Consider the following 53,339-nt stretch of genomic DNA (forward strand, 5'->3'; position numbering starts at 1 on the left):
TGAGTGATGAAGTTATGATGGACCGATTTTATTGGCCTGTACAGCCGCTCGCAGCTAGTTAGGATGACTAGCATTGTTAGCATAGCCGTTCAATATTGTTTGTAGCTTATAGATTGTATAAAATATAAACCACTGTGTTGCACTGTACTGTGCAGGTGACAGGTGTGTTTTCAGTGTTTGTGTGCTCTGAAAGACATCACAGCACTTATATAAAGTCACACAGCTGACAGACTGTTAGCCTAGCATGCTAACCCTACGGAACATGAATGAGACCATATGTTTACAGACATCTGCAGACAGAAACAGATGAAAGAGGTTGGGGAGTTAACATAAAATTAGAATAGTTATAATTACATTTAAATTAAGTTCTCTTCCAAGTCAAACATCCCAAAATATGAGTGGAAAGTATTGTTTTTACAACTTTCTTTTTCTTTTTCCACTCAAACATTGATTGACATGACAATGTCATGTGATATGATCCTTCAGTACACTAAAAACAAATATTACTGTGACCACTACAGAAAATTGACTTCAACATTTAATATCCAGGAATTCACATTATAGACACGACCACTGATTATCCCTGTGACAAACTGCCTTACTAGATTTTGACCTAGACCCCTAACCTCAGCCTTGTTTGCTCTGTTTCATGAAAAACAATTACTGAATTGAATTAGTATTATATTAGTATTATATTAGTATTACTTTAGAGCTGTTTTACACTCTTATCTAAAAAAATGTAGGTCTTTTTGATGAAAACGCTGGACTTTTGCCACACGTGATGGTTTTGTGTTTCCAGGATTTCATGTTGAATTATTACAGGGTGTTGAAAGCCAGACTTTTCGCAGTTATCCTTCGCTACCTTTTGGTGTTTTACTGCTACATATATCTGTGGCACCCAGTCAGTTTGTTTTGGCACTCTTAACTCATGGAGCCTGTAGTCACTTAACGGTCTTATGTGGGTCTCCACAAGAATGAAATACAATGTTCACATTTTAAACTTAATGCGGCCCGTAGCTGCTTTTTAGCACCTTTCTCCATTATTAGACATTAAATATGTGACTTGAGTAGTATGTCAAAATATTGGTAGGTAGGGGAAAGATTTCGTTCCAAAACAGACATTACAGGCCAGACACAGATTATTTATTTTATTAATATTTTTATTAGAGATACAAAAAAAACAAAAACAAGGAGAAGTGTAAAATTAGAAGTATTTCTCATTTTTATTATGACAGGAATATCCCCGGGGGCCTCAAAGAGGGTCCCTTCAACAAGAACACCAAAAACGTTGTATAAAATTGAACAATACTAGTAATTATAGTATTTATGAATAATTCAAATATATAAAACGTACAAACAATTACAGGTACGAAGATGAAAAGCGGAAAAAATGGAAAAATGAAATAACATTAAGAATACATTAAAAGAGAGAAAATGATGAAGGCCAGATATCTCAACACATTGTCAAGCCCCAGATGTTAGTTAATCAGATTTATTCTGGCAGTTTTGTAGTTTTGGACCATAACAGACTTGTGTTATGTCCCTCTTTAAAGCATTGTCAGTGTTTCTTAAAATAGCGTTTCTGTGAAACTGGGAGGAGCTGAACCATTGCAACACAGATATCAACACAGATGGCAAATTGTGTTTCCATGATGATTTCAGTCGTTTATACCTTCAGCTTCATGCCTTTTGACTTTATCATACACCAGCTGTCTGGATAGCTGAAGATGTTTCACAGTTTGCTAAAATATTCTTTAAAAGTTTGTTTTTTTGTGCCTCTAACAAGCATCTAAGCATTACATGTTGTGTATGTCTTTATTTCAAGATGTTAAGTAGGAATTCATTTAAATACCCAGCCAATGAAGTGTTAAACATCTGAGTTATCATTTACGTAAACATTTCAATCTATCATCAGTTGTATCTAGAGCTGTAGCTGAAGATTATTTTCATTGTTGATTCCTCTGCCTTTTTTTTTTTTTTAATTAATAGATGAATCATGTATCATTTCAGAAAATTGAGGAAAAATGCCAATCGCAATTTCCTAGAGCCCATGTTGACCTATTTAAACAGTCTTAAACTCCCCAAAATATTCTGTTAACTATTATAAAAGTTTATTTATTTGACATGGACATCACTTTAGCATTGAAACTGAAACATACAATTATACACAGGCACCAGATGCACCGTGTTTAGTGTTTACACCCTGTGATTGCTGATGCGTAGGTGTTATGTTACTTTGTGAGCCTGATGTGCATTTGTTAGGAGTCATTAGACATTGCTTTCCAAACTCTATGACACATAAAGTTCACTTTTCACAATGGAGAGAGTTTAACCTCGCAAATTAACGCAGAAATTCAACACAGGGGGTGAAGAACGTAATAAATCACCCTGCAATATTTACTTTTTGACCTCAAGCTGACACATACTTGTGTTTTGGAGCTGGCGTGCGTGATGTATAGGTTTCTCACTTGCGCTGTCTTTCATTATTTCATTTAAAATGTGAAAATACGTCAGGGATCGATTTGGAGAGTCTTGGAATTCCAGTGGGTGGGGTGCGGGATGGAAAGTGGACTTTGAAAGCCAAAGATCTAAGCACCTGGCAGAGCAGTGGATTGATATTGATCAGCAAGACTGTCAACCACCCACAGATAAATTGTACATCTTGTGCTGTTCGCCAGTAAGTATCTTACTACTTAGTCCCTTTGAATATTTATAGCAATATCCCGCTATAATCTGCTCTCAGCGTGGGTGAATCAGTGCAAAACACCTTGTTTGTGAGTCGTGCCGACATGCAAAGGACGCTTACATAACAAATTGGCTTCAAATGTCTAAAGATGTGAAAATTGTCGTGACATTTTATTCCGGAAAAGTCAAGTGCATTTTCTGTTTTTCCAGCTACGCCCTGCTTCACATTCACACTCATAAACTCCCACCTGTTATCAAACGATCGCCACAGACCAGCTTCACATTTTTGAGGGTCTCATTCCTTTTCAGTGAAATGAAAGGGAGGGGGGGGGGGGGCTACTCACATTTTTTTGTGTTGGCATGGGAGGTTTTGAACTGTCAACCTCTCTGCCATAAACTCACTTTTCTAACACTCAGTGATTTGTGGTCGTTCACACATTTTATATTTCTAGTCTTGCTGTATTCAGCGTTTTATTTCTCATTATACGATGCTCTATGGCTACTCTTTATTCAACCTTTTTATGCTGTGTATACGTGTGTATATGTGTATCTACAAGTAGCCTAATACATTCCTCGTCCTTTGCCAATGAAGCAAAAATCTTCACTGACACACACACACACAAAAATATGCTCAGTTTAATTTCAGTGATATATTGGTAACTGTCAACGATTGTTTATCCTTTTTATTTTTGCACTAAGGCAACAAGCTGAGCAAACGTAGATCACATTTCCAAGATGTTTGGGGCTTTATTCCACATTGTCCTCTCCAATTCCAGCAGATGGATGTCCCTCAAGTGGCCCATAAACGTGTTTTGAAAATAGCATGTTTACTATAGTTATCCCTGTGAAGTTAACAGTGTAATTGCAAATGATGTTTCCTGTTCCATCACATTCTGCTGCCATGAGTCATCAGCTGTCACGGAGGCCTCGCACGCTGAAAAGGCCACAGTCCGTCTGCACCCGATGCTCTGTCGATAGTGTACCAAAAAAAAAAATATGGCTAGCATCACTGGCCATCACTCACTGCGGTCTCCCCACTGAGTGATTCAGGCCCTTTGAAATGTGACCCTGGCACTCTTGTGAGCTAAATGATTGTATAACACTTCATTAGAGTTTATCTCCAGCCTTGGAGCCAAAGGATTACTGTCACATTGTCTTCATTAGAATTTTATAGTTTAAGACATGCTTCATCACTTTTGAATTAAGTGAAGGATGGATTGGGTAACAAGAATTTATGTTTCTTTTTTTAGATATGTTTTGGGGGTTTTTTTCAGACAATTCCTCACCCCTGCTTGTTTTGGTGGTTGTGAGCTCTTCTCAGACATGAAAATATGTAACATCAGTGGCTTCATCTATTTTGATAAAGTGACGTCTTTTTGTCAAGACACGGTTTTCTATTACATAAATGTTCCTCACGGATTTATGGGACATTTATGGAAAGATAATAAGTTGGAACTTCAATTAAATTATCTCCTATTTACTCACATGCTGTATGTAAAGCATGGCTGATATTCATTTAGCCATACAGCTCACAATGAATGAAAACTGAAAATATACAAAGAGAGTGCTTGTGTGTGATTATTATTATTCTTGTTTGTTTTTTATCCATTGTAGTGGCGTCGATGGATGGCAATGTCTGCCAGTTCACTGCTTCCAGACTGAAAATATCTCTACTACTAATGGATTGCCAGGACATTTTGTCCAGAATTTGAAGGTTGAAGGCAATCGTTACGGTAGTTTGTTTAGAAAATGGCTCAAAATATGAATAACAGCAATCAAATTTTCAGTCTCTGGAGAGTAATTCTTTGTACGGAAGATGCCGTAAACTAATTTGACCGTACTCTTTGTGATGAAGGAACATGTCATTCAGTGCAATAGTCTATCAACACGTTGTTTTAATAGGTGGTCTACAGCACAGAGCAATGATATATTAGGCTTTGGATACACACAAAATACTTTTAAGTAGATCAATTCATTGTTGGTTTGGCTCTTCACATGAGATTTGTATATGAAAAAAGAAAATCATGTCTTTTAATGAGTCCCAGAGGATGAATCCCCTGACTTTTCCTCTATCATAACCATTAGGGATGACATCTTTGTTATTAATGGCATTTCTTGACAACTATTGGATGGATTTCAATTAAATTTACTCTCAAAATTCATGACCCCCCTCCAGGATGAATTGTAATCACTTTGGCAATCGTTGTATTTATCCCCCAGCATCATCATCAGATCAAAATGCATCCAACACACTGGTTTATCACTAAAATACCTGAAAAAAAATTGACATTCCGATCAGCTTCAGCTCTATGTTGTGTTTAGTGCTAATTAGCAAACATTGGCACGTTAATATGCTAAACTAAGCTGGTGAACATGGTAAATATTACTCCTGCTTAACATCAACATTTTAGCGTTGTCATTGTGAGTATGTCGCAATGCTTGTGCTACTTTTTTAGCTCAAAACACATCTGTGTCTAAACAGCCTCACAGAGCTGCTAGCATGGTGGTACACTTTTTTATTTTCCTCTTTACTGACTGATCCCACATGAGAACAATCTCCGAAAATTAAATTCCCTCATTTACTTTGTGCTTCAAACTGATTTTATTTTGATTTTACGCAATAGATCATAGAGCAAAATATCTATCTATCAATTGCTCTCTCTCTCTCTCTTTCTCTCATACGGCAAACTATATATACATTTCATTTCTCTATGGTCGTATTTAACCTGAGATGCTGTAGTCTTTACCTTAATCTGACAGCATTAAACTCCTGTCCTGTGCTGGACGTACAGTAATATGAAAAATATCACCAAGTCCGACTTATGATTGCTCTCGTTTATGTGAACGTGGAAACGGCACGTATTTAAATATGAAACCGACATGTAAAGAGCATTACACTGTCAGCGGAGGTTTCTAATGACCACTCATGTAGCCCAAAAAACTGTGACACATCATTATCTGAAGAGTGGATAGACTAGGGAAGATGCTCAAAATAAATTGCAGTAATTTGACGTGGCCAACAAGGGAGGTAACGTGGAGGCGGAAGGGGTGGCAAAGCTCCAGGCTTGTGTCTTGACAGCTAAGATTAGGTGCCATTCCCTCCTTTTGAGTCATATATCTTCTTTTGACAGGAGAATAAAGCAGCTTGAATTGCTTTGCGGTCATAAATAACAGCTGCAGTTTTACCTTGATGACACACTGATCCTGGATAAAGAGGATAGGGTGTGTGTGTGTGTGTGTGTGTGTGTGTGTGTGTGTGTGTGTGTGTGTGTGTGTGTGTGTGTGTGTGTGTGTTTTTAGGGAAAGGATGATGATACAGGAGCGTGCAGGTAATTCTATCCTCTGCATCGCCTCATCAAACTCTTGGCCTTTCACCTGGTAAAAGAGAACTCTGCTGACTCGGTGACTTATTCGCTTCTTCCGTACAGCCTGCTGTGCTCGGGTATTTTTAGCATGATTTCATACACTCAGTGCAATTAAGTAGGATGCTGGTAAACAATGCTCTGGTCGGAGGCCAGCTCCAAACTTGGCTCAGTCAAAAGTCAGACGGTTTCAACTGAAAAAGGAATAACTTCATGCGCTGACAGGAGTGCAACACAGTCCATGGGGGTTGAAGGTTTTTTTTTTTTCTTCTTTTTTCTTCTTTTTTTTCCACAGAAACACTTGTGTTTTATATTTGCGCCTTGCCACACATTCTTTGGTGTTCATGGGGGAGGAAGAGGATGAGATGCTGACTTTGAAGTCTTTCTGTCTTGTCACGTAAAGCATTCCACATAGATGGAGTGGACGACCAGTCACCTCTCATTACTGCTTTATTTATTTTAGGATTAATTAAGAAAAAATAAAATAAAAAGAAGAGGTCACATTTAGATTCATGTGTAAGGAATGCTTATGTGTCTGTGGGGACTTAGTTGTGTGCATTCATAGGTCTTTTTTGGTGTGTGTGTGTGTGTAAGCTGCATGAATCTATTTTAGTATGGGTATTTGCTGCAGGTAGTGTAGTGTGTGTGAATGCATGCATGTATGCAATTAGAAGTCTGTGCATTTGTATATATTAGTGTGTGTGTGTGTGTGTGTGTGTGTGTGTGTGTGTGTGTGTGTGTGTGTGTGTGTGTGTGTGTGTGTGTGTGTGTGTGTGTGTGTGTGTGTGTGTGTGTGTGTGGATCCAGGTGTGGAGACTGCATGCATACATATAAGTGTGTGTACTCCTGCTTGTGAGCATATGCATTATACCAGTGTGTGTGCGTGTGTACTTTTACATGTGTCCACAGTAACCTCTGACCTATGAGGGCAAAAATATAAGTGGGAGGTCAGAGTGGCACACCGCTCACCTTTAACTTGGCTCTTTGCGTTGTCAGAAGATATTTATATCTGGAATGAACAATTGAGAAAGATGGGTTTGATTTCCCCGCTGTTGCCTCGGGCTCTGCCTTCCTGTTGGTGCAGAGTCAACCTCAGTCAGATGCGCTGATTGGAGCCAGATCCTTTGTCCCAAATTCCGTCTCCTTGCACCCTTGAACCTCACGAAATCTCTAAACTAAAACCTTCAGTCATTGGTGTAAGTCCCACATTACACAAATCCAACTCTAAAGTGATGTTGTGAAATGTCAGGAGGGCGATGCAGAGAAACACGTGCTGCTGGACGAGATGGATGACATGCAGGTGAAATAAGGTTGAAGGTGAAATTCCACCAGCGACGCCGAGCCGCTGTTTACAGTAATAGTCACTGTAGTTAGTGTGAAGTGGAATGCTGCTGTTAATTCCTCGCTTCTCTGGACTCACTTTTGCTGTTTTTCATTTTTATGAGGCGGAGGAGGACATCTGTTTGCGTCGTTGACCCTTACAGGAATTCTCCGGAGACCTTTTAATCTTCTGTAGAGATCTATAATGTGAAGATGCAGTGATATGCTATTTTTGTCTACACTCTCGCCAGATGCTTCCCTGAACTCTTAATACGTCCATATCACACCCCTGGGGTCCATGAATTGTCAAATGTGATACTGCGAAGGAAGGTAAATGTTCTGCAGGCGTTTTATTTTACTGTCCCATGAGTACGCCTCTGCTCCGTAAACCTCCACAGGCCCCGGGGCTCCTGAGAACCCCATTCGCTGTAAATACCCAGAATTCCTAAAACTTTCGAACCCTATATATTTTGAAGTCTTCTGACGCCTTCAGACACTTTGTATCTCAGATGCTCTGGTACTCAAGGGGGCAGTGAGACCCCATAACCCCGCCTTACCCCCCCCTGACTGCCCCTCAAACACACAAATACATACTTACACACACACGCACACATACACACACACACCCCCTGCGATGGATTCCAGATCGGGAATTTAATGCATTTCTGTTTCGCATCACCTCCCAGGAATGCGGCACGCGTGCCACAAGCCTCGTAACCTCAGGCTGATGAGTGTGAGGATGTTTAAAAGAGAGGGGGATGATGGGATACAGACGCTGCTGGGGGTTATAGGGGGTGGTGGTGGTGGTGAGGGGAGGGAGTAGGGGGGGGGGGGTTGACAGAGCGCATCCGGTGCGGCACTTGGCGTTAATGACAGGCCATCTTGTTGCATAAAGCAATGTTAGTGCAGCTGTGGTATGTGCCGAGCGCATCTGGACTGCAGATTTTTGGGAACGTATTTTTGTGTGTGTTTGTTTGGTCTGTCCCGTCTCACTCAAATTAACGACTGTTGCACGATACGAAGGGAGAATGGAGTGAATTAACTTAGTTGGGGATCTATGGGGGGGCAAAGAAGGGGGGGCCAGAGGAGGGGGGCTGATCTAGAAGTGGAGATTTTACACAAAGTGGCCTGTTTTGTGTGAAGTTGGGATGCAGTTTTCTATTCTCGCTGTGTCATTTATGCACATTGAAGCTCGTCAAACTTACTCATTGTGAGGTTGCTTAAAGGGGAAGTTGTTGGACTCCAGAGACAGTAAAGCACTGCCGGTCTTGGTCAACCATGACCTCTGCTCTAACCGGCCCAAAGCACCATCGTATAGTAGTCCTCAGTTCATCACAGTAATGTTTTTGAGTGGCAGCTTTATCTGTTTCCTGTGATTTACAGTTTTAAAATTCCCTGACGCAATCGACCCCCCCAAATTGGTCCTCTAAAGGAGCAGCAAACAAACCAATCAAGTTAAATTTACTTGATTATTGTCAGGCAGAGCTGGGCTGTATGTTTGAATTAATTATTTAATGATGATGATACTTAGATATGATATTTAGGCTGTTCTGCTCACTTGTATCAAATATTAAAAACAACAAAAAAGCCGTCATCGAATGTCATCATCTTATTCAGGGCTACAACTGTTTTTTTCATTATTTCTTAATCTGATATGTATGTTTCTGATTAACCATCAAGTCTGTATATTGTCATAAATCATTAAAAAAAAAAGGTTGTGACAGGTTCTCAGAGCCAATGTTGACATCTTAACATCACTTGTTTTGTCCGAACAACAGTCCAAGACTTAAAAGTTAAAAGGATATAAAACAGAGAAAAGCAGCGAATCAGACAATGTGTGACAATTTTGATTAATTGACTGATTTTTTTGGCCCCCGTCTTGTTCTTTCATCAGCTAGTTCTCCACTCGAATTTATTTTTTGCCAATTAAAGATAGTTTAAAGTTGTTTTTAGTTCAGTTTAGCTGTACAGCTGCTTTTGTTTGGATGTCATTAACATTTGAAAACTTTTGGGGAGTTTTTTTTTGTAAAACGAAAGAAGGAAAAACATGTTTATATTTCTTAAAGCTAATGTGGGCACAAAAAAAAGAGGATGTTTAGATATCAGTACCAAAACAGATATGTCAGCGCCAGTGTAAAGCCTTTTTTAAGTAATTTCTAGTCGTAATTGTCGAGATTGGATTCCACTTAAGGCGATATAATATGATCATATTGAATTACAACAAACACATAAGATACATCACATATAATAGAAATCACACAAAATATTTACTTTAATCATTGTTTGGCAGGTAGGTTTCATTCACTCAGTCTCCTCCACGTTTCCCTGTGTGTCCAAAAACTCAAATTACTGTTAAGTCTCTTATCGACCAGACAAACAAATAGTCTGGCTTAATTTCATTATAGATTATTACAGTTACACAATAATAGAACAACACATAAGACTGATGATATTGTCTGTCTTGTGCAGAGCCAGACAGGAGATAAAAAAGACACTCATCTTCTTTATTTTGGAAAATGGAGGGTCTAGACAATGAAGTAATGGAAATGAAGTCACATTTTTCTACAACTATTCTATCCCCAGATGATCCTCAGTTTACACATTTACTACAGTTTGACAGTAAGTGTGGCTCCATTGGAAGTAATCTGTCAGTACTGTAGTTTGACCTCCTTGTGGTTAAATGTGGGGTTTATGGCACTGTAGCGCCCTCTGGTGATGATATTGTGTATATATACATATTGTAGATTTACTGTATATAGTTCAGGTAGGTTTTTTTCAATGCTAAAACTCGTCATAAAAGTGCAGCTGGTCAAGGATTTTGTGTAGTATTTTACATTTAATATAATTATTGTGTTTTTATGTCCATGATTTATATATTAAGAACTATCAAACACAAAATGCAGAGAATACAAGCAAGCCAGTTATCCAAGATATGTTTTATTACACAGTTCAGTCGTCAACTTTTTACATATATATATATAAAAAAAACAATAAAAATCACAACGTTCACTCACGACAGTATAAAGGCACTGATGGTTACAGTATGACAACGGTACAAACGGACGGCAGTTAGCATTCGTGTTCGGAGTGACACTTTGACAAAATGCCCTATTTTCTGACAGTGTTTACAAGCAGGAAACAATTAAAAAGTAGATATTTAGACAGATACACCGAGGTCAAAACAGCACTTCATATTGATAGAAGACTTAGTCATACATGGTATCTTCATTACAGGAAGACGGCTTTGTTAAACATTATTTTTTTTACATTAGACATCCTCAGGTGCTGTTGGTGCCGCCTTCATTCGGCCTGTTTAGTAAAGAAAACATAAATGGCAACAATAACGGTAACCGCCCCTAAAATATTTACAAAAATCCCTAATTTTTCATTTCAAATGGTCCCAAAACATTAAGATGATAGCAACAGAGAAGATAGTAGTTTGTAACAGTAGTAGCGGCTACAACTTTACACATCCTTAACTTTACAGCCTAAAACATGCAAAGCAATTTGTTATCTGTCCATCAGGTCAGACTGTGATCCAAAGTAGTGCATTTATAGACATTTATACTAACTGGAACGAATAATAAAAGGTAGTGGTGGCTTTTTCATTTGTGACTTGAAAGATAAGCTGCACATTTTTTTTTAAATCACTAGATTTATAAATTGTATATTGTTAACCTGGTTGGATTTTAGTTAATACACTATCAAATACTTTGTGTAAAGTCTATTACAGATGAACTCCGTGAACTCTTTTGTTTTGGTATATATTTTCACATTGTTAAAACTATTCTGTCAGCTAGCACTTGAAAAACATGGGATCAAGAGGGTCAAATTATTATTATTATTTTAAGTGATTTTTCTATATATTGCATCTATGGTGGTTCTCAGGGTTAAATATAAATATTAATAACTCTACTTTTCCTTTAAATCTCATTTTACTTCCAGCACACAAAACAAACAACCAGCGAGTGACATTTTGGGAAAGAAAATAAGAAATAAGAACAAAAAAAGCTATTATTATTCCAGCATTTTCATGGTGTTCTCACATTTAGTATTTTTTGTTGGATCTTTGCTGTAATTAGTGAGCTTTATCCCCATAATGTAAAAATGTGGTTTAAGTCTCTGTCATTACAGGCTGACTCAAATTAAAGGAGGTGCCAAAGGAGTTTACTCCAGTACAAGGTAACCCTAAAGGTAATAGATTACTTAATGCCCCTTAACATGTTTCTGCAACACATCTGATATTATCATGGTAAATTTCATTTTTGAACTCGACTGTAAATCTAGTTACCAGAGAACTACTTCCAGCTAAAACCTCAATATATTTGATCACAGACAGTTTATCCCAGCGGCCTTCTCTTGTCTTTTCTTCCAGTTGTTTCCATGTCGGAGGTTCGGAGGTTACAGCTACTCTACTGAGCCTCAGTCGTCTGGTTCTTCCTTTCCTGCCATTTCTTCTCCCTCAGAGTGAGCTCTGCGTCAGAAAAGGCTGCCGGGCCCCAGTTTGTGATCATCCTCTGCCCCTTGGAGCCTGGAGAAGAAAATCAAAAAAATCAAGAGACTGATTTCCATAGAGGTAGGAATATTTCATTTAACTTGACTACAAACTTCAGTAATTCACCTTATCTGATTGCAAGTCAAAGCATCAACCATCATTGAGTCCCACGTCATTGAAAACGCAACACATTTAGAACATATAGCATTTAAAAAGGTGTTGGTTTTCGTAATAAAAGGTTCAACACGTCCACAACAATGAAGAAACAGATGTGGAATCATGGTTACTGTTACAGACGGGTGACAAATGGAAGGAAAAACCAACATAAAGTGTCTTAGTAAGGTGTTGGGCCAACATGTGCTGCCAGAACTGCTTCAACAATCCTTGGCATTGATCCTACAGTCAGTCAGAACTCTACTGGGGGGATGAAAACCATTTGTTTAAAAGATATTCCCTCATACGGTGTTTTGATGATTGTGACAGAGAGCAATGTCTAACACGTCAGTCCAAAATCTCCCATAGGTGTTAAAATGGGTTGAGATGTGGTCACTGTGAAGGCCACAGCATATGATTCACATCATTTTCATACTCATCAAACCATTCAGTGACCCCTCGTGTCCTACGGATGGGGGCATTGGCATTCAGGAAGAAACCACTCCCATCAGGATAGAAATGCTTCGTCACGACCCATAACAGAGCCACCAGATCTCAGTGTAGGGGTAAAACATTCAGACCTGTACCAGTTTTTCCTTTAATTTGTCACCTTTCTGTATGTTGTGTTTGCTGTAGCCCAGCCACAGCCCTGCCAGGCTACAGGTCACTTACTGGTTGGTAAGTCTCGGTAATGGAAAAACACTGACTAAGTATTGTGATGACAAATCCTGTAGTACTTTAATTACTTTACATTTAAGATAATGCACACCTGTAAATACATGAATGCATTTTAGCCTCTCAGGTGAGTATAATTTCATTCATATCAGATGAACTGTTGAGTCTGCACACTTTCCAAATTACTTTATTTCTGTAAATGGATATTCAGTCTATTAAAATTATTGTTTATCACACAGTAGATTGAAGCCTCAAGCCACAAATATGTGCAAAATTAAGTTGTTTTTTCTTTTCAGTCGTTTGCATTTGTGTTTTGCTATAACCTCCTTATGAGGGAGTAGACTGTAAATAGCTGGCTGAGAAAGCATATCAATATTTAATTGGTCAACGTGTAGAGAAAAAAAGTGCCATTACATTTATTCATGCTTAGAGCCAACTTGTAGCTATGGGAGAAAATTATTTTAACATGCTCTAAAAGTTTGAGATGTAATTTGTGTCACAAAATCACACTTTTAACAGTAGTTTGCATGTTGTTTAGTGTTATAATCCTTAATATTTAATTGTTTGTTGATTTGGTGACTACTGCTATTCCTAGTGGTAACAACATCTGTATTTTAATATCACAAGTCACAAAGTTGAGTTAGAAATGATGAGTTTATCGACAACTAGGAGCGGCTCCTCTGTCAGAAATACAACAGAAGAAGAAGCAACTCTCACGTCATGTATCTGTTGACAGCTTATAAACTGAGTGCTGACAGAATTTACTGCAGCAAGTTGTTTTAATAAAGAAGACAATCAACAATAATTTACATCACAGTAATACTGAACTCAAATGCTAATCACTGCAGCAGCGTGAGTCGGCGGGCTCCTTACTGTGGCATGCTGGTTGTTGGACATAGGTTGGTCTTGATTAATTAATTATTTGAGGTTGGTGGTATTTTGGGGCTTTATGGTAGTGTTAATGGTTTTAAATGGTAAGAAGAGGTTGCACAAGTGTATTGACATTGTTAAAGTGGTTTGTGGTGTATGTGACGCATCTGTTCAATTGGAAAGAAGAACCAGATTTAAATCCAGGTAGGAGTATCTGACTTTACAATGTTTTTTTCAAACAGTGTTACCATTTTAGGTCAATTGAAACGTATGTTAGCCAGTCAGTCGCAATCACAGCTAAGAGCGTAGGTACAACTGGTGTTCATCTCAAAGCCAGGGATGGCAAAAGGTTTGTCTGCTGCTCTGTGGTCAACAGTCAGAGCTTGGCCAGCTTAAGAGTCCAAACTTTAAACTTAAACCTCAAACGGCCATTTGGGGAACAAAGGACTGGCCAAACAGGATCTAAACTTAAAACTGACAGATTAAAAGTAAGAATACAGTGAAAAGAAGCATTAAGACTGTAGTAGATCTGAAACGATCGTCAGAAAATGTATTGATTATCAAAAAAGTAATAGATTAATCGTTCATGTCCTGTTCTATAGCATTTGTAATTATTTCAAGTTCCTGTCTTAATCACAGAAAAAATGTATATCTTTGGGTGTTTCAGACAAGATATTTGATGGCATCACCTTTCTATGGACTCAAGGAAACTTTGATGGTCAATTTTGATGTTTTATAACCTAAGCAATTAATCAATAATGAAAGTAATTGTTAGTTGCAGCCCTGGACTCCAGACAGTGGTGAGTATGCTGCTGTTACCTGGTTGAATGAGCCGTAACAAGCCCTCGTGTTCAGCCACCTTGTGCTTCCAGGACTTTGTGTTGTTGGTCGCATCTTCCAGCTTCCTAATCACCGTCTGGTTCAAACACAAGAAAACACACAGTTATCAATACGTTTTTAAATATAAGGGGAGGATTCCCTCTTATGTGAACTTTGGAAACCTTATAACAGATTTAAGCCCTGCACTTTGTTATATTTTAATCACCAAAAAACATGTAATGTATATTAACTTCCTTGCAGGATTTTCTACTATGTCTAACAGTCCACCTCCCCTCTAGCAGTCATAGTGACATCATGTGGCCAAGGAAGGTACTACTTAATTTAAAAAAGTAAATAATTGACCTAATTAGAGTCAGTATGTCTCTGTAGTATAATACTGTACAATGAAGATCTTCCCAAACAGCTATTACAGAAAGTTTCTGTTGATATGTGTTATGACTGTTACATACAGGTATGCAGTGTAAGACCATATTGTGTTTCACTACAAGTATTTTATAAGTAAGTTGCCAAATTTCTGTCAAGAGCTGTAAAAGCTAAAAGAAAAGTACAACTAAAACTTACAGCTTTTAAATTGTGTTTTTGATATTTAGTCAAACGCCTTGCAAAACAGTTTTAGGATTGTTCTTATACTGGTGGATTTTGGGGTTTGGTATGTGAGCAAAGTAATGCTCCAAGAAAAAATTGTATAAATGTTTTGCACTGCTTTTCCTCACTCTGTGTGGTATTTTTACCATGTGCCCTGATAAAGATACAGTCACATTTTGTTACAGCACAAATTCCTCCGAACTCACTCTTGATGTGAAAGTCAACACAGTTCACTGTCCAAAAACATCAACAATGAAGAGAGAGGAAATCTTTAGATTTAGTGGTGATAATCTGGGAGTTTTCCTTTAACTTACAATGGGCCTTTTCCTCATCATTTTGATGTTTTATACACAAAATAAATGAATGGATAGTGAAAATAATCATGTTTCTCTTTCATTCTCATCCATTGCTCAACAGCAGTTACTACATGAGCCAAACTGTGATATGATATACTGTGTGTTTCAATCATAACTCTTCATGTGACCATTTGCTACTAATAATCCCTACACCATCCACCACTGTGACTACTCTTAGCTGACCTCGTATTGCTCCAGCGCCCCCTGTCTGTCTTGTTCCAGCTGCTCCAGCTGTTTCATCGCAGCCTGCAGAGCGTTCTCCTTGGCCGAACGTTCCTTCTCCAGCTCCTGCTTTTCAGCCTCCGTCTCTGAGATGGCTCGCTGCTGCCGCAGGTGGATCTGCTCCAACTCTGCTCTCTTTGTGGCCTCTTCCTCCAGTAACCTGCACAACACAGATATTAATGTGGTTGAGTATAAAGTGTAATGCTGTATGGACTATTAACTATCAGCTGTCAGTCCTATCCATCTTTTAATGAGAGCTGGTTTCCACTTCTTCACTGGAATGATGGTAACATATTAATACCCATCCTGAGTGATATAAAGAAGGTCATGGAGCACCAAACATTCATACATGCAATGTTTGTGCTTTTTCTACTGCAGAAAACCAACATTTCTGATTAATGATTGATTTTAAATACACTTTTAGCTTCTGTACAATTCATGCATTTTTACAATTCACATTATCAGTACCGCTGTATGTTCTAACTCTTAACTAATTTCACTTTTTGCATCCAAATTTGATAAGTTTGAAATATTTGAGACTATAGAAATGTTCCTCAGTCTATGAAATAACATGCAGCAGTAAAAAAAAAAAAAAAAAAAAAAGAGTTGGGTGTGCAGTGTCAGCAGGTGGTGCTATAGTTGAGGTTTCAACATTATGGTTCAAGGAAATGTAGCTACACTGCAGTTTGGGGTTAAATGTAGTTTAGTGTGTTTGTGTGTACTTTTTGAGTCGTTTTATAAAAGGCAGCCACTGAGTTTGTGCAGCATTCTTCCATATTATCTGCTCAACAAACCAGCCAACACTCATCTACATCTACAGTATGCATGTGTTAAATCTTGCATCATTTGTACACTAAAAGAAACAGAACCAGTGGGACAGCACACAGTGTCTTAAACCTTGCACACATACCACAGAAAAGAGTTGTGCTGCTATTAAAAGTATTAGGTTACTGAACATATTGCACAGTATGACACTGCCTGCCTGGATACTGCAAACCCCCTTTTTTATCATATCTAACAAATGTGGCAACAGTACTTCCACAATGAGACACTTTTTAGCACTTCAGTATGATCACTGAACTATTAAAGGGAAAGTATAAGTGATTGTTACATGTCTGTAGACTAGCAACTCAAACCTTGTCCTTAACTTAACCTCACTACAACCTGTTTTACGCTATGTTGAGCTTTACATGAAACTCAGTTAGTTTGGTAGCAGATTGAACTATCCTTGTACAGTTGGTTGTTGAGAAGAAGGCGTCCACCGAATGACCTACATGATTTAATGTTAGAGCGCTAGTTGTTAGTTGTCGTTTTTGTATAACGGTGGTATAATTTAAGCACAGTGGTCAGCACAATGGCCCTGACACGCTCACCACTGGTTAGTCAAACCTGAGGTGGAAAGTAAATGTCAGCAGAGAGGAAGGAAGGACAAGGGAGGAAATGTGGTGGAGAGAAGGAACAAGAAGTTCAGTTTCAGGCTACGTGTCAGACTCACGCAGAGAGGTTGGTTGGATTACAGTTTTATGTTAAAGGATACCCTGGCAGTTAAATATAAAGTTAAAAAAACTGCTTTTTACCTGAGGTGGACAACATTGACTAACTGATAACATAAGACAAGCAGCAGTTTGATACATCCGCCAAAGTAGATAAATATATTCTATCTAACACAGGATGGGGGAAAAGGTCACTATGTCATGTTTGTGAAAGAGCAGACTTTTAAGACAGCTATTTGATGATATATTTATATGCATCGTCTTGTGATTAGAGTATCGCAACTGTCTGAGCAAGAAGGTTGTGTTTCTCAAGTGTAAAATGTAGGTCTTTCAATGTAACACGTGATTCATTTTTGATTGAAATTATTTTGCTATAACCAAAAAAAAAACCCCACAATGATTGAATAAATCAATAATACTGATTCGTGAAGAGTTTAACATTGGCTAGTGTCTGATCACCGCCTAGTTAAAGGATTAAATTCACACTGTACCCGAACAAAGCTGAAGATTTGTTTCTAGGTGTATTTTTTTAAGGCTAAGAGTTGATTTTCTATATACACACGTATGTTTTTAGCTCCAAGTCTGTTAAAGTTTTGGAGTACATGTGTTAAAGCTTGGTTGTTTCATTTGAATGAATAAAATGAAAACTCATGTCATTTCTGAAGCAACTGAGGGTGGGTGTTAAAAGCGAGTCGGTAATTGACGATAAACATCTGCTGGTACACCACAAACATGCTGTGCACTCGGCATGTCAAGATGATAGAGGACAGAAAACTGATGCTGCGCTGCTGTCTGTGGGCACATCAAACCACCCCCTAATCAATGATGTCATGAGAGCAGTTTAGTCCCTCTTTGTAAATGTGTGAAGAATTAAAAATAAAAAGCTTGAGAAATTTTTTTCGAAACCTTCCTTCTTTTCACACCTCTGACCAATTTTGTGCTTTAGAAACTTCATAAAACTCATGTTATATGTTGCTTTGTTATATATTAGCCTGGAGGCATGAGGCATTTCTTCCACTTGCTGTTGACTGACCGTGTCTGCAGTTTGCGGACCATCTCCTCATCCTGTCTGGCGTGCCTCTCGTCCTCCAGAGCATCTTCCAGTCGTCGGTACATGTCCTCCAGCTCTCGGACTCGCTGCAGGTACTGCTCCAGCTCCGTGGACTTCTGGGCCACCTGCTCCTCCATCTGCTGCCGTACCTTTTGAACCAGGAAACACAAAGCAGTGCTTAATCTAGAAATCAGCATGAACATTCACAGTGAACTGTTTCTGTTTGGTCTTAAAGCATAAGGCTGGCGATTTTCTATACTAGTCTTATCATTAACAACAACAATTGATCTAAATTATAAGAAATGCCTTATATACGGAGCGCCCTGGTGGTCGAGTGGTTAGAGCGCATGCCATATAATCGCAGTGTCCCTGGTTCAAATCCGGCTAGGGACCTATGCTGCAGGTCATTCCCCTCTCTCTCCCTGTTTCCTGTTGGCCTCTCTGCCAGACTGTCTGAATAAAGGCATAAAAAGCCCAAAAATAAATCTTTAAAAAAAAGAAAAGCCTTTTATATCTTATTCCTCTGTGCCGTAGACCTCCGTTGACCAAAAACACGTCAATAAGCCACACAGTTGCAGCAGGTGCCATTTTTTCCCCCTGAAGGCCACAGATAATGTAGTTTGTCCAAAAATGGCTCCAAAGACTAACAACAAAAGACTGTTGTGGTGTACAGTACCATGCAAACTTTGTGACAGTGGTAGGAAAGCTTACTCAATGTACACAGAGCACATGATCATTACTTGCAGCCCAATTGTGATTGATTTAAAGCTGATGATTTGTTTCTAGATGTATATTTCTTAAGACTAGTCAATGAGGTGAGATGAAACACATTCTGTATACACGATGTTTGACCTCTGTCGAAGTTTTGGAGTACGTGTTAGATTCACATGTTAAAGCTTGGTTGTTTCATTTCATCTCTGAAACAACTGAGGGGGGGATGTTAAAAGCGAGTCAGTAATGGACGATAAATATCTGCTGGTACACCACAAACATGCTGTGCACTCGGCATGTCGAGATGATATTAACAGAGGCACTGAAGCGGTAGCACGAATGCCTTTTGGTGGTTATATTCTCCACATTTACCCTGTTAGCACTGACTGAGCTACATAGACTTGTTCACCTTATTAGGGTATTATTAAATGTGCATGGAGGACATTGTTGTGCCACAAAATTACTGTCAAATGGTTTCAGTTTCAGCTTCAAATGATCTTCACAGAGATGAAGCGTTTCTTCAGTTTAACTCTATTTCAGGTTACTCTCGTGAGCATTATTTTTTTAGGACATTTGTAGATAGATGTTACTTTCAAGCGTGTATTTTTTTTTTAAATCACAGGGTCTGTTGAACTCCCACAAAACAGAAACAGGAAGTTGCATTAGTATTAGTTGCTCCTCCACTGGTTCTAATGCAGTTACACATCAGTAGATCACAAAGGGGCGACGTACCATTTTCTCTCTCTCCAGATCCGTCCTGTAACGGTCCTGGAGTTCAGTTTGAGTCTGAAGACGTCTTCTTTCTTCTTCTGCTGCGTTTGCTGCTGATTCATCCAGAGCCTGGCAGTCAAAAAAAGGTCAATGTTAAAGGAAGTTTAACATTACAGTGTAGTTATTTTAGTTTGAAGGCCCGTAAACAAGCAGCAGCCTATATAAATGGAAGCAGATGTGTTAACTCTAACTTGTTATTTTAATACAATAATAGCTTTATTTCACACTATTGGGAAACGCCCCAGCTATGAAGAGTAAATTGGTTACAATCCTTCCACTGCATCTGAAGACAAAAACACAATCAGTCATGTTTTATTAAAAAGACTAATGATGGAAGATATCCATTTTATTTGACTTATCTCACACTGCTGAAGCCTCTTTATCTTCCGATAAACGAGGACTGTAGACTTTGTGCTCCATCACTTACTTTTGGAGGGGCTCTTCTAACACTCAGAGTGAACAGGATGAATGATCACAGCAAGAAAAACATGTTTCAGAGTTGATTTGGGAACCTGATTGTTGTTTGAAGATACACTTTACAGACAGACTTTAAAAATGATGTACCTCTCCTTTAAAATTTGGTTGGAAAGTCACTCGGTGGCTTAATTGGCTAAAACTTTAAATATACCTAGACTTCTGGTCACTGTTTTCATGATATCTTGAGTGCTGGATCCTTCCGGTTCACTGTCTGCTCTGTGACACACTTTAAACTGTAAATCTTTGTGAAACACAAAGCGTCATAACCTCCACCTTACTTCCACACCTCGCAGCATGAACTCAGGTCTTCTTGTGTAATAAATCTTATCCTGAATCTGTGGTTTTATTTTTGTTTGTTTTTTTCCTTCCATTTCCTTCTGTTGTTAATTTGTTGCTGTGTTTTAGACGTCTGCTTTACCATGTAACTTTAGCACTTTTAAATATAAGCGATAGAAATGGTGTTTAATTGTAAGGGAGAATGAAGGAAAGTCATTGTTGGCAGAGGTTTGTGGTCTTTATGAGTTCCTCTGAATGAACCATGTGCATGTTGGTGAAATGTTCTATTTTTAAGACTAGCCTAACCAGTGTGGTGTGTAGGGTAGCTGCACGTCAAACCCTCCTAATGCATGAAGTTAGAGAACAAAAGGAGAAATTTTCAAGTAATTAGCAGAAAGCCTTTTTTGACTTTGTCACCCAGCTGTGATCTGTCTGCAGAGTGTGACAGTCGGTGGCATGTAGCAAGACAGTGTGAGAGCTGGAGAACCCATTGTGTGTGTGTGTGTGTGTGTGTGTGTGTCCAGAGGATCACTACAGAAGGCCCTGAGAGAGTGTGTGTCCATATATACTGTATGTATGTGTGTTCATTGTGCATTCATGCATCCAACTATGTGAGACGGAGACTTGCACCTCAATGGCAGATTGTTGTGCATTCAGAGGACAGCGCAGCGTCCCAAACAAAGACAAACTGTTGCTCTTTGCTTCGCTGAATGTTACACAACTACAATGAGAACGAGCTCAGCTGAATGTTGCTGCATCACATCGTTTGTCACAACGCTGCCGATGGCTGCAACATGTCCAGTATTGCACTGAGATGGAAACCTTTCCAAATTAATTGTAGCAATTGTGTTTTCAGTTGTGTCAAAAGAATGATATCCTTTGAAAAGATTTCTCTCGAGCTTTTGAATTTCTTCACTTCTAACATGAGATGCACATCATCTTTATAAAAAGGTTGTTGGACTTTGAAATCATTACGGACAAACCTGTAAATTAATCTAGGACTTAACTGTTGTAACCCTGACAAAGTCTAACATGTTGTAAGGATGCAGTCATAAAAAAAATAAACAATATTTTTAAAACAGTTTGAATCACAAATAAGTAAAAGCAATAATGTAATAAATGTGTCGTACCAGCTAAAAATGTCCCAGTTTACTGTATGACATCATCTCTCTTCTTTAAAGCTGACACTTCCTGTTAACATCATAGTGAGGTAGTTGCAGGAAGCAGCCATTCGTCAGAAACCTTTCAGGGAATCCACATTTTTACTGAATGTCGACTGGTCAGTCAGCAGTTGGGAGTGTGTGAGTCAGGTTCAGGGAGATTGACTAGAAAAACATGTTAAATGGCGACTAATGACGTCGTCTCCCCTCCTTTCTGGTCTAATCCACATTCCTCTGTAAGTGGTAAGTGACAGAATATTCATTAGATGGAGGCTGCAGGGGGTGGAGCTGACCTATTATTGGTATTCATGAGCTGGCAGCAGCAAGTTTCAGACCTACTGACTTGTTGTGTCAAATGCAACAGTGAATGTAAATGTGTGACTGAAATCAACAGTGTGTTATAAAATTACAACAATGGTGCCAGTCATCATGACAATGAACGCAGATCTTAGTCAGTTATTTTAAGGTGTGACATGATCTGTGAGGAATGTTGTTCAATCAGCTTTGAGACCGTTACCATTAGCTTAAGTTATTCTAGTTACAGTGATGATACGTCTGATTGGGAAATACTTACTATACTCGTTTTCCCAAAGTTTTTTATTTTATTTTTTTACCTCTGATGTCCTGAATTAGCTCAGTGGAAGCAAAACATTTCAAACGCACAATATTATGATGCTCTTCAGGAATCGTGACTCATCGCATGTTACACTCATCAAGAAATGTGATACCAGGAAATCATTCATCTGACGTGCATCAAGTTTAATAGACTTTCAGACTGCATTGAAAAACAGTGCAAGGGGTTTGATTGGTGGTAGGATGTTGTCTCAGGTACTGATGGGCCAATGGAATATGAGACATTAAGTCCAGTTTCAGCAACAAACACCAAAATACGGCATAGTAGTTTATAATACTTTGACGCACAATTTCAGTTCTTATGAAAGTTATCACAGTGGAAATTATTTTATCATTTATAATGACAGTGGCAACATCAACTCTCTCTCTACATGACCCTGCATGTTCTTCACTAAAGCCCTCAGAGTGGCAGACGTACTTTAACACTGCGTATAAAAACACAAACATCCTTCATTCATTTTTCCTGAATAAGTCAAAACAGTCAGAAGTGTATGAGGAGTAAATGCTAACTGCAGTGCCTAACATAATAACAAAGATACATTTAGTAAAATGAGTAAACTACAATAGCAAAGAATGAAAAAGACACAAGCTGAGGAGGAGCAACTCTGACAGGCTGCCAGTCGGGACGGCACCAGAAGTGAAATAAAAGGGTGACGAATGATGACAGTCTGTGGACACTGGGGTCGGGGGGGAGGGGGGAGGGGGTTGTACAGCAAGATGCTTCAGAGGCCGATGAAATATGTGCATGTACACATTACTCGTACATTACTTAACTTACACAAACAGTATTTCTACTGTTTACCTCACAATTATTGCGACAAAAGATGAAATAATTTCTGTACAAATGTTACAAACCGCTGCACAGTGTTTTGACATGTGATAAACTCATGGATCTGATACTCTAACTTAACTTCTTGGATCGTATTTTCATGTCTCACCTGAGCCAACGAATATCTACCTACCCTGGGCTGGTTGTGGTCTGAATGTTACTCAGGTATTATAACAATGTCTGATAGTCAAACATTGATCAGTCAAATCTCGGAGCAGACAGAAGCTGTTTTGTGTCTGTTCGTGTCAAGATGTGATTGACGATGCAGCACAGTTCAAGGTGAGAACAAACAGTACGCTCGATGAATACAGATCCCAGAAGTTTACTGTCCAGCTGAACGGACACTACATCCAAACAGTGATGCTGAGTCAGCTATGAAGATGAAAACAGACGTCTTAAATACCTAAAATACCAACACAGCTTGAGCCACAAAGTCCTTGTCTAAATGCAACTGTGCGGCTGCTAAAACAATTAAGGAACAACATGTTTTCTTCCTCCTTCCTCCTCCTCCATGATTGTTTCTGGAGGGAGACACACACTCTCTACTTCAGGGATGTCAAACTCATTTATGTTCAAGGGCCACACACAGCCCAGTTTGATCTCAAGTGGGCTGAATTAGTAAAACCATTCCATAATAACCTACAAATAAAAATAATATCTTTAATCTAATAAACCATCTATTTACTGTGAAAATGAGCAGTTTCAACATATTATGTTTGGTTTTTTTAGGTTATTTTGAACATAAGTTACTTGACGGACCTGTACTGCATGTCACACCCCCCTCTCTCTCCCATGTTTCCTGTCTGGCAACTATCAAATAAAGGTGTCTATGCCTGAAAAAAATCTTCTTTATTTATTTATATATAAGAACTTCATGAAACCATAAAAAAAATCCTCATAACAACTTATACAACTATTTATAACATACCAATTTTATTAAAAGTATGAACTTTTTTTTTTTTTTTTTTTTCCCCAAATTTGTAGCACCTATACAAATGTGTGAGTATTCATTTTTGTGCATTTTGAGCCACTCTGCAATTTTCATACTTTGCAAAGTTATCCAGCGGGCCGGATTGGACCCCTTGGCAGGCCGTTTCAGTCCCACGGGCCGTATGTTTGTCACCCCTGCTCTACTTTATTTTTAAAAAATCAATGCATGACAGGTGTTTAGAAATTCCCTCTGGGGAAATCCCGCAGGTTTCATTCATTCACTTACAAGTTCTAGAAAATCACTTCCTGATAGTTTGTTGGTATCTCTTTGATCACATACTTAAACAGAAAGAAGCCTACAGGAATTTCAGGTGTACTGTGGTTACAGCTGAAGTCCAACAGGCTCAGAGTTGGAGCCGTAAATGTTTGTTTACATGGTGACTGTGTGTGTTGGCTCTGTTGCTGCACTGTAAACTAACACAGCTTTAAATCAAGATGTCATCAACTGGCAGAGTTTGTGTGCATGACGTCACGGTGAGAGTCAGTGGAGACAGAAGTGACTTTTACTGTATGATAAAGTCTTAAAAAACAGACTAGACTGAGGTTAACCTGTATGAATATGCACACACAGTCTGCTCTTTACTGTCTCACCATGGATCAGTCATGCCCTCCATCACTGAACTCAAGATAGTAATGAAACTGTTTTCAGTAGGAAGTGATGAACCAGACATTTCCTGAGTGTATTGGGTTCACACAGGAAAAACATTTGTATGCGTGCGTTTTTTCTCACCTTCCTCATGTTCTCCAGCTCGAGCTGCTTGGCCTCGTTAGCCGTCTGCAGCTCCCTCATCCTCAGCTCCAGCTCCTCCTGGTCAGCCTGCAGCTTCAGACGATGATCGCGGCGCTTCTGTCGGGACTCGCGGTGCGGCGCCGGCCGGTCCTGACGCAGCAGGTTCACGCAGGTCTGGATGGCTGCGAGGAGACGTTGGTGAGGCGGGAAAATCATTTGGTTGTATTTGACACCATGAATGTGAGCTGTGAGGTTTGTTCTTTGATTTTGATAAACTGAAGAGCTTTGAAACTTTGGATTAACTTCAATTAACAACATCCAAACAATTTAAAGCTGCAACAGTCCACAGAAAAAATTAACTCAAGTCAACTATATGGAACTATTTTGATTTATTTGTCACTTTTTAAAGAATTCTCTGATCTCAGCTTTTTAAATGTTAATATTTTGCCTTTTTTTTAGTCATCTTTCATAGTAAAATTAATATATCTTTATGTTTTGGACTGTTTTGAATTTAACATTTTAAGCTGCATCCCAGACCTTGAGAAAGTTATCAATATTTTTTTTTTTTGTTCCTGACATTTTAAACACCAAATGACTAATCAATTAATCTGGAAAATAATCAACATATTAAACAATAATTCAAATAAACATTTGTTTCAGCCCTGAAACAATTACAAATAATGACAAAATTTTAGGAAAACTTTAAAGTTGATATTAAATAATAAAAAGGGGGAAACAATTAATAGAAATCCTGAAATGACTATGAAAAACCCATTTAATCTTAAATTCATCTGCTTAGTTTTTGTGTAAGCGGATTTAAAAAATATATTTGCTCTGTTTGACAAATATTTGCACTGAGACACGATGTAACTTCCTGTGGCTCAAATGACTCATTTCAGCAAAATGTACAGAAAAAAACAAAACATTAACTGTAAAGAGTACAAAAATAGTTACAGTAGGGAGTGAATGAGTGAGACATTATATGAATGAGATACGGACACTGAGTCACCTCATTGAGGCCGATAACAACAGAATCAAACAATAAAGGTCAGATGAGTAACATCAGGAGTGATGTGTGATGTTTAAATTTTAATGAAGTCATCTCACTACTCACCCTGGATCCACTCCTGCTTCTTCTTCTTGTCCGACACGCTTATCTCAAAGCTTTTTAGTGACGACTTGATGAAGAAGAGGCACTTCTTTCCCTCTTTATCTGGTAAAGGCTGCAGCCAAAACACAACATATGAGAATAATACCAGCTGCTCAGTGCAACGATGTATGAAAACAAAAGATATGTCACAATATTGAGCTGCACTATGAATATGTTGATTACCTCAAGACTAAATAAGATAACATGGGTGTTGATTTTCTAATTCCATCCAGTTTGTGATAATATGATGTTATTATAAGCCAGCTAATCTTCACTGTGTTGTTGTAGATACACATGAATTGATTTGTCTTTGAGGTTAAATTTAAGTATTAAGTGGAGTTGGTATTCTGAATATTTTGGCTTCAGACATGAAACCCTGTAAAAACAGCCGGTTCTTGCCTCGACAGTGCAGCTTCCATCCAACACGATGTCTCCTTTCTTTTCTGCCAGGTCTTCTCCGACGTAGTAAGAGATGGAGCCGGGCTTCAGCATGAACCAGCGCTCCGTCCAGTTCTTCCTCTTGTGGCCTTTCTTCATCATGTAGCCCTGCAGAGACAAACAGGGACGTAAGTCAGGGTAATATAAACCAACAACTACTCCAAATATGTGAGTTTTATTATAGGAAATTATAGTTTACAGACTGGATTCCCTGTATGATAGTTAAAGATTAACTTCAGGGAGTCATTTTGAACTAAAATGGAAATATCTTTGAAAATAATGAATAATAGTTATAACTTTCTTTGTGTTGCGGTGTTAATATGAGACTAAGATAAACAAGGAAGTATTTTGCCATTTATTCACAATCTGTAAATCACCACTGAGGTCACTGAAACTATAAACATAACTGCGACTCACCACAAGTCATGATTAACCTAACTAAACCCCTTTCAGTTTATCCTAAAACATCTAAATGACACGATAGAAACACCTGTGTTTTTACTTACTATAATAAAAGAAGAAGATATGTGTTTGTGTCCTTTCTTTAATTCACTTTCAATGATTGTTTTCTACTTTTCTTTTTTGGTTTTGTCTCTTTAAAAATCACCCCAGTAACACATTCACATGCTCTTTCTCATAAAGATATACTACCCTGCCTCATATGCCCATAAACTTTCACTTCCTGTTTTTAAAATTAGAAGGGGATGTTTTAATTCAGATCCCCCCCCCCCCTCAAGTTAACGATTCCTCCATGTCTGTGCTGCTGTGTTATTCTTTAGAGATGCTGCATTTTATTACCCAGTTTATGTATTAGTGATGTTTCTGCTTGTGCAGTGATTTACATCTTTTTCTGACAATAGTTTGATACTTATTTAGATTTTTATATTTCCATTGTTTTAAATTCTACATTAGCAAAATAACAGATCTTCTTATGCACATTTTTTCCCACTTTTTTTAATGGTCTTGAAATCATCGTCAGACACTTTGGACTCACAATGCAGAGCCAAGTTTTCTACTTCGAAGTTCCGAAACTTAAAGGAATAGTGCAACATTTTCTGCTTTCTTGCCGATGGTTAGAGAAGAATATCAATACAATTTCATGTTATACACTAAATATATAGGTGGAGGCAGGAGCTGGCTTGGCTCTGTCCAAAAGTAATAAAATCACCCTATCAGTACCTCTCATGCTCACTAATTAACATGTTATATCTTGTTTGTTTCACCGATTTATGTGCAGGACAGTTTCTTCTCTCTTTGCGATCATATTGCAGCAAAAATAAGTCAACATAGATCCAGGTTTATAACAGCTCTTCAGTGTAATCCCCTATATTTAAAATGAACTATCACAGAGAAACTGAAAGGCAACTAAAGGTTGTCTTTGTGGCTTTCCTGGCACAAAGGCCTGACCCTCGCTGAGCAGCTTCATCACTGTTTTGTAAAAGCTCAGTTTACCCTGAACGCTGAGATTCACAAACTCTCGGGGTTGTTTTAGGACGTCCTCAGTTTTTGGGGCAAGCAAAATGCTGTTTTTGTCTTAACTGAAGGCTGAAAGTAAAAGAAGAAGAGGCATTTACAAATTTAAGCAGCTCAGTGTTGACATACTCTTCCTGGAGCCTCCACAGGTTTCCTGGCAACTGCTCCCATCTGTCCCAGTCAACAGTGTGAGAAATAACCCCGTAATGTTGTGTTTTATGCTGCTGACCTGTTTGAGCACATCCAGGATGAGCTCCTGATAGACCTCGGTGATGCCCATGGACAGAGTCTGGTGGTCCATGCCTTTACTGAAGTGACCCGACCCCACCAGTTTGATGAGCTCCCAGGCGTTCAGACACTGCTGCTTACAGTTCAGCTGCATTTTGTAGTCCTCGAAGCGCTCCTCCACCCAGCTGCCCCCCATCGCCTCCGTCAGCTTTCGCAGGAAGTACTCGATCTGTGAATGAACACACACACAAAGACATGAACATGTGGCAAAGCACACGCAGCAAACATACAGACAAAAAAGAAAGGTGTGATTTTTTTGATTTTTATTTAAACATATCAAAGACAACAATCCCTGTCCTGACTTTTTCCCGCTATTCATCTCTAATGGGGCTGATTGCGGCATATAAATTTACATTTCTTTTTGCAAACAATCTTCCTGTGATTCAGCTGTGATGTTTGTTATACCCAACAATAAATCTCCCAGTGTTTGTTAAAGAACAGGAAGCTGGAGACTTCCTTTTCTGCTGTTGAGTAACAGACATTTGGCCAGTTACCGTACCAGCTGAGCCCCACATACAACACAGCAGCTGCCCTCTGAATGCATTGTACTGTGTGTGTGATCTGTGTCATCTTTAAAATCAGCAGAGACCAATTTGAATGAGTAATGGGTGGGAAGTTAGTACATTTCATAAGTGCTTGTCTTTATTCTGGCAACAACAAAAAAAACATTTTGAGAAATGACTTCTCCAATCTACATCTGCAGTAGCTGACTGTTTATAGCAAAATGGACGGTAAATTAAATGTGTGGATTTATCAGCCAATAGATATTAAATGTATTGTGAAGCTGTTAAAGCTTTAACCTGTGGCCCTAAAAGTATTCCTGCTCTGTAAAACTGATTCAAGATCAAAACTATGAAAATGATTCAATCCTGTAGTTTTGAAGAGAATTTATTGAGTTTGGGGAAGTGAACAAATTGTGGTATTAGAGGGAGTACACTGGAAAACACGCATTGACTGGTCTCAAGTAGGTAGGGCTGGGAATCCAACTTCAATACATTTTTTTAAGTGTCAACTGGAGTTCATAGTATCACTTATCTAAAGTCAACAACAAATCAAAAGGTGACATTCTTAACTTTGTGTACTCACACTTTGATCAAACAATGGCTGATCTCGATCAGGAAAATGTCTTATCTATATTTTGTTCTCAAGTTATTCATTGAACACTGATGCATTGAGCAGTTTTAGACATATCGTGGTTAATCTTAAAAAGACATACATAGACTACCTAGCTGTAGCCTTAATGGCCTATTTACACTGAGTGATTTTGGTCTGTTTGGTCGTCAATCCAAAATAGTGTCATGTGCACAGATAACACAGATTTGGAGCTGACTGAGATCTGACAAGGTCATAAACTTAAGACCAAATTCCTAGATGTGACTGCTGCTCCAAAATGACTCACATCTATAAACCAATCAGAAAAGGACCCAAAATGACACAATCCACTGGGTGTGTAAGTGTTGTGTAAGTGCAGTTTTTCAATGAAGTTTAGGGGAAAAAAGAAACGTTGTTCTGCTTAATACGACCACGGCAGACACAAGAAATGATGGAAGTGAAATTGCTACATCTTCAAAACATCACAACTGCAGATGGATGACGAGCTGGTGACGTTTCTCTGCCTTCATGAACAGTTGCCATACCAATATTGATATGTACTTTAATATTCAGGGGTGATGCTGTGGGTCACACTCACCTCCTCCGTGACGACGATGAGCGGGTATCTGCTCTCTGACAGGAAGTTGAAGATGCACCAGATCTTGAAGGAGTCGTCGTTGGAGATGCACAGCTGGCTTTGGTCCAGGTTCTTCCTGAAGCACAGAGTCCAGCACATCCTGTTGAAGTCCTGACGGTCGAAGTTATCCGTCACCTGCGGCAGAGCAGAACAGCAGCTGTGGTGAGTCGTGTTTGCAGGGAGACAGTTTATCTAACGGAGGACACAGATAAAAAAACGCCTGAGCTGGCAAACATTCACTCTGCTGACATTCCCACGATGAAAACATGAGCCGACTCAAGGCTGCTCCTCTCCTCTTATCTCTGATAACAGGGAAAGAGCTAATATGAATGAGTTTCATAGTTAAAGTTATGAGCAGAGTGAAAGTGATGTTCTTTTATCAGTTTGTTTTTAGAGACCTGAGGAGGCAACAATAAAGAATGTTTCTCAATAATTAAGAGAAAAATTGGATATTTTAAATGTTGATCATTGCTAATCATCTCACATGCTACCCTGTTCAAAGTCAGGGGGTCACATTGAAAAAAATTAAATGATTAAAAAGTTAAATCAGCTTTTGTATAGATTATTTAGTGGTTTAGGTTGCAATTAAGGGCTTATTATAAGTCATTAATTACTTTCAGATTGCAAGATTATGAAAAACCCCTCTCCATCCACTCCATTAATACAATTCATTAAAACAATTTAACATTTATTAATAGATTATTCAGTAATAATGCAGTTATTAATGTTGGTAAATAGAACATAAACTTCCAAATGTTAAATATAGAGTATAAAAACAACGTGGGGAAAAGAAGGGATGGTAAAACCTTCGCAAGATTAAAAAGACTCATCATGTCTACATTTATGTGCATTTAAAGTATATTTTTCTGCTGTGTATATCACGATTAAATGAATCCTGTTGATGCCAAATGGTGTGAAGAAATGTGAGAAAAAAGCTGCTCTGTTTAAAAGAAAGAAAAAAGAAAAAAAACATCTCTAGTGTTCAAATTCCAGGGCAAAATGGAGGAGGAAAGCTCTTGAAAAGATTTAATCGGAGCTGAGGAGGGGAAATGTTTTCCTTGCACCGGTGAACAGTAGCATCTCCATGGAGACACCTGGCAGAAGCACATCTCGTCCTGCTGGCAGTGGCTACCAGTGACCCCCCCCACAAAAAAAAACAACCCCAAAAGCTTGTTCTAAAAACAGATCTGAATCTGAAGTAAAGCCTGAAACTGCTCTCACCAAGTATCGCATCTACAGTTCATGTTTGGCTATTTTAAAAACCGAGAAAAACTATGAGAAATACGGCGCAGTCGTTAATGTTGTGGTTTTGAGCCGCCAGTGATGCAGAGCCTGGTTTCACTAGCAGAGATGTTCTCCTCCACACGTGCATGAACACATACGCACAGCTGAAACTGTCAGAGAGCCACATTTACATCCAAATGAAGAGAAAGTTTGACAAAATTCAAAAGGAAAATGCTAATTAATACACTTTTACACAAGATAAACAGTTGGTTGTCAAGTAGCAGTAAATGATGAAGATGATGTAATGAAAAGAGAGCCAGTCTAACCCTCAGAGGACGGAAACGTGGAAAATGTGATGGAGATGTGGCATTTATGTTACAGTGGAGCTATACAGTCCCCTCATTGGTCAGTTGGTTATTTTTCCGTGTGTGTGTGTGTGTGCTTGTGTGTGTATGTGTGTGACATTCAGCAGAAGTGAATGAATGCAGTGAAGTACTCTCGACTTTTCTAAGGCTTTTGACCACACACACAGGATCTGACGTAACTCTCTATTGTGCTAATTTAGGGTGAGAGCCTGAGTGGAAACCTTTGCTGGATGTTAAAGGGATACTCCACCCAAAATCTCTGAAACACTGATCCCCTGAAGGTTTGGAAAGTAGCTGTTTTTGTTCACTACAAGACTACTGACTGTTGTATCCAGTCAGATACAAAAGATTACAGTTATGAAAAATATTTACAGCAAAAAACAGAAATTGAAACTTCTCAAATCTCAAATTCCTGAATAATTCACTTCTCCTGTGTCTGACTATAGACTCAGTATCTTACAATCAGTCATTGATTTCCCCAAATATGTGTCGAGCTATTAACTTCCTCAAAGTTCAGATGCTTAACTGAATAATTTAGTGTATTTTTGACATATGTTTGTGAAAACTAGTATTTGAGGACTTTAGACTTGGACTTAAGTCTTAGTGAAAACTACAGTGAATTATTTCTGTTTTGGAGGATGAACAGATCGGATATAGAAAAATGTTACGTGCTGTAGTTTTACAGAATAAAAACACACATTTACAACTCATAACAAATGTACAAAGTCTTCATCCTCTCTTGAATAAAATCAGGCGCCATAACAACAAATATTATATTAAAAGTTCATCGTCCTTTCCTTCCTTTTTTTCCCCCCCAGTCCAAAAACCTTTAATCATCCCTCCTTCCTTCCACTTCTCCCGCCTCTATCCTCCTCTGCTCATTGTTACCCAGAACCTTAGAGGATGATTCATGATCGCTCAGAACTGGTTCTTATGACGTTCTGTCTGATATCAGAAATTAAAAATGTGTTCATTAGTTGTTCCAAAAAGCTTAACTCAAAGTCCAATGAGAAAAAAGAAGACAGAGAGGATAGACGTGATGTCGGTGAATATTTTAATTTAAATTTTTTTAATACAATTTTCTATTCTACTTTTGCTATGTTCACGTCAAGCGTCGACACCGCTCCTGCGTTTTCTAACTCCTATAATGGAGACTTTTGAAGACGCTGCTGACCCTGTTTTAGTTTTTAACTCAACCAGCAGGAACTGAGACTTCTGAAATCAATGATGCGGACACCGACGTTTGCTTCCTAATTGGGTGTTATCATTTATGACGTGTCCTCCCCTGATTCGTCACGCCCCCATCATGTGATCCTACATCAGCCTTAACTACTAATGATTAATTCAACATGGATAATCAATTACAAGCGTGTCTGACCTCGTTGTTGATGCTAGCAGCCTTTGAGCAGTTAATTTTATTATTTTGGCTATTCCACCACCTGACAAACGTGTGAACAAGTTTACAGCCACCTTAACACTGGAACACAATTATGCCATAATAAATAACTTCAGTCAATATATCTTTCAAAGCAAAAGCATATAAAACAAGCGTCTTCTGTTTCTGAACATGGATTGTCCACAGCAGTAATCTTAACCTTAATTAACACAATAAAATATAATAAAATGTTGTTATCAGTATTCCTCAATGATCTCAACGATCAAAGATGAGGACATGTAACGCTCTATAGACGAGACTTGAGATTTGAAAGCAAAGACCCACAGAAATAACTAAGACACCTTCAGTAAACCAACATGGACATGAAGTCTGAAAAATATAGTCCTGAGTTGAAAGCTCCAGAAGAACCACTGAGCGCACCTGTGAGGCTAGTTTATCAACTTATGTTCAAACAGCTTTAAAAAGCAAAAGGTCCAAATATTGAACTTCAATTCTGACTTCTTGTAATTTACCTGTGAAAACATATAACTTACTTATTCTGTAGTTTTTATGTTTTTCTACCATCTATTTAATTTAAACTGTATTGGTGTAAAACTTGAACTGAAACTGGATCAACTACAAACTCCTTTTCATGTTGTGTTTGAAACTGTAAAAATAGATTTTGGGGCGGAGTGTCACTTTTAAAAATTGTTGACATGCAGCTGGAAAGGAAAAGGAAAAAAAAAAATTCTTTTTTTATAATATTTTAAACTGTGGATACAGCACTTGTCCTCTCACTCTGCTCCTGTTATCAACACATCAGCAGCATGACTGTGTCTCATCATGTGAGGATGAGAAGTGACGGCGGGGCTCGCACGCAGGTGTCCAGACTCGGCTGTATCATCATGCTGGCGGCTATGAATGAGTCAGCGAAGAGAGGGGGGGGGGGCTGAGAGTGGAGCGAGGCTCTGGCAGGATTACAGACAGGGAGGGGATGGTAGTGAAGTTGTGAAAGTGGGGTTTGTTATGAAAGAGCAGCTCTTTGTCTAACTTTGTTGTGTCATGTTCGTCCTGTTTGTCTTTGTCCTCGTGGCTCGCTGGCCCTCTCTGTTCCTTTATTTTCCTCCTCACACTCCATCCATCCATCCATCTATCCCTCCATCAGTCTCTCTCTCTCGCTAACAGTCTCCACTCATTAACAATGAGAGCCTTGTCAGCGCTGCCTCCCCTCCTCTCCTGAGCCACATGTTCATTAGGATTCAGGATCCAAAACAGCCCGAATCCTAAAACCTGCAGCCGCATTATGAGAACAGAAGTCAAACGAGTGTGGTCAGGTTTAATATATAAACAGTAACACAACGAGAAGGCTTGTAACTACTTAAACAGGATTGTCTGCTATGCAATCGAAAGGTTCTTTAGAAATTAAAAAATTCATAAATCGGTGACAGAGAGAAGTTCTCAAGCAAAGATAAATACATCATGTGCAATGAAAGTCATTTTAAAAAGGGGAAATGAGAGCAGTTTTTAATGCTCCACAGCACTAAATGACCACAATAATCTGCAGGTGCTGTAGGGTTCGTTTGTTCATTCAACGAATGCAGCTGCTGCTTCTGGCTTTAAAAGGATCAGTTCACTTAAAGTACAAACACGTATCATTTGGTGGTTTTTCATCTTTTGGAGAACAGAATGATTTATTGTTCCTGTATGGGCTGAGAAAGTTCCCCTTCTTATTATGTTACATTTATCCCAAAAAACAAAAAAAATCTTTACAAAGCTGAAAACAGGCCTGTGTTTCTGGAGATAACAGGACACTAACTATCTGCCCAGTATTGAGTGAGAGCACTTCAGCTGCAAAATGAGTTGTAATGTAATCCTTAGGGGCAATTGTGTCAATTTACATAAACTAAAAGTGCTTGTTTTTGCCACTGGCTGACTCATAGCATTATTATTATTATTATAAGTGTCTGGCAACATTATGGAAAGGATCATACAGAGAATTAAATGTTTTTCTTTACATTTGTCTAGTCTGTTTATTAATGTGTCTAACCAAGTCGCGTTAAAGGAGAAGTCTTGTCTGAACACTCATGAGAGTTAAGTTAGAGCCCAGGCTGTCTTACGCTGAAGATGTTCATTGAGGTTTGGCCTATTGGTTTGTTATTCTACACACAATGAAACCCAGTTAAACATCTGTGGGGTTAGGGAGTCAGACAGACAGTCATATTCTCTGACCTTGGCTGCCAACGCAACGCTGCACCGCCGCTATCAAAGTGACTCCTGCATTCCCAAAAACACCACAGACAGAAACAGTATACCTCTCTGCCAAGATGATAGTGTGGCCCTTACTATGACCTCAAGGCCCAATGCTTGACCCTAAACACTTCTCACCTTGCAACTGAATTATAAAAACTACCATAAAGTTGAATCAACACCTCTCTAAAACCGTACAACTTCTTTAAAGGCTGCATTAGTTTAAGCTACATGTACCTAATAAACTGAGTTGGGTGAGTTTTATAATTGGTGTGAATTTACCCTTTTAAAAAAATGAACTTTTAACATCAGAAAACGTGGAGACACATTTAAATATGAAGCACAGTGACAAAAGTATCAGAAATGCTGCGAAACCAACGCACTAAAAAATATGAAAGGAAACAATATGACAAAGGAATGATATTTAAGCAGGTCTGCAGGTGGTGATTGTGATAGTCTCTCTCTTTCTTTCACACACACACACACACACACAGACTCAGGGTATTTCAGGGTCACAGCGGATCCATTTGTTTCAGAGGAATGCTACGCTCCGTCTGACCACAAAGTGCTGAGTCCACGTCTTGTCTCGGATGCCAAATCAACAGTCTCTCTTTCTTTTTTGGTTTCAGGTTACGGAGCTCAACAACCACAACACGCTGGCACATCTGTGACTGTCTGTGTGCTTCAGACTGAAGTGAACTGTCTGTCGCTGTTCTGCATTTTATTTTCTGCTGCATTGTTCCCAACCAGTGGGGTGAGTCAGTGAGGATGAGGATGGCAAATACTGTTCATCATGTAGCTTTGCTTACTATCTATGGCATACACACACATATAAATATACACACATAGCACCATTTGAAGAGGTATTTTGTATGTGTGTGTGTGTATGTGTGGGAGGAGAGGGAGGGGGGGGGGGGGGTGTCACACAGTTTCCCTGAGTGACTGGGTGGAGTTTCCTCAGGAGTGAGAGCAGTGACCGACGCCCTCGTCCTCTGAGGCCCGGTCACCTCCACTTCAATGGATGAGTGGGGTGGGGTGGTATGGATGTGTGTGCTTGTGCGTGTGTGTGTGTATGGAAAAGTACAAAAAAAGCCTATGTGTGTAGAGAGGTTATTCAAGTCTTCCCTTTATGTTATGACTGTCTTCCTGAACTTAAATCCAGATCATTTCAAATTCCTGCTGTGAAGGCAAATTCAGCTCAAAACCCTCAGAAAAAATGTAGTGGAGATTTTTTTTTAAACACGTTTCCAATAATATCCAGTATTTCAGGATGAACATGGAGGAAATTAGTATAAAATGGTACAATTCCCCTTGAAGGAAAGGGAGTATTGAATATTTCACTCAATAAAAAACATCATAGTTTGAATAGCAAGTTGGCACAAGATGACACAGAATACATATGATACTGTCAGACAGTGTGGATAAGAAGAGGAAGAGGAATAAAGAGGGGGAAAACAGTTTTGAGAGTGCGTTTCTGTGTTGCACTCAGAGGTCTGATGCAATGTCTGATGTTAGTTGTTTAAGACGTCGCGCAGCTTTCCTGGTATCAATCTGCTGTCCTAAAAAGCTGGAACTAGGAACCAATGCGGTAACTGAAGACAGAACCAAAACCCAGAGTAGCTCAGATGTTGCTGAGTCTAGTAAAATCCATGAATAGAAAGCCAACAGAAAATGAAACTCACATCGTTTTTGGTTAACAAAGTTTCACCAACCACTGTGAAAACTGACACCCTTGGCCACAAGAGAAATTCACAAATTCATTTTTAAAAAGGTCCCTCAGAGAGTAAATCTCACTGTGTAGTAATTTCTATCACAAAAACTGAGACACCAACAGACACTAAGACAGGCCACAAGCAATGAAAGGTGACACAATCACCAAAGACTCTAATAGAAATGTTACAGCAAAATCAAGAACACGGCTGGTGAATAAGAGGTAAACATATTAACCTTTTTATCCTACTAACAACCTTTTTAACCATATGACCCAAACGGCAGCTGATCCAACCTTTTATATTTACAGTTGAGACTGATGCTGACGATGTCAATGAGCAAAATAGCTAAATGAGCTTCAAATAATCCTGCAAACAGAATAAAAACACCACAGACCAAACTGCTGGACTGAAATGTTTATAAAAATATATTCATTTAACTATATTGTTAGCGGTAAATTTGCACATTATGTATGTATATAAAAATCTTCAAAAATCCAGTGCAAGTTTTGTTTGAATTATCTCATTATAAAGATACTTAAAATCCATTCCCAATAAAAAAAAATTCCAGTGAAGAGTGTTTGAATCAGACGGGAAAGGTGTTGCTAAACATCTCATGAAGTCTCTGTGGTAACATTTTATTGATTATTGAGTATTATTTATAGTTATATTGATACTTTTATGAAGTGCAATGCCACCCTTTTGTATATAATTACTTTGATGTCTCAGTTTTTGTGTGTTTATGTTACATTCCACTTATGACACAACAGAATTCCGGAGCTTTCACCATGGCAACCGCCATTCAGCTAGTGTTCCATCACTGTGACATCATACGGCAAGAATTCCAAGCAGCCAAATGGAATTCCATGGGAGCCTTTGGCTTTTTATGATATCACAAAAGGGAAAAAGGACTCGTCACCAACTCTCCATTCATGCTGTGACCCGTTATGACATCATCAGAGAAAGAGAAAGGCGGCTGAATGAATCGTCTCAGAGTTGAATAACCGTTTTTTTTTTGCAGCGCAGTACAATGACACAAAAGAGTGTGACATGACCACAATATAATCCCACCACATGTCAATTAGTGGAGCTCTATAGGCACCAGTGTCTTGAGAAAGGATTTGCTGAATCATCAGGCTTCATTTTAAAAACTAATCATGGTCAAATAAAGGACAAACAAGAACAGATCTAATATAATAAACACAGATGTTGGTGTGGTATCTACACGTGGTCATGAATGAGTTGAGTCTGGTGGTCAAATGTTGGCTAACATGTTGGTTTCTCAAGCTGAATTACTAACACTGCCTCTCCACTTCATGCACCATGCAAGTACAAGTGACCAAAAAGTGGTTATTACGCTTAACAGCTATAATCTGAAATTCTGCTGACTTAACCCAACTAAGATATTACATTAAGCATCAAGCATCTTAGATTACATGACATTAATTCTTCAAATAGGCTGCTTACACCTCTAACAGGCTCCAACAATCAGAAGGAAGGGAGACAGAGGGCAGAAAAGGTCTTCAAAATATGTGTAGTCTCGGTGTCGGTCAGTGTCAGTGTCAGCAACACTATGTACTCTTTATGAAGCGTATTCATAGTATCCCAGGATATGTGCAGATTCTTCAAGTTGAAAATGTTTCAGGTGAATTTGCATCTTAATGCATCTCTCCATCGACTTAATATGTAATCGTACGGCTTGGGAAATAGTATTCGACCATCACACAAAAACACTTCTGTTGGAATATACTGAATCCTTAAAGTTTGTGGCTGTGAGTACACACTTAGTGAAAGTGATCCAGATCAATGAATATTTATCAAATGAAGCTTTTGTAATCTGGATTTTGACGTTTGAATAATAAGAAGACACTGTGTAGAGAAATCTGAGTGTCCCCCTTATGCACAGTGGAAATGATGTGGATACATCCTGGAAAGTGTTACATCTATGTTGTCTTTTTTTACTCATCATTTTCCATAAAGAGATGAGTCACTTTCAGCACGAAAAAACCTCGAATGTCAAAACTAATGACCATCATTCTTTCTGCTGTACAACCGAGAAATTATTGTTCATCAATTGTTGTCACAGTTGGGTGAATCTATTTATAGTGCCAGCTCCTCTGTAACACCAAGCGGATGAATTTCACTGTAATTACACAAGCCCGAGGTACCTGTTTCCTCTTACTTTGTGATATTGAGACTTGGCTGTGTACATACTTGTAGAACTTGTTGTTACATCCAGGAAATGTCTGTTTGGCCTCGTCTGATCGTGGGATCAGAGACAACTGCCGTGAAGCACGTTCTGTCATTTAACTGTGACAGAGAGCTGATCGTGGAGATAAGGTTTGCAGTATTGATGTCTTTCTTTGATGTGTGTTACTTAAAAGCAGCCGACTACTGAATCTTTCCTTTAACTTCCTAAATGTTGTCTTCATTATCAACTATCTCCGCCGGCGTCTGTAATATGGTTAGGGTTAGGGCTACAGAGGTATGGTTACCTATGGTTAGGGTTAGGGTACCTTCTTATAATAATCCCAGTGTGTTATATATGCGGCGCCAGCATGGTGTTAAATAACCCCTGAACTCAAAACTATACATCAAAGTTTACGCTTAAAGACATCAAAATGGAACTTTACATTTTACTTTTATTACTGTTGGCAATATTGACATTGTGTGTAGCAAACTTCAATTAGTTTTTTTCTCTGCATTTGACGCATTACAGCAAGGGCTGAGTATCATGTAAAAAATTATGCACCAGCACCAATCCAAGTACCCTTAAAGTGACACAGATCCCAATTGAGTGCTTCATTCGATACCCATTACACTTGCGTTGATTGGCTGTGAATAAGTCCATACAAATAGTCATTTTCTAGCTCTGGGTGTTAAAAGTATTGATCGCAGGTATCGATTAATTTCGGTTGATACCTTATAAGCTATCAAGTACTGATACCCAGCCCTAATCAAAACTCTTCCAGGTGGGAAGGGGCCACAGTGCAGCAGCTCATTGACAAAGTTGTCACCCAGCAGCACCTGAATGTTCAAGCTTTGCTCTATAATTCTGCTTTCTTTCAAATAAAGTATTCAGACGTATTGTCTAAGTCACGTTGGATACAAGCAGCAGCTGAATGTCTTACAGTATAACAAAGTATCATCCGGTTGCGTCCACACTTGACTCGCTGCTATTGACTGACCTTGTCCAGGATGAACTTGTTTAGGTACGGCATGTATCCCTGGTTGGAGACGGGACCCTCATCGTCATCTTTAAAGTGTTCCTCCAGTGCGACGGGGTCGTGTGGGATCTTCATCACTGTGCATAAGTTGTGTGACAGCACCTGGAAAGATAATGCTTATTTTAGTGCTGCAAGTAACAATTATTGCCATCATTAAATCATCCGTCAGCAGGTTTTCAGATTAAAAGAGCTCTCCTGTAACACTGTCAGACTCACGGTGGATAGTTATTTAAAAAAGGACCAAAATCAATGCAGCAGAACCACAGATCCTCTTTTTAATCCCTGCATTCTTCTTCCTTGTCCAAATTTGCACCTACATTACCCACCATGTAACTGCCAACAGTACAGTTGGAGATTTTAGGTGTGTTATGCTATAAACTGTTAATGTAGCCTCGAGCTGCTAGCCTCCAGCAGAGATGTTGAGGGGTCTACAGAGGTATGGTTACCTTCTTTCTGACTCCACAAAAACAGATTTTTTTCCCTCCAATTTTCGAATTTGTAGTCTTGACTTAAATATCATCCCTTGAGGCAATTTATCCAATGTTGCACATGCACACTCTGGAGCCATAACAGGTTTTAAACTACTAAATCCTCATAGGCAGTAACCTGATGCACCAGATGGTTTGTTACACAGAACCATCTGAGAAGTCGTCCTGAGAAACAGTTTGAAAAAGGGTGAGTTCTTTCAAAAAATCCTTGGCAGGTTGATTGGATGAACCATCTGTCCATCACCACCTATCACCATCTTACTTTGAGAGGCAGCTGGATTCATGACTCTGATTGGACACAAGCGCATAACTTGAAGCCTGACAAGATTGATTCTCATGTGATCTTGTGAATCCAGCTGCCTCATAAGGTAACATATACAGTCATACTCCTCCAACATCTGCAAATACTCTAATATGTAAAATCGGAAGAGCTTAATTGTCAAGTCTAGAAAATTACAAAAATCTTTAAAACATTTAAGTTGCTGGGACCAGTAAATGTTTAGGATTTTTGCCTGATAAATGTCGATTAACTGAGTTATAGTTTCAACATTAGTCAATGATACTGTAATGTCCCTCGATAAGTAGATGATGAGATGTTAGCTGTTTTTGTCTATCATTTCTGTCTGAAATGAACCAGAGTTACTTACAATAACATAACATTAAAACACTTACATGAACACAGTCTGTTACAATATGATCTCATCTGTTAAGTCTCACTGATCACTTAAGGACTTAAATAAATTACTCTCTACTGAAGCTGCACTGAAGAACTTGGTTAAAGGATTTTCGGGCACATTTATTAAGTTTCCAAGTCAGATATCCGAGCTTTCAGAGATGTTTCTCACTCATAATTAAAACTGCAATATGATATGAACACATAATAGCATAACACATACAAACAGAGATGAGATTAATGCAGATAGCAAAGAGTGAGCATGAGAATGAGAGGGGGAGTTTTTCCCACTTTCAAAAGATGTGACGTCTTATAAGACCAAAGCTGAATTGCATTCTGGGTCGTTGTGGCTGCTGAAACTGCTCCATCATCTCTTCATCTGATAATGAAATGCTTTGAAGTGCAAAATAACTCAACTGTACGGATGAGCCTTTTTTCTCATTTTAGGCTCTGAAGCAGCTGACCTAAAAATATGACCTTAATTGATGTTTTGGTTGTTTTTTTTACATCGTTAAACAATGTTTGGCTCCATTGTGGGTTTGCTGGAAATATGTGGGTGTGTCAAAACGTTGTATACATGTTGAGCGTTATCCACGGAAATTTAAAATCAGAAGATAACTTTTGTTTTACTGAGCTGTTTAGATTTTTCCATGAGGGTCAATCAACCCTTATATAATATTCATAATATTTCACTGTTTTCCTTTCTTAAGCCTACTAAACCTCACATATCTGACATGAATATGCCTGAAAGGACACTTTAACAAGTTTACAAGCTCAGTATAGTTGCTGACGTGGAGACTTAGCACAACAACAATAATAACAATAACATTAACAATAATAATGGTCTTTTAAAGCTGCTTCCTTCATGAAAATACTGTATTTTGTTAAAGTTTGAGTACTAAAGTAACTTGGTGGCTACTTACCTTAAATCTACTCTAAAGGATAGATTCATACGTCTTCAAGTCTGTCTTAAAACAACTGTATCATTCCTCCTGTTCATACTGAGCATTAAAAGATCCCCTTCAAATGCACTTTTAATGTTAGTGATGGGATCAAACTTCATCTGAAGCTTATTTGAGGCTTCAGCAGTCTGAGTTAGTCATATCAAGTGGATATCTGCCACATTTACAGTCTTTTTAGCGTCAAATTCCCTCTTTGTGTTTCCCTGTTGAGCTGTGGTGGAAGTATAGTAACAAAAAGAGGGACTAAAAAGACTAACGCTGAAAGATATCTACTTGATTTAACTCATTTGGACGGCAGAAGCTTCATATTAGCTTCAGATAAACTTTTAAATAAATATTTTTCACAGAAGGACTGTGGATTCTGTCTTACATCACTTGCATTGTTAGTACATTATGAAGGGATCTTTTAATGATCAGCATGAACAGGGGGAATGATTACAGCAAGAAAAACAAGTCTCAGTGTTTATTTAGGCGCCTTACTGTTGTTTTAAGACAGACTTGGAAAAAATGTGAACTTGTCCTTTAAAATCACTTTAACGCTTCGGTAGTTTTCCTGCAGATTTTGGTGCCTCATGTAGCGATGCTGGTTGTTTTAACGTCAAATAAAAGTCACAATAATGTTCCCATGACTTTAAAAGCAGCATTATTTATCATTTATTACCCTGTAGCCTACATGCTGTGAGATGTAGTTGTGTTGTTTTTTCGTGCAAGCCTTCAGACAGGTGCGTCAGAAGCGCGCTTGTTTTGTTTTTTTCCATTAACCCCAAAGAGATTTTTTTTTCTTTTCTTTCCTTTTCCATTTACAAAAAATGATAAGAAAGGTTGTAACAGGTGGGAGAGTTTCCTGCTTGGCAAATGAGAAAAAAGCCGCTCAGCCTTTACAGGAAAGAAGTGTAAAGTTTTTACCTTCAGTTGAGATTTGGAGACTTTTCCACTTTTGTCCACATCCAGAGCAGTGAAGGCGTGCCATATGGACTTTAAGAGCTCGTCCCGTAGGGCCATAATGTCTGATTTTAAAGTTTTTCTGTCCTGCTGTGTGTCCCTCTCTCTTCCTCTCTCTTTCTCTCTTTCTGTGTGTGTGTGTGTGTGTGTCTGTACTGTCTCTGTTATTGGACACAATGAGGCGCAGTCACATGACCCCGCTGTCAGACACGGCTGTGCGTGTTCAGCCTGATGATGATGATGATGATGATTAAAGAGCTGCAGCACCGCTCAGCGAGAGAAAAACTACACACATCATATCTGAGAATAAAATATGAGCAGTGTGTTAAAGTTTATGTGAGGTCAAAGTCAAGTAAAGGCTCAAGTTTTGGCAATTTAAGGACTTTTTTTTTTGTTGTAATAAATCTGCCTGCAGTGTTTTCTACTGTATGGAGGGTCAAAGTGTACACAATGAAATAAATTAAAAACATGATGAAGTTAATGATTTAAATGACAGAATACGTTAAAAAAAATACACAATGTAATCATCAAATTATAAAACAATGAAATACATTTTTTAAAGTCAATGCAATCCTGCTCATTTTCACAATCACAGTTAATTGACAGGTGTTTTATTTTTATTATTATTATTATTATTATTACAGTTTTTTTATTATTATTTTATGATTGTCTCTGTTCAAAAGGCTGGACTGAATTTTAAGTGAAATAAATTGGAATAAAATGGATATTGGGAAACATGCTGTTGTGACCTTAAAACAGACTTTAGGTCAGGTTAAGTAAAACTGAAATAAAAAACTTTTTATTTTACAATGAAGACAATTAGGATTAAATAATATTTTAATGTAAATGAGAGTTAAAACTATACTGGATTATTCACAATTTAATTGTTACATAACATACTTTATGTGTATTTATCCATGTGAGTATTTATTCTATTATGTGTTATTTTAACACTTTTTGGTCCCCATATTGCTGAACTATAACTGAAAGCCAAATAATTCCCTTTTTGTAAAGACATTTAAAATACAGGTGAAAAATATATATATTTTATGGAATTTGCATTATTCTGGTGTTTCTGATCTTTTTTTTTCACTCCATTTATATCACTAAGGGTTCAGTAAATATTAGAAACACGTCTCAGTTTAATTATACACTGCCACAAACTACAGCCTTAATCTAAATGATCCACTAAGCGCCTCTTTAAAGCAGTCTCAATAAAACCTGAACATTATAACATGTATTTCATGAAGGTAGAATTAATTGAAGGGATGTTTCACGGGGCTGAATCACATTTATAATAAACTCTCCACTGAAAGTATCTTCATGCAATTATGTTTGATCTATTATAGCAGATACATTTTCATGTTATCACTTTTCTTAATATCATGATCATTAGCTACTTGAGAGGAAGAAACACACAGAGCTGAGTGAGCCAGGTGATTCTAGGTGGGTTGGTTTTATATATTTATTTGACACTGGGTGAATACTTGGGTTAAATATATGGGTATAAATTATATATGAGTTACTGGAGGAGTAGTGAGAAAGAGGTAGGAATTGTGTAGTCATTACACAAAAAGGAGAAGAAGTATACACTAGTGCATACTTCTTCCTTCTCCTTTTCGAACAGTTATTCTTGTTTTGTTCATTTTATTAATGTTCTTTATTCTCATGTTCAAAATAAATAAGTTAAATTCAAATTCAGTTCAAAATGTAATGCTTTTGGGTTCATTTCCATTTCAGTTATGTGTGGCTGAATGTGTGGAGGTTTTTTCTCTTCTCTCGTTATACCGGAAAGAAAACTACTGAATAAAAATTCATCCTCATGGGTCAAGGAGTCTTGAACACAATTTTAATGAGCTTTCTTAGAGAGGAAATGACACAAAACTGCTGATTCGTAGCGATATACCTAAAAAACAACCATCAAATTTGGTTTTAATTATGCAGAAATGTTCAGTTGTGACATTTTTCTAACTAATAATTCCAATTAAGTCTTTTAATGAGAGCAAAGTGACTCAGCTTAACAACAACAAACCTAACGTGCAGCACACCATTCATCATATAATGTATAAAGAACATGGTTTCAGTCCTTGAATGACTAATTATTTAAATGAAGCAGTGCTTTGGAAGACAGCTGCTGCAAAAACTCAACATAACTCACTAAACTCTTTGAACTTTGTCTTTAATTTCCCTGACAATTAGTACCAAATTACACACATGTTAAGTTCTTCCTGGACAGATGGAACTAATATAATGTAAAGTAAAATAAAGCATAACCCAGCCTTTCATCTATACTTTATAGAAATCAAGCAAACTTTAAGGATAGGTTCTCAATTTTCTGAGTCTGCCTTAAAACAGCAGTCAGGTGCCTAAATTAACACTGAAAGAGGATTTCCTCACTGTAATCATTCCTCCTGTTCATTAATGATCTCCTTTAAATGTGCTTTTAATATAAGTGATGGAGGACCATATGCAGTTAAATGGTGATGTGAGGCTTCAGCAGTCTGAGTTAGTCATATCAAGCGGATATTTGCCACATTTACAGTCTTTTTAACATCCAATTCCCTGTTTGTGTTTCCCTGTTGAGCTGTGGTGGAAGTATAGTAACATCTATGGATTTTGTCCTCCATCTTAGACTGCAAGTGCATTATGAAGGGATCTTCTAATGGTCAGTATAAAAAGGAAGAATGATTACAGCAAGAAAAAACAGGTTTCTATGTTTATTTGGACACCTGACTGTTAATTTAAAACTGTGAACTTGTCCCTTTAACCAGCCCTTATAGGCACTGCATTATCATTATATCAGTGGTATAAAATGATCTTCAAATGACAATATCGTTTATCGCGATTATTTCTGAGACAATATATCGTCCAATAAAAGTAGTTATTGTGACAGGCCTGGTTCTACGTCATAAAAATGTGACACTGGACCGAATAGAAAGTGTAGATGGTGAGAATTTATTAGAAGAACATATGTACAAGGTTACAAACAGGGGGGAAAAGGGTTTTTTGTGTGTTAGGAGAACAACAAAGATGAGGAATATGTTCCTAAACAATAATTGTGAAGACAAGCATCATGGAAACGACAGCAGGAGGGAAGAAAAAAAGAAAGAAGTACAACAGAACAAATGAGAAATCAAAGAACAGGACAATGATTGTTCTAATGCTACAGGCAGGGCTGGCAGCACCAATATCAGGAAAATCACAAACACTATGGATCAATTCAAAACGTCACAGATAACGGGTAGCTCACTGGTTTTTGGTACTGTCAAAAACAAGCTGGGATTATTTTTCCACAAAAATGGCATGATCCATTTTTTCCATCTGACCTGAACAAAAACGGATATTTAAACTGAAGGGGGGAAATGGACTCCTGCTACTTCAAAATAAGAGCCAAATGACATCTATCTGGAACGATCCAACCTGAAATCGGCCAAAAACCCTGATACACAAAAAACATCAATAGCAGCAGGTTTTTTATCTTTTCTTTTTCTTCTTCTTCTTCTTTTTTACAAAAAAAAAGTTCCACTCGATGCCTCCAAAGTGCTCCGTTACACAAACAGAAATCGTCGTCGTCGTTCCTCGGATCTTCTGGTACCCAGCATCAGGCATTTGACAGGCAGTAAGGTGCGCACGGCTACGGCAAGTACATTCACACTGAAGATAGAGAGAGAGCGCTTCACTGCGGCTTTTTATTTAATCCGCTGCCAAACAGGCTTCGGCTTTGTCGAAGGAAGTGCAAGGCCAAGAAAAAAAAAAAAGGAATGAGAGAGTGTGGAAAGGTATCGTAACTACCTTCAATGAATGAGTTCAGTTCATTGGACAACAGGGCTGAACTGTGTTGGCAATGAGAGAGTCTATCGAGATGACATCCGTGTTCAGTGTGGCAACAGTCTACAGCTTTAACTGGGCGTAAAAACGCCCAAACCACAACCGACAGGAGGAGTCCTCCTCGGGAACAAACCCCTCCCCCCAAAAAAAAGACTGTTTAAATTCAACAGGTCTGATTTTTATTTTTTGTGTTTCCCACGTGTTTCACTTCCTGTCATGGTGGGTTAAAGTCTCAGTAGATGGTGAGGCTGACCGACCGGTTCATCTTCTTGCCGATGAGTCTGGAGGTTCTGGGGTTCTGGGACTGGACTGTGGAGCGGGTCAGGATCCTGTCAGTGGATAAAACCTTCTCCTCTGCTGCGGCTCGCGCCATCTGAGCCTTCTTCAGCTCCCTGCAGGAAAACAAAGCGAGTTAGGGTTAATCATTAATGAGGCTAGAAGCTGAGGGTCGCTGACAGATTTATACTGTTTATACTGGCGCAGAAGCTTCATACCGAGAACAAACTGTACTGCTCATTTTTAGCATCAGCAGTTGTCCAAACACTATCTACGTAATCAAAAGGTTGTGCACTTACTTCTGGAGCAGAGCGTTCTTGAACTTTTCGGCATTGAGCTCGACTCTCAGCTGGTCTGCGCTCATTCTGGCGGCCGTCAGGAGTACCGGGTGTTTGATGAGCTCAGAGGTTGACGGTCGTCTAGCTGGGTCAGGGTGAATCATCAGCTGAAAATCATGAGGGGACAAAGTAAGTTTCAAGTAGGGAAGAAACTGAAAACCGTCATGAGAAAGAAAAAACATCTTTATGGCGATTGAACAAATCTCTAAAAATTAAGTCCCTTTTTTTGTCCGACCAACAGTTAAAAAACAAAACATATTCATTACATGACTAATAAAACCAGCAAATATTCATACTTGCAGAGTTGGTGATTGGTTTTTTCCTTAAAATTGCTTTAGTAATCATCAAAAACACTAATTGTGCCTAGTACAATTGAACTTGCTGCCAATTTTCTGCCAAAAATGAACTGTTTCAGCTACTAATGATTTCCATTAACTAAATCTGGTTAAAATGCTTATTTCTTTCAATGCTTTAATCTTTAAAAAATCGAATATAATCAACAAAAACCATTATGGACACCCTCAGACAGGGGACACACAATTATTATTCAAAAGAAAGACAAACTAAGCGTCAGTTATTACCTTTAGAAGACTGAGAAACTCTGGAGAAAGCACTTGGGGAATGGCGGGGAGTTTTCCCTGCCGGATTTCGTGCCACTTGTCTCCGTTGGTGGGCAGAGGCTCGGCCCCCGAGGCACTGACCACAGTCAGAGCCAGAGCAAAGATGTCGGCCTTCATTAAGCTACTGTAGTCCTACAAAGAAAATCAGAAGAAAAAGAGATGTTAATAAGATTTGTTGAAGCTTGACTCTTTAAAAAAGTGAAAGACGTTTTTCTAAAAAGATGACGAACCTCTTGTAAAACTTCATTGGCCAAATATCTGCTGTCACCCTCCTCCACCTGTGGATTGTTTACTCTTGTCACATGACCGAGATCACCTGGAAGAAGAAGCACATAAATATTTTAGATCTAAGGTTCATTATCTTTCAGTGAGCACAATAAAAATGACTTTTAAAACAAGAGGTAAAAACTAAAATGCAGAAAGAAGCAGCAGAAGCAGCTTACCTATTTTATAAATTACACTGGTGGTCAAACCTTCGTCTTCATCACATTCGCCACAGCTGGCTACAGATTTACGTGAAATAAAGATGTTGCCTGGAACAAAAAGACATCAACATTTCCTGTTAGTTTCTGACCAGACAATAATCAATAGATTATTATCAATAATCAATTTTTATTTAGATAGCACCAAATCACAACAAAAGTCATTTTAATTGTTGATTTAATGCTTTTCTCTGTCAAATAGGTGATAATGTGATTTTCTTTGGGTTTTGGACAATTGATCAAACAAACAGGCATTTTACACACAAAATGATTAATTGAGAAAACAATTAGCATATTAATCTATAATGAAAATAATTGTTAGTTGCCCTATTACAATAATTACCACAATTACTGCCATAAGTAGTTTAGTTTATTCATTTATTTTTCAGGGGCAGGAACAAAAAAGCACTCATTTTACACCCTGAAGTACTCACTTGGCTTGATGTCCATGTGCACCAGGGAGGTAGAGTGGATGTACTTGAGGCCTCGTGTGACTTGAAGCAGCAGATCTTTGAGCTCCAACTCCGACAGGTAACTGAGGCGTCTGTAGTTCTCGGCGATGACGTCGGATAGCGTGCCGCCGTTGCAGTACTCGTTCTGGATGAGCATGTGGTCGTCCTCGGCCCAGGCGGAGTAGTAGCGCACCACATGGGGATGTTGGCCCAGCACCGCGTGGGCATACACCTCCCGTAAGGCGTTCTGCCTGTAGAGTAGGGGAACAGACCGTTTTAATTAAACATCTGAGGAAAGTTTTGTGGTTAAAATTAAGGATAAAGCGGCACCTCAAAGGCTTCCAGTAAATTTTAATCAACTGTTTACGCAAGGCAGCACATGAGTCACTTTAGGGGGATTTTACAACAAGTTCTGCTCAAAATCATTATATATAAGACTTTAACAGTGATCACTACTATAAAATCATTTGTTTGCCAAATTTAAATGATAGTTTAAAGAATTACATGTCTTGTAAGTAGTTGATAAAAAATTTTTTGTCCTGTTTACACCGTTTCTCTAACATTTTTATCCACACCGGAAGCCAAACATCTGGCTGCAATCTCCCAAAAATAGGTTCACTTTAGAGTATAAGAAAGTAAACTTACTCATCTACTGATCCCGCCAGAGGTTTCTTTGATCTTTTGATGGCGTAGATGCAGCCATCGATTCTTTTCACACACTTGAAAACAGCACCGAACTCCCCGCAGCCGATCTTCTCGAGCTCGAGGAACTCTGAGACGTACCGGGACATCATGTTGCTTTCCATCATGGTGATCCTCTGCAGACAAACAGGAAGAGAGAAAAGAGTTTAATCTGATTTCCATTGAAAAACCTGTCACATCAGTTGTTTTACAGGTTTTTGTACACTAGATATAGGGAATCTGCACATTATTTAAGTACAAATGTAATGACTTTTAAGACCTTTTTAATACCTTTTTCTTTTTAAGTTCTTCAAGTTAGTACGTAATGCAGAAAAGTGTCTCATGTGACTGTTGTACTCATGCATATTACATTATGAAACGTAATAATGCAAAAGCAGGATTTCACTGTTGTAGTGTGGTTGAAATGGAGCTCATTTTGAAGTCATTTATATAGGACTGCAAGTAATGATTTGTTTCATTATAGTTCCAAAAGCTGATTATTTTTTACTTTAATTAATAAGTTGATTGGTTGGTTTTTGTAAAATAATCAGATAATAATGATAAATAATGGAAACAGAACAAATATAATTACGCTCAAATCAAATGTAATGCATTAACCTCCTAAAATTCCAGACATTTTTAGATTTTAATTTGCATAATCACAGAAAACAAGAAAAGCCAGTTTGTTAGCTGGTTTCAGTAAGAAATGCTAATTAAGCATTTCAGAGAAACTGGAGAATAAAAGCAGAGAGTTAGGGATGGATTTCAGTGTTTTTGGCAAGAAAAGAGACTTAATCCGTCGACATTCCAGAGAGATGAGTCAAGAAATTAAATGACGACATGAAGTCATTTCACCTTTGGACTTTAAACTTATGACTCATATATTATGGTGTAATATGTCTGCTGACTGTCTGGTATTTGGATCGATACGTGTTTGTTTGTAGGGCTGAACTATTTATAGTGTAGTTTATTGTATTCAACGCCTGCTTATGCCTTTGTGCCTACATGTTTAACTTTAGAAATTATCTTAAGGACGTCATCAAAAATCAGACTGGTCCTCCTTATAAAACAAACTAAAACTCCTAAGTAAAAAAGTGATTAATGTAAAACTGACAGAAACTCTTTATTACCTTTGAGGGCGGTAGGATTTCCTCCTCTCCCTCACCGTCGCTCGCCTCCATGTCTTCTCCACATGAGCTGAAAAGTTAGGAGACAATAGGAGGTGTTGGTTAGCATTCTGTACAGCAGGGGGCAGTACAAGGGGGAGGAGAGGGTTCACAAGCACACGAGCAGAGTTCACCAGTAACCATGAGGTCTTGGGTTTCGGCCAAACCCCTCTGGCCTTAGTCAACGGCTTTAACGAATCTGGTTATTATAACAATGGGGTTTTGATCTGTGTTCAAGATAACAGGTGTGAGTGTCCAACACGGCTCTGCTATGTCATTAACTGACCGAGGTTGTAACAGAATATTAACAGCAGATTGTCTTTGAAAAGTACAACAATCTGCAGCTTTTATTTCAGCACAATTAACGACATTAAAGATTCTGGGACAAAAGTATATCTAACAAAACTATGCCAGCCTGAAAAAAAAACTCCATCTGTGCAACTTACTCATTCCAGTGTGCCCTCTTCCTGTTTATTCTCTGCTGTGTGGCCGACTGGATGAGGAGGGAGTCGGGGGTGAAGGGGTTAAAGTTGACTAGGGGAGTCTGCTGTCTCCTGTTGCTGTCTGTGATTGACTTTGCTGAAGGCTCCACATTCTTGAACAGGGCAACTCTCCTGCTGGAAGATCCTGGGCCGGAGCTCCTGGCTTTGGACAATAAACTCTGCAAAGAAGGGAAAAAAAGAGAAAAAGATTTAGAGCTTTGAAATGAAAAGATTAACAATGCAAAGAGAAGCCTGAAAATTTGATTAAAAAAGTGAAAAAAAGTCATGTTTGGAAGTTCGTACATAAGAAAAAGGCTTGTGAAGGATTGTCTAGGCTTGATATTTGAATAAAATGCTGAGTAATGCAGTGATCAGCATTAAAAAAGACATGCCCAGACATACTTCTAACTCCACATCATCAACTGACCTTGGCTGGCTTGACTCTACAGTACCAGCTTTATGTAATAGTACAGTTGCACTTTAAGTGGGTCACTGGGTCGTTACCTGCCACATGAGTACCCAATTCAAAAAACTGATTTGTTTGTGTAAGCGTGGGTGACATTTTTCTATCCCAAAACCACATGTTTCAGGAAGGTTTAACATGTTCAAGACACTTTTAGAGAAGATTTCATTCAAGATTTCACTCTAATCTGTATGTGAATGTGAATTAAGATCACAACAAGGCTTGATTTTAGTGTTGGAATATAGTATTATAACTCTTTGACACTTTAGGAGCCTCTGACTGTTTTTATTATGTTTGTGTTTCCTATGTTGCAATAGTGGCATCATGTGTAAAAGAGACTCACCCCTTCCAAATTCAAATTAAACATGTTGTTTTATCTTTTTTGCAGCACTTTGGAAAAACCTCGTGTTTGTTAAAACTGTGCTATATAAATAAAGTGGATTGGATGTTAAATAAATAGAAGCCACTAACTTATTTTATGACTCTTGCAACATTAATAACATTAATTTAGGGTTTTTTATAGAGAAATACCAACTTTTGGTGTGTGCAGTTTGTCAAATAAAGCCACTAAACTACTTTAATATGACTCTTGCAACATTAATTTAGGTTATTTTGTAGAGAAATACTAACCTTTGGTGTGTGCGGTGTGTCAAAAAGTCTTAGTTTTCTGAAGGTTTTGTGCGGAGGTGTGTCGGGGCAGTCTGGGATCGGGGAGCTGGATCCTTCTTCTCCGTCGTCTTGCACGTAGGATCTCTCCGGTGAATACAACCGTGAAGCTTTCCTCGGTGACGGCGAGCAATGTGCAAAAAGCCCGCTGCTCGGAGACCGCAGATGAGACGGAGATCCAAAACCTTCCTCGTCCCAAAGCTCATCGTGGTGCATGGGGCTGCTGCTGCCTTCAAGGCGCTTATCGGCGGCGGTGTCTCCTCCTCGTCTCACCGGCACCGGAGAGTCGAGCTCCGTGAAGCCAGACTCTCCTCCGGTGCTGTTATTAACATCCTCTATTGGTTCATCCTCTCCGTCGCTGGATGCAAACTGTAATTTCTGTCGGATCGGTTGAGATTTGGGAGAGGAGGGGGATCCGTGTCGGTGGCGGCTGTAGCTCGACATTTTTTTTGTCAGTGTAGGATTTAAACCCCGGTGGTGGCGTCGATGGGAAAAACACGCGGTTGGATCCCAAAATACCGACTGCTGCGGCGTTTCTCGTAAAAGCTAGTCAACTTCTAACTACTTTCAAATAAATACAGTGTCCCAAAGTGGTTTAAAGCTCCACTAGCATGCGAGAAAAAGTAAAGTTGTTGTTGCTAACTTGCTACACGCCCATCCATCCAACGCTGAGAAAACGAGCTCCGGGAGTAGCTTGATTTTTTTTTTCTACCCCGTTAAAAAAACGTCCAAAAGTCGGTGTTAAAGTTAAAAAAACACAAACACCGAAACTATCAGCTGGTGCCTTCTCGGTTTAGTCACCGACACGCATAAAAAAAACCACGTCTAAACCGCAATAAAACTTACAACACCAATGTTTACAAAAAAAAAAAGTTTGAATGAGTCAAGAACTAGCCTCTTCCTATCACGCG

At 38.6% G+C, this 53,339-nt stretch overlaps 2 protein-coding genes across 2 annotated transcripts; both read right to left on the reverse strand.

Annotated features, from left to right (window-relative positions):
* Window positions 1–10,284: 10,284 nt before the first annotated feature.
* On the reverse strand, window positions 10,285–43,089 carry swap70b (switching B cell complex subunit SWAP70b). The gene is made up of 12 exons (XM_062420367.1): window positions 42,939–43,089; window positions 39,871–40,011; window positions 29,724–29,897; window positions 27,975–28,202; window positions 26,234–26,380; window positions 25,799–25,907; window positions 24,685–24,866; window positions 19,551–19,658; window positions 18,090–18,256; window positions 15,525–15,723; window positions 14,380–14,476; window positions 10,285–11,898 (listed from the first exon to the last, which is right to left on the reverse strand). The coding sequence occupies exons 1-12, from the start codon at window positions 43,032–43,034 to the stop codon at window positions 11,780–11,782; spliced, it is 1,767 nt and encodes a 588-aa protein (XP_062276351.1). The 5' UTR covers window positions 43,035–43,089; the 3' UTR covers window positions 10,285–11,779.
* Window positions 43,090–45,908: 2,819 nt separating this feature from the next.
* Window positions 45,909–52,930, reverse strand: wee1 (WEE1 G2 checkpoint kinase). Its single transcript, XM_062420366.1, has 10 exons — window positions 52,393–52,930; window positions 51,264–51,478; window positions 50,782–50,848; window positions 49,616–49,788; window positions 48,953–49,221; window positions 48,480–48,569; window positions 48,267–48,352; window positions 47,998–48,168; window positions 47,378–47,523; window positions 45,909–47,194 (listed from the first exon to the last, which is right to left on the reverse strand). The coding sequence occupies exons 1-10, from the start codon at window positions 52,870–52,872 to the stop codon at window positions 47,035–47,037; spliced, it is 1,857 nt and encodes a 618-aa protein (XP_062276350.1). The 5' UTR covers window positions 52,873–52,930; the 3' UTR covers window positions 45,909–47,034.
* Window positions 52,931–53,339: the final 409 nt, after the last annotated feature.

The sequence above is a fragment of the Scomber scombrus genome, chromosome 6 (genome assembly GCF_963691925.1).
Source record: "Scomber scombrus chromosome 6, fScoSco1.1, whole genome shotgun sequence".
Classification (NCBI taxonomy): domain Eukaryota; kingdom Metazoa; phylum Chordata; class Actinopteri; order Scombriformes; family Scombridae; genus Scomber; species Scomber scombrus.

Bases quoted from the DNA above. Each gene is read 5' to 3' on its own strand.
- swap70b (XM_062420367.1), bottom strand. From the start codon at position 43,034: ATGGCCCTACGGGACGAGCTCTTAAAGTCCATATGGCACGCCTTCACT. The intron at 26,381-27,974 runs GTCAGCAGCATA...TTGTCTCTGCAG, and splicing joins TCCTGGATGTGCTCAAACAG to GGCTACATGATGAAGAAAGG. The intron at 14,477-15,524 runs GTCAGCTAAGAG...TGTTTGAACCAG, and splicing joins GGGCGCTGGAGCAATACGAG to ACGGTGATTAGGAAGCTGGA.
- wee1 (XM_062420366.1), bottom strand. From the start codon at position 52,872: ATGTCGAGCTACAGCCGCCACCGACACGGATCCCCCTCCTCTCCCAAA. The intron at 48,353-48,479 runs GTAAGCTGCTTC...TTCTTCTTCCAG, and splicing joins CAGTGTAATTTATAAAATAG to GTGATCTCGGTCATGTGACA. The intron at 47,524-47,997 runs GTAATAACTGAC...CATGATTTTCAG, and splicing joins AGTTTCTCAGTCTTCTAAAG to CTGATGATTCACCCTGACCC.